At 44.3% G+C, this 71,406-nt stretch overlaps 3 protein-coding genes and 1 long non-coding RNA gene across 8 annotated transcripts in view; 3 read left to right on the forward strand and 1 right to left on the reverse strand.

Annotated features, from left to right (window-relative positions):
• The first annotated feature begins 13,980 nt into the window (after positions 1-13,980).
• Positions 13,981-25,782, forward strand: LOC115115172 (serine/threonine-protein kinase Sgk1-like). Its single transcript, XM_029643661.2, has 9 exons — positions 13,981-14,208; positions 16,092-16,167; positions 20,189-20,261; positions 20,516-20,701; positions 20,855-21,099; positions 23,539-23,758; positions 24,098-24,253; positions 24,586-24,675; positions 24,903-25,782. The coding sequence occupies exons 1-9, from the start codon at positions 14,139-14,141 to the stop codon at positions 25,062-25,064; spliced, it is 1,278 nt and encodes a 425-aa protein (XP_029499521.1). The 5' UTR covers positions 13,981-14,138; the 3' UTR covers positions 25,065-25,782.
• Positions 25,783-27,681: 1,899 nt separating this feature from the next.
• On the forward strand, positions 27,682-59,250 carry LOC115115171 (eyes absent homolog 3-like). Of its 4 annotated transcripts, XM_065018032.1 has the most exons (19): positions 27,683-27,810; positions 36,269-36,378; positions 37,060-37,157; positions 39,150-39,199; positions 42,205-42,299; positions 42,864-42,933; positions 43,909-44,189; positions 45,419-45,565; positions 45,846-45,916; positions 48,487-48,673; positions 49,680-49,849; positions 50,086-50,169; positions 51,603-51,692; positions 52,138-52,196; positions 52,762-52,913; positions 55,169-55,292; positions 55,572-55,693; positions 56,143-56,243; positions 57,874-59,250. In XM_065018032.1, the coding sequence occupies exons 3-19, from the start codon at positions 37,098-37,100 to the stop codon at positions 57,952-57,954; spliced, it is 1,944 nt and encodes a 647-aa protein (XP_064874104.1). In that variant the 5' UTR covers positions 27,683-27,810; positions 36,269-36,378; positions 37,060-37,097; the 3' UTR covers positions 57,955-59,250. The 4 variants fall into 4 exon arrangements, with proteins under 4 accessions (XP_029499520.2, XP_064874104.1, XP_029499519.2 ...); XM_029643660.2 differs by lacking the exon at positions 36,269-36,378 and having other exon boundaries at positions 27,682-27,810; positions 55,169-55,283; XM_029643659.2 differs by lacking the exon at positions 36,269-36,378 and having other exon boundaries at positions 37,057-37,157.
• Positions 59,251-59,256: 6 nt separating this feature from the next.
• Positions 59,257-59,878, forward strand: LOC135571484 (uncharacterized). The gene is made up of 2 exons (XR_010463860.1): positions 59,257-59,506; positions 59,682-59,878. It is a non-coding gene; the product is annotated as an uncharacterized LOC135571484 (long non-coding RNA).
• Positions 59,879-64,551: 4,673 nt separating this feature from the next.
• LOC115115169 (XK-related protein 8-like) overlaps positions 64,552-71,406 on the reverse strand; it is a 9,387-nt gene continuing 2,532 nt past the window's right edge. For both annotated transcript variants that reach the window (XM_029643657.2, XM_029643656.2), the window contains 2 exons: positions 67,590-67,780; positions 64,552-65,695 (listed from right to left, as the gene is read on the reverse strand). In XM_029643657.2, coding sequence (XP_029499517.1) covers positions 64,971-65,695; positions 67,590-67,780 — 916 coding nt within the window. In that variant the 3' untranslated portion in view covers positions 64,552-64,970. The remainder of the gene's footprint in view (positions 65,696-67,589; positions 67,781-71,406) is intronic.

Raw genomic sequence — 71,406 nt, forward strand, 5'->3', positions numbered from 1 at the left:
CCTTCCCCATTTCTCCTTCTCCCAAATCCGTTCAGCTGATGTTCTGAAAGAGCTGCAAAATCTGGACCCCTACAAATCAGCCGGGCTAGACAATCTGGACCCTTTCTTTCTAAAATTATCTGCCGAAATTGTTGCCACCCCTATTACTAGCCTGTTCAACCTCTCTTTCGTGTCGTCTGAGATTCCCAAAGATTGGAAAGCAGCTGCGGTCATCCCCCTCTTCAAAGGGGGGGACACTCTTGACCCAAACTGCTACAGACCTATATCTATCCTACCATGCCTTTCTAAGGTCTTCGAAAGCCAAGTCAACAAACAGATTACCGACCATTTCGAATCTCACCATACCTTCTCTGCTATGCAATCTGGTTTCAGAGCTGGTCATGGGTGCACCTCAGCCACGCTCAAGGTCCTAAACGATATCTTAACCGCCATCGATAAGAAACATTACTGTGCAGCCGTATTCATTGATCTGGCCAAGGCTTTCGACTCTGTCAATCACCACATCCTCATCGGCAGACTCGACAGCCTTGGTTTCTCAAATGATTGCCTCGCCAACTACTTCTCTGATAAGAGTTCAGTGTGTCAAATCGGAGGGTCTGCTGTCCGAACCTCTGGCAGTCTCTATGGGGGTGCCACAGGGTTCAATTCTTGGACCGACTCTCTTCTCTGTATACATCAATGAGGTCGCTCTTGCTGCTGGTGAGTCTCTGATCCACCTCTAGGCAGACGACACCATTCTGTATACTTCTGGCCCTTCTTTGGACACTGTTAACAACCCTCCAGGCAAGCTTCAATGCCATACAACTCTCCTTCCGTGGCCTCCAATTGCTCTTAAATACAAGTAAAACTAAATGCATGCTCTTCAACCGATCGCTACCTGCACCTACCCGCCTGTCCAATATCACTACTCTGGACGGCTCTGACTTAGAATACGTGGACAACTACAAATACTTAGGTGTCTGGTTAGACTGTAAACTCTCCTTCCAGACCCATATCAAACATCTCCAATCCAAAGTTAAATCTAGAATTGGCTTCCTATTTCGCAACAAAGCATCCTTCACTCATGCTGCCAAACATACCCTTGTAAAACTGACCATCCTACCAATCCTGGACTTTGGCGATGTCATTTACAAAATAGCCTTCCAATACCCTACTCAACAAATTAGATGCAGTCTATCACAGTGCAATCCGTTTTGTCACCAAAGCCCCATATACTACCCACCATTGCGACCTGTACGCTCTCGTTGGCTGGCCCTCGCTTCATACTCGTCGCCAAACCCACTGGCTCCATGTGATCTACAAGACCCTGCTAGGTAAAGTCCCCCCTTATCTCAGCTCGCTGGTCACCATAGCATCTCCCACCTGTAGCACACACTCCAGCAGGTATATCTCTCTAGTCACCCCCAAAACCAATTATTTATTTGGCCGCCTCTCCTTCCAGTTCTCTGCTGCCAATGACTAGAACGAACTACAAAAATCTCTGAAACTGAAAACACTTATCTCCCTCACTAGCTTTAAGCACCAACTGTCAGAGCAGCTCACAGATTACTGCACCTGTACATAGCCCACCTATAATTTAGCCCAAACAACTACCTCTTTCCCAACTGTATTTAATTTATTAATTTATTTTGCTCCTTTGCACCCCATTATTTTTATTTCTACTTTGCACATTCTTCCATTGCAAAACTACCATTTCAGTGTTTTACTTGCTATATTGTATTTAATTTGCCACCATGGCCTTTTTTGCCTTTACCTCCCTTCTCACCTCATTTGCTCACATCGTATATAGACTTGTTTATACTGTATTATTGACTGTATGTTTGTTTTACTCCATGTGTAACTCTGTGTCGTTGTATGTGTCGAACTGCTTTGCTTTATCTTGGCCAGGTCGCAATTGTAAATGAGAACTTGTTCTCAACTTGCCTACCTGGTTAAATAAAGGTGAAAAAATAAAAACCCAGTGGGAAAAAGGCTACCTAAGGATGGTTCTCAATCAGAGAAAACGATAGACAGCTGCCTCTGATTGAGAACCACACCAGGCCAAACAACAAAGAAATCCAAAACATAGAAAATGAACATAGAATGCCCACCCTAGTCACACCCTGGCCTAACCAAAATAGAGAATAAAAGCCTCTCTATGGCCAGGGCGGGACATCTAGAGCCTGTAGACTAAGAATGAGGATGCATCCCAAATGGGACCCTATTCACTATATAGTGCACTACTTTTGACCAGAGCCCTATTGGAATAGGGTGCCATTTGGGATGTAGAAATAGGTATCTTTTACAGAAAGGAAATTAAAACAAAAACATGTCCGTCCTTGGGATACAGATGCTTTCTCCTCCCAGGGTTATAGTAGTAGTTTGCATTTAGATTATATTTCACAAAGTGGATGAGAAATCTATACATTATCAATGGTCAGGAAGCTTTAACTCTCATTTGCGAAGTGGAAGGCAAATCAATAGTGCACAAAAGTCCCAGACAAACACTGGTTTAACAGATGACCTGGTGAACACAGACACTGGTTTAACAGATGACCTGGTGAACAGAGACACAGTGGTTTAACAGATGACCTGGTGAACAGAGAGACACTGGTTTAACATATGACCTGGTGAACAGAGAGACACTGGTTTAACAGATGACCTGGTGAACAGAGAGACACTGGTTTAATAGATGACCTGGTGAACAGAGACACTGGTTTAACAGATGACCTGGTGAACAGAGAGACACTGGTTTAATAGATGACCTGGTGAACAGAGACACTGGTTTAACAGATGACCTGGTGAACAGAGACACACTGGTTTAACAGATGACCTGGTGAACAGAGAGACACTGGTTTAACAGATGACCTGGTGAACAGAGACACTGGTTTAATAGATGACCTGGTGAACAGAGACACTGGTTTAATAGATGACCTGGTGAACAGAGACACACTGGTTTAACATATGACCTGGTGAACAGAGAGACACTGGTTTAACAGATGACCTGGTGAACAGAGAGACACTGGTTTAACAGATGACCTGGTGAACAGAGACACTGGTTTAACAGATGACCTGGTGAACAGAGAGACACTTGTTTAACAGATGACCTGGTGAACAGAGACACACTGGTTTAACAGATGACCTGGTGAACAGAGAGACACTGGTTTAACAGATGACCTGGTGAACAGAGAGACACTGGTTTAATAGATGACCTGGTGAACAGAGACACTGGTTTAACAGATGACCTGGTGAACAGAGACACACTGGTTTAACAGATGACCTGGTGAACAGAGAGACACTGGTTTAATAGATGACCTGGTGAACAGAGACACTGGTTTAACAGATGACCTGGTGAACAGAGACACTGGTTTAACAGATGACCTGGTGAACAGAGAGACACTGGTTTAACAGATGACCTGGTGAACAGAGACTTTTAAAGTCAGCAACATACATGTGTGTTATTTAGTTGTTATTTATTATTCTGTCTGAGGTGTAGACCAGACCTTTTGAGTGGTAGGGGTATGTTCTGTTACAACAAGAGCCCATTAAACAAAGCTGTCCACCGTGGTGAAATACTACAGTACACTACATTTTTTACTTTTTAAAAAATGTAACCTTTATTTAACTAGGCAAGTCAGTTAAATAAATAATACTGCTAAGACGTGTACGTAACGTTTGACATCGTGTTTACAACCACTTCACTTCAGTCATGAACCTGAGGCAGTGTCTTAGAAACATGTTGGGTTTTCATCATTGCATAGGAATAAGGCCTTGCCACAGCAATGACCTAGTTGCATAGAACTATCCATCGAACAGTGAATGGCAGACAGGTGTTCCCACAGACCTGGGTCACAGACCTGGGTCACAGACCTAGGTCACAGACCTGGGCCACAGACCTGGGCCACAGACCTAGGTCACAGACCTGGTTCACAGACCTGGGCCACAGACCTGGGCCACAGACCTGGGCCACAGACCTGGGTCACAGACCTGGGTCACAGACCTGGGCCTCAGACCTGGGCGACCTCGGTCACAGACCTGGGCCTCAGACCTGGGCGACCTGGCCCACAGACCTAGGTCACAGACCTGGTTCACAGACCTGGGCCTCAGACCTGTGCGACCTGGGCCACAGACCTGGGTCACAGACCTGGGCCACAGACCTGGGTCACAGACCTGGGTCACAGACCTGGGCCTCAGACCTGGGTCACAGACCTGGGTCACAGACCTGGTTCACAGACCTGGGTCTCAGACCTGGGCCACAGACCTGGGCCACAGACCTGGGCCACAGACCTGGGCCACAGACCTGGGTCACAGACCTGGGTCACAGACCTGGGCGACCTGGCCCACAGACCTAGGTCACAGACCTGGTTCACAGACCTGGGTCACAGACCTGGGCCTCAGACCTGGGCGACCTGGGCCACAGACCTGGGCCACAGACCTGGGCCACAGACCTGGGTCACAGACCTGGGCCTCAGACCTGGGCCACAGACCTGGGCGACCTGGGCCACAGACCTGGGTCACAGACCTGGTTCACAGACCTGGGCGACCTGGGCCACAGACCTAGGTCACAGACCTGGTTCACAGACCTGGGTCACAGACCTGGGCCTCAGACCTGGGCCACAGACCTGGTTCACAGACCTGGTTCACAGACCTGGGCGACCTGGGCCACAGACCTAGGTCACAGACCTGGGTCACAGACCTGGGCCTCAGACCTGGGCGACCTGGGCCACAGACCTGGGCCTCAGACCTGGGCGACCTGGCCCACAGACCTAGGTCACAGACCTGGTTCACAGACCTGGGTCACAGACCTGGGCGACCTGGGCCACAGACCTGGGCCACAGACCTGGTTCACAGACCTGGGTCCAGTCCCCAAATGGCACCCTATTCCCTTCATAGTTTGGCGATGCAGACCTCGTTTCCTGAAAAACATCATTGTCCTACTGTATCTGTTGTATCTGTAGATTTTCACCTACGACCCCAAGACGTAAAAGCTACCAGACCCGTTAGTGTTAAGTTCCTAACTAGATCACTTTACTTCCTGGGTTTCTTTGGAGACTTTAAATAGAGATACTGTACTACAGGGGAATGGAAACCGCATCGGCGACATCATTAGAGCAATATCCACCAATTAACGATGTATTTAAAAACCTGGTGCTCTGGTGTTGTGCTTCTCAGGTGACTCAGGTATGCTCTGGTGTTGTGCTTCTCAGGTGACTCAGGTATGCTCTGGTGTTGTGCTTCTCAGGTGACTCAGGTATGCTCTGGTGTTGTGCTTCTCAGGTGACTCAGGTATGCTCTGGTGTTGTGCTTCTCAGGTGACTCAGGTATGCTCTGGTGTTGTGCTTCTCAGGTGACTCAGGTATGCTCTGGTGTTGTGCTTCTCAGGTGACTCAGGTATGCTCTGGTGTTGTGCTTCTCAGGTGACTCAGGTATGCTCTGGTGTTGTGCTTCTCAGGTGACTCAGGTATGCTCTGGTGTTGTGCTTCTCAGGTGACTCAGGTATGCTCTGGTGTTGTGCTTCTCAGGTGACTCAGGTATGCTCTGGTGTTGTGCTTCTCAGGTGACTCAGGTATGTTCTGGTGTTGTGCTTCTCAGGTGACTCAGGTATGCTCTGGTGTTGTGCTTCTCAGGTGACTCAGGTATGCTCTGGTGTTGTGCTTCTCAGGTGACTCAGGTATGCTCTGGTGTTGTGCTTCTCAGGTGACTCAGGTATGCTCTGGTGTCATAGAGACTAGGATTGTGTCCCAAATGACACCCTATTCCCTACATATTGCACTACTTTTGACCAGGGCCCATAGGGATCTGGTATAAAATAGTGCACTATGTAAGAAATAGGGCGCCATTTCAGATGCAAACTAGGTTCCCTCGGGCGAGGCTCCCATACTCACCGGAACCTGACACCTGCTAGTGTTTTGTTTGTGGCACTCAGCTAGATAAAGGAACAGGTAAGGGGGGTTGAGTAGGGGACAGGTGGGGGGTGAGTAGGGGACAGGTTAGGGGGTTGAGTAGGGGACAGGTTAGAGGGTTGAGTAGGGGACAGGTTAGGGGGTTGAGTAGGGGACAGGTTAGGGGGTTGAGTAGGGGACAGGTTAGGGGGTTGAGTAGGGGACAGGTTAGGGGGTTGAATAGGGGACAGGTTAGGGGGGTTGAATAGGGGACAGGTTAGGGGTTGAGTAGGGGACAGGTGGGGGTGAGTAGGGGACAGGTTAGGGGTTGAGTAGGGGACAGGTTAGAGGGTTGATTAGGGGACAGGTTAGGGGTTGAGTAGGGGACAGGTTAGGGGGTTGAGTAGGGGACAGGTTAGGGGGTTGAATAGGGGACAGGTTAGGGGTTGAGTAGGGGACAGGGTAGGGGGTTGAGTAGGGGACAGGTGAGGGGGTTGAGTAGGGGACAGGTTAGGGGTTGAGTAGGGGACAGGTTAGCGGGGTTGAGTAGGGGACAGGTTAGGGGGTTGAATAGGGGACTGGTGGGGGTTGAATATGGGACTGGTGGGGGGTTGAATAGGGGACTGGTGGGGGTTGAATAGGGGACTGGTGGGGGTTGACTATGGGACTGGTGGGGGGTTGAATAGGGGACTGGTGGGGAATCGAGTAGGGGACATGAGGAAAATGATTTGCCAGGTTTGAGAGAGAGAGAGAGAGAGAGAGAGAGAGAGACAGAGAGAGAGAACAGAGAGAGAGAAAGAGAGAGAGAGAGACAGAGAGAGACAGAGAGAGAACAGAGAGAGAGAGAAAGAGAGAGAGAGAGAGACAGAGAGACAAGGACACTTCGGAGGGAGACGGGCTGGAGACAAGATTACATGATACATACACAGAGAGACACTGTGAGATTACTGCTACAGACATACATATAGAAACGACACATACTGACAACATGTACACATTGTTACTGTATAAAAGACAGGATATGAAGACCGGCAAGAAAACCTTCATAGGTAGAAATGTAATTAATTTCCTGTGTGTGTGAGAGAATAACCAGATTATCTTGGTAAACAGAACCCAGGGGTGACCTGGGGTGACCTGGGGTGACGTTGTTGATCTTAAACAAGTGGAGTTTAAGTTTGGTACATTTCTCCTGGTTATTGTCTTTATACAACTGTTTGTCTGTTTTGTTTTTATCTTTCATTCTGTTTCGTCGCTCTCTTTCAGATTATCTCTCCAGCTCCTCTCCCATGTGACTTACTTCTTATGGACTCAACATTTTTTTTAAATCTGTCTGTCTGTCTGTCTGTCTGTCTGTCTGTCTGTCTGTCTGTCTGTCTCTCTTTCTTTCTCTTTCTCTTTCTCTTTCTCCTGAGTGGGCAGCAGCCAGCAATCACTAAACAATGTCTGACATTATGGCCAAAGAGCAAATACATCTCTGGGTTTTACAGAGTGCTCCATTCATCATGACCCATCCCATGTATGGATTAGATTAGAGAGATGCAGAAAGGGAAGCAGCGCCTTGTAAAAAGTTGAGTCAAAACACACCATATTGATTCATTCCGTGATGCTTGCAAACATGAGTTGTATGGTAACTTTAGATGAGAGAGCTAGGATCTATTACTAGCGGTAGCTAGCTATGTAGCTAGCAGTAGTAGTAATGATATAGCAGCAGTTAAAGAATGTGATGTGGTGACAGGTCTAGTACATTTAAAAAACAGTTATTAACCTGTTAAACTCGGAGTGGTTGTTCTGAACCCTGTACCGGTACACCCCCCTTTGGCCATCAGAACAGCCTAGATTTTGGCGGAGTGGTCGAAAGAGTTCCACACGGATGCTGGCCCATGTTGACTCTATTGCTTCCTACAGTTGACTCCAATGCTTCCTACAGTTGATTCCAATGCTTCCCACAGTTGACTCTAATGCTTCCCACAGTTGACTCTAATGCTTCCCACAGTTGACTCCAATGCTTTCCACTCTATTGCTTCCCACAACCGGTGCTCCTGGCACCTACTAACATACCCCGTTCAAAGGCACTTACATTTTTGTGTCTCGCCGATTCACCCTCTAAATGGCACACATACACAATCCATGTCTCAATTGTCTCAAAGCTTCAAAATCCTTCTTTAACCAGTCTATTTCCCTTCATTTACATTAATTGAAGTGGATTTAACAAGTGGTATCTATAAGGGATCATATCTTTCACCTGGATTCACCTGGTCAGCCTGTGTCATGGAAAGAGCAGGTATTCTAAATATTATGTCTACTCAGTGTATATTATCAGTGGTTCAAATCTGTACATCTGCACTGAAGAAGCGTAGAGCTCCACCTTAGAGGCAACTGCCTGTCCCAGGCATTAGCTAGCAGACATCGCTCCACCATAGAGCCAACTGTCTGTCCCAGGCATTAGCTAGCAGACATCGCTCCACCATAGAGCCAATGGTCAATCCCAGGCATTAGCTAGCAGACATCGCTCCACCATAGAGCCAATGGTCAATCCAAGGCATTAGCTAGCAGACATCACTCCACCATAGAGCCAACTGTCTGTCCCAGACACTAGCTAGCAGACATCGCTCCGCCATAGAGCCAACGGTCTGGTCTGTCCCAGGCATTAGCTAGCAGACATCACTCCACCATAGAGCCAATGGTCAATCCCAGGCATTAGCTAGCAGACATCGCTCCACCATAGAGCCAATGGTCAATCCCAGGCATTAACTAGCAGACATCACTCCACCATAGAGACAACTGTCGGTCCCAGGCATTAGCTAGCAGATATCGCTCCGCCATAGAGCCAACGGTCTGGTCTGTCGCAGGCATTAGCTAGCAGGGGTCGCTCCACAATAGAGACAATTGTCTGTCCCAGGCTTTAGCTAGCAGGGGTCGCTCCACCATAGAGCCAACTCTCTGTCCCAGGCATTAGCTAGCAGACATCGCTCCACCATAGAGCCAACTGTCCGTCCCAGGCATTAGCTAGCAGATATCGCTCCGCCATAGAGCCAACTCTCTGTCCCAGGCTTTAGCTAACAGGGGTCGCTCCACCATAGAGCCAACTGTCAGTCCCAGGCTTTAGCTAGCAGATATCGCTCCGCCATAGAGCCAACTGTCTGTCCCAGGCTTTAGCTAACAGGGGTCGCTCCACCATAGCCAACTGTCAGTCCCAGGCAATAGGTAGCAGGAGTTAAGTGTCTGTACCAGGCATTAGCTAGCCATCGTTGTTCCACCATAGATCTAAATCCCTTTCCCAGGCATTAGCTAGCATGGGTTGCTCCACCATAGAGCTAAGTGTCTGTACCAGGCATTAGCTAGCCATCGTCGTTCCACCATAGATCTAACTCCCTTTCCCAGGCATTAGCATGGGTTGCTCCACCACAGAGCCAACTATCTGTTCCAGGCTTTTGTTTGCAGGGGTCACTCCACCACAGAGCCAACGGTCTGGTCTGTCGCAGGCTTTAGCTAGCAGGGGTCGCTCCACAATAGAGACAACTGTCTGTCCCAGACATTAGCTAGCAGGGGTCGCTCCACCATAAAGACAACTATCTGTCCCAGACATTAGCTAGCAGGGGTCGCTCCACCATAAAGACAACTATCTGTCCCAGACATTAGCTAGCAGGGGTTGCTCCACCATAAAGACAACTATCTGTCCCAGGCATTAGCTAGCAGGGGTTGCTCCACCATAAAGACAACTATCTGTCCCAGACTTTAGCTAGCAGGGGTTGCTCCACCATAAAGACAACTATCTGTCCCAGACATTAGCTAGCAGGGGTCGCTCCACCATAAAGACAACTATCTGTCCCAGGCTTTAGCTAGCAGGGGTTGCTCCACCATAAAGACAACTATCTGTCCCAGGCATTAGCTAACAGGGCTTGCTCCACCATAAAGACAACTATCTGTCCCAGACTTTAGCTAGCAGGGCTTGCTCCACCATAAAGACAACTATCTGTCCCAGGCTTTAGCTAGCAGGGGTCGCTCCACCATAAAGACAACTATCTGTCTGTCCCAGGCTTTAGCTAGCAGGGGTCGCTCCACCATAAAGACAACTATCTGTCCCAGGCTTTAGCTAGCAGGGGTCGCTCCACCATAAAGACAACTATCTGTCTCAGGCTTTAGCTAACAGGGGTCGCTCCACCATAAAGACAACTATCTGTCCCAGGCTTTAGCTAGCAGGGGTCGCTCCACCATAAAGACAACTATCTGTCCCAGGCTTTAGCTAGCAGGGGTCGCTCCACCATAAAGACAACTATCTGTCCCAGGCATTAGCTAACAGGGCTCGCTCCACCATAAAGACAACTATCTGTCCCAGGCTTTAGTTAGCAGGGGTCGCTCCACCATAAAGACAACTATCTGTCCCAGGCTTTAGCTAGCAGGGGTCGCTCCACCATAAAGACAACTATCTGTCTGTCCCAGGCTTTAGCTAGCAGGGGTCGCTCCACCATAAAGACAACTATCTGTCCCAGGCTTTAGCTAGCAGGGGTCGCTCCACCATAAAGACAACTATCTGTCTCAGGCTTTAGCTAACAGGGGTCGCTCCACCATAAAGACAACTATCTGTCCCAGGCTTTAGCTAGCAGGGGTCGCTCCACCATAAAGACAACTATCTGTCCCAGGCTTTAGCTAGCAGGGGTCGCTCCACCATAAAGACAACTATCTGTCCCAGGCATTAGCTAACAGGGCTCGCTCCACCATAAAGACAACTATCTGTCCCAGGCTTTAGCTAGCAGGGGTCGCTCCACCATAAAGACAACTATCTGTCCCAGGCTTTAGCTAGCAGGGGTCGCTCCACCATAAAGACAACTATCTGTCCCAGGCTTTAGCTAGCAGGGGTCGCTCCACCATAAAGACAACTATATGTCCCAGGCTTTAGCTAGCAGGGGTCGCTCCACCATAAAGACAACTATCTGTCCCAGGCTTTAGCTAGCAGGGGTCGCTCCACCATAAAGACAACTATCTGTCCCAGGCTTTAGCTAGCAGGGGTCGCTCCACCATAAAGACAACTATCTGTCCCAGGCTTTAGCTAGCAGGGGTCGCTCCACCATAAAGACAACTATCTGTCCCAGGCTTTAGCTAGCAGGGGTCGCTCCACCATAAAGACAACTATCTGTCCCAGGCATTAGCTAACAGGGCTCGCTCCACCATAAAGACAACTATCTGTCCCAGGCTTTAGCTAGCAGGGGTCGCTCCACCATAAAGACAACTATCTGTCCCGGGGTTTAGCTAGCAGGGGTCGCTCCACCATAAAGACAACTATCTGTCCCTGGCTTTAGCTAGCAGGGGTCGCTCCACCATAAAGACAACTATCTGTCCCAGGCTTTAGCTAGCAGGGGTCGCTCCACCATAAAGACAACTATCTGTCTGTCCCAGGCTTTAGCTAGCAGGGGTCGCTCCACCATAAAGACAACTATCTGTCCCAGGCTTTAGCTAGCAGGGGTCGCTCCACCATAAAGACAACTATCTGTCCCTGGCTTTAGCTAGCAGGGGTCGCTCCACCATAAAGACAACTATCTGTCCCAGGCTTTAGCTAGCAGGGGTCGCTCCACCATAAAGACAACTATCTGTCCCAGGCATTAGCTAACAGGGCTCGCTCCACCATAAAGACAACTATCTGTCCCAGGCTTTAGCTAGCAGGGGTCGCTCCACCATAAAGACAACTATCTGTCCCGGGGTTTAGCTAGCAGGGGTCGCTCCACCATAAAGACAACTATCTGTCCCTGGCTTTAGCTAGCAGGGGTCGCTCCACCATAAAGACAACTATCTGTCCCAGGCTTTAGCTAGCAGGGGTCGCTCCACCATAAAGACAACTATCTGTCCCAGGCTTTAGCTAGCAGGGGTCGCTCCACCATAAAGACAACTATCTGTCCCAGGCTTTAGCTAGCAGGGGTCGCTCCACCATAAAGACAACTATCTGTCCCAGGCTTTAGCTAGCAGGGGTCGCTCCACCATAAAGACAACTATCTGTCCCAGGCTTTAACTAGCAGGGGTCGCTCCACCATAAAGACAACTATCTGTCCCAGGCTGTAGCTAACAGGGGTCGCTCCACCATAAAGACAACTATCTGTCCCAGGCTTTAACTAGCAGGGGTCGCTCCACCATAAAGACAACTATCTGTCCCAGGCTGTAGCTAACAGGGGTCGCTCCACCATAAAGACAACTATCTGTCCCAGGCTGTAGCTAACATACCAGAGCAGAGGAGAGTTAGTGGCAGTGTTATGACACACTTATATAACATACAGGGTTAGTGGACCACATCTATGGCTGCTGCTGGATAGATCCCTGGGCTTAAAGATCATCATGTCCTTTATCATTTATAGTTTATGTAATATACATTGGGGCAAGTCACCTCACAATCTTGACCAGCACAGTCACTTCAAGCACAGGTCCACAACTGGGCCTTATGTCAGGATAGAGGTTAAGGGCATTTTGTAGACATCTGTTTTCAGATGTGTTGGTGTATTATAGAATATAATGCAAGAAAAAATGATCTACTGTGTACACACTGGTTGAATCAACGTTGTTTCCACGTCATTTAAATGAAATTACGTTAAACCAACTTGGGAGTAGATGTTGAATTGACATCTGTGCCCAGTGGGATATTGCTTGCAGAATGTAATAGAAAATAACTTTTTATTGTTGTACCTGCATTTTAATTTTTCCTACGTTGACTTGCTTCCATCCCACATATTGGATATTTGCTGATGATGCTAACAGGGAATTTTGGCTGCAGAAACTGAAACGTTTTAATCATGAAATGCATTTCTCTATCCTAATACAGTATAAAGGAATACCGTGCATTGGTGAAAGTAGCCTGTATTGAGCTCATTGTTGTATGAAGCTGGGAGCAGAAGTCAGTGATGGGTAGAGCTAAGCGATGAGAACTTTTTTACATTTTTCAAGTCGGTTCGATTATTAATAAATACTTACGGTTTTCTATTTATTTATTTTGACATTAAATGCAATATGCATTATGTGGGTTGGATGCTGTAACAACACTGAATAAAACAATTAATACAAGTCCCACGATGGTAGTGACTTCCCATTACTGTTTATCACTAACCATCAGTTCTCACATTACTTTACTTTAATAAAATCTGTTTTATTTGTTGACTTATTATTCCATTCCAAGTCATCATCTCTGTAGAGTTGCTGTCTGACAAAATCTCTATTTTAGTAGTTATTTTATGACTTCAATAAATCAATAACACACCAACACTTAGATAACGTATTTTCAGGATCGCGAAGCGACCGCTTTCTATCCCGCTCAATCGCTTGTTCTTAGACCCGACAGGTTTAAGCGGGTGCGCAATGGATTATGGAAATTGTAGTTAATTACCATGTTTTCTGCGCTAAACTAGGTAGAATATTGGCCTGTTGGAACCTACAACCTTTATTTAACTAGGCAAGTCAGTTAAGAACAAATTCTTATTTACAATGACGGCCTAGGAACAGTGGGTGAACTGCCTGTTCAGGGGCAGAACGACAGATTTCTACCTTGTCATCTCGGAGATTTATAATGGACCAGCAACCGTCCAAACACTAGGCTACCTTTCGCCCCTACATCGCCCAGTTCAGGCTTCATCTGATGAATATCTACAGAAACCGCACATCCAGCTGACCGAAAAAAAACGACCGAAATGGAATTCAATTAGTCAAATTATTGAACCGACGTCGGTCAATTCAGTTTTTTTTTTAAACGGAAAAAACCCCCGACATTTCGGTTAATTGCTCAGCACTCGTGTGTCAATGCAAGCTACTTGTGATTATATCCAATGTCATTATAAACCGATCCGGAATGCCAGTAATCCTATAGGTTCTCGGGAGTTTATGGCCAGCAGTATTTTTCCATTGATTAAATAAAAGACAGGGTTTAGCAGTGGGGTGTTCAATCTGGCGCTCCACGGTACAGTCATTGCTCACCACCCATGGAGCGCAACACACCTCTCGTCATCCCTCGCCTCCTGCAGGCACGATACGGAGCTGCGGGATCCAGTTACATCACTGAAGCAGACAGTTGCTTGGTAACCAAGTGATGTCAGTGTGCCTCTCCTCCTCAAACCACGTGTTCCGTACATAATAACTGGCTGCTCAGCGCACTGGGTGGGTGTTTAAGACGGATCGTTTCCGCGGACACGACTCTCTCTGTACGCATGAAGTGGAGCAATTGGTTCTAGGGCAACCAGCGTGTCTTCTCCACAACGGAGGTCTCTATTTCAGCTGCTTTTCCCAAGTGGATTTATCTTCTTGTTCACTATGGCTGTTACGGAGGCTCCATGCGACTTGTCTTATTGCAAGATGAGGGGAATCGTGTCAGTTCTCACTGGTAGGCATTTTTTTTACTGTTATTCTGAGTTCAATGTTTTGATTTAGGTTATGGGCTTGCATTGTGCTGTTGAATGGAATTATGCATCGGTATGCTTTGGATCGTGAGTTTTTGATGAATAGTCTATTGGTGTATATTCTTTCGTGGGTTGTTATTGTAGTCTACCGCATACACGAGACAATGCCTTCGATCTAAAACTTGCTTAACTGGCAATGGGGGTGCATGCACTAAATTAAACATTGTATTGCGCACATATCTCAATTGATAATGAGCTGCCCTTATATATGGTTCACTTGTCGCACTATTTAGGCCTATGTGATATAGGATTTGAGCGATATATTTCACTATGCGACGCGGAGGGTCGCCTAAAGGGGTAAGGCTATACACAGTAACATTGTGTTGCGTAACGATAAGATTATGCAGCTAATGCGTTATAACGGAATCTTTTCCAGCATCATTTTGCAGCTCCGAAAAAATACATGATAATTTTGCACAGTTTTAGCATGGCTAGATATTTATGTTGACCTGTGTGACGAAATGTAGGCTATGGTTTCCCAGGTATCATTGTCCCAGTTTTGCAAAGGTATAGCCTATAGGTACACTAGATGTACAAAAGTATGTGGACACACTTTCAAATGAGTGGGTTTGGCTATTTCACCGTTGTTGACAGGTGTAGGAAATCGAGCACACAGCCATGCAATCTCCATAGACAAACATTGTTAGTAGACTTAGTGACTTTCAACGTGGCACTGTCATAGGATGCCACCATTCCAACAAGTCAGTTCATCAAATTTCTGCATTGCTAGAGCTGCCCGGTCAACTGTAAGTGCTGTTATTGTGAAGTGGAAACATTTGGGAGCAACAACGGCTCAGCTGCGAAGTGGTAGGCCACACAAGCTCACAGAACGGGACCGCAGATTGCTGAAGCGCGTAGCGTGTAAAAACTGTCTGTCCTCGGTTGCGACACTCACTACCGAGTTCCAAACTGCCTCTGGAAGCAACGTCAGCACAATAACAGTTCATCGGGAACTTCATGAAATGGGTTTCCATGGCCGAGCAGCCACACACATGCCTAAGATCACCATGTTCAATGCCAAGCGTCAGCTGGAGTGGTGTAAAGCTTGCCGACATTGGCCTCTGGAGCAGTGGAAATGCATTCTCTTTAGTGATGAATTACGCTTCACCATCTGGCAGTCCGACAGACGAATCTGGGTTTGGCGGATGCCAGGAGAACGCTACCTGCCCCGATGCAAAGTGCCAACTGTAAAGTTAGGTGGAGGAGGGATAATGGTCTGGGGCTGTTTTTCATGGTTCAGACCCCTTAGTTCCAGTGAAGGGAAATCTTAACGCTACATCATGCAATGACATTATAGACGATTCTGTACTTCCAACTTTTTGGCAGTAATAGTTTGGGGAAGGCCCTTTCCTGTTTCAGCATGACATTGCCCCTGTGTACAAAGTGAGGTCCATACAGTAATGGTTTGTTGAGATTGGTGTGGAGGAACTTGACTGGCCTGCACAAAGCCCTGACCTCAACCCCACCTTTGGGATGAATTGGAACACCGACTGCGAGCCAAGCATAATCGCCCAACATCAGTGCCCGACCTCATTAATGCTCTTGCGGCTGAATGGAAGCAAGTCCCCGCAGCAATGTTCCAACATCTAGTAGAAAGCCTTTCTCAGAAGAGTGGAGGCTGTTATAGCAGCAAAGGAGGTACCAACTCCATATTAATGCTCATGATTTCGGTGTGAGATGTTCGACAAGCAGGTGTCCACATACCTTTGGTCATGTACTGTATATAGAAATGCAATGTTCAATCTGATCAGTGACGATGTATTCTCCAGGCACCCAGCTGACGTAAATGCCTCTTTTTGTATTGCAGCTTTTATCAAGGAGAGGAAAATGGGTCTGAATGACTTAATCTCGAAGCTGGTGTCAAACCCACATATCTGCCATCAGTAAGTATTATGTGAAACACTTGTGTGTCCAAAAAGGAGATGTTTGGATATTATATAGGCCAACTTCCATCGCAACATGACAATAATATAACTAATAACTTTTTGGGAAAGTAGAAATATTTATCAAATAGTCAATATCTGCATTACATTAGGCCTCTGTGTGCGTCAGTATATCCACTTCCCACACCATTACATTAGGCCAATGTGTTTATTTATAATTGTATAGGTTTACCCACAGGTTAGTCACTGTACTGTCCATTTCCAATCCAATAAGCCTCACGTGACATAACTATCATTGAGAGTTCTGTCCGTGCATTCTAAATCAAAGCAGTAATCTGGGGACAAGCAGGCAAAGCCAGTGTAAGAATAGTTATTTCATGTCAAGTGTGTTCCTGCCATGGCCTCTTCGCTGCCTAAGCACCTTTTCTGCAAATCCCCAGTGTCCCCTAGACGGGGATGCTGGCTAATACAATTAAGCACTCACCACATAATATGGTTTGTTCTCAACAGCCTGGCAAGCGGCCAGGTGGGGGTCTGGCTCAGTGGAAAATTCCCAAGCACCTTGTCTACCCTCTTCAGTAGCTCTCAAGAACCCAAGTGGGGTATACCCATCTTTACAGCTGAACCCTCCTAGGATTCTCAGCCGATGGTACTGATAACAGCCGACCCCTCCTAAGATTCTCAGCCGATGGTACTGATAACAGCCGATCCCTCCTAGGACAGCGATGGTACTGATAACAGCCGACCCCTCCTAGGATTCTCAGCCGATGGTACTGATAACAGCCGATCCCTCCTAGGATTCTCAGCCGATGGTACTGATAACAGCCGATCCCTCCTAGGATTCTCAGCCGATGGTACTGATAACAGCCGACCCCTCCTAGGATTCTCAGCCGATGGTACTGATAATCCCTCCTAGGATTCTCAGCCGATGGTACTGATAACAGCCGATCCCTCCTAGGATTCTCAGCCGATGGTACTGATAACAGCCGACCCCTCTAGGATTCTAGGATTCTCAGATTCTCAGCCGATGGTACTGATCCCTCCTAATTCTCAGCCGATCCCTCTAGGATTCTATGGATTCTCAGCCGATGGTACTGATAACAGCCGATCCCTCCTAGGATTCTCAGCCGATGGTACTGATAACAGCCGATCCCTCCTAGGATTCTCAGCCGATGGTACTGATAACAGCCGACCCCTCCTAGGATTCTCAGCCGATGGTACTGATAACAGCCGACCCCTCCTAGGATTCTCAGCCGATGGTACTGATAACAGCCGATCCCTCCTAGGATTCTCAGCCGATGGTACTGATAACAGCGATGGTACTGATCCCTCCTCCTAGGATTCTCAGCCGATGGTACTGATAACAGCCGATCCCTCCTAGGATTCTCAGCCGATGGTACTGATAACAGCCGATCCCTCCTAGGATTCTCAGCCGATGGTACTGATAACAGCCGGCTCCCTCATGAACTACAATCCCCATGTTCTGTTTAATCCCGCCGCTCTGTTGAAACACAAATAAGCCTCAATTGCGATACGGTTTTGGAAACATTTGTAAATGAACTTTTATATAAATCAAAAAAATGATCTTTCAAATAGAAAAGGTACACTTACTGTGTGCAGTTCAGCAACAGCGGCAATCCCCATGTTCTGTTTAATCCCGCCGCTCTGTTTACACCCGTTTGAAACATTTGGCTAAATCAAAAAACACATTCTCTCACCTTGTTTCGCTACAACACATTCTCTCACCTTGCGCTCGGAATTCCATTGGACCATTCTAGTCCACATTTCCTGTGTTTCTCAAAATACAGCCGGGTGCAATTTTCCTTAAACTGCGTGCAGTAAGTATATATTTTTTGTATTCGAAAAATGTGTTCTGGCCTATATGAAAGTTACATTCGCGTGCGTGGCATATTTGCATTTAGACAAAGCATTATGACTGTGTCAGAGTGTTTGTGAAATCCCCTCAGGTAGCAGACAGCTTTGTGAATAGATAATATAACATGAAGTCTGTTACCATCTATTTGAATGGGTATACCCTCGCCAGATGCTACATGCTTACAGCAGTCTGAATCGGGGCTGTTCATGCTATAGACAAGTCTGATACATGGGAAGCAGATGAACTGACACACAGAGAGGCTTAATGTTTGCAAACTTGTCAAAAAGATATCCAGGACTATTTGATAGATATTTATACTTTCACTGATGTTTTTTCGTCATATTATTGTCATGTTGCAATGGAAGTTGATAGGCCTGCTTAAAACGACTATTCAGATGGTGCTGCAGGTAGCCTAGCTGTAAAGAGCATTGGGCCAGTAACCAAACGGTCACTGGTTCGAATCCCAGAGCCGACTTGGTAAACAATCTGCTGATGTACCTTTGAGCAAGGCACTTAACCCTAATTGCTTCTGTAATCGCTCTGGATAAGAGCATATGCTAAATTACTCAAATTGGCTTGCTGTATTTAGTGGGTCAACAACAACTTCCTTATCTCTCAGAAAAGAAACCCCTATTGTATATGAGTAGTTATAAGAGACCCTTATTGTCTATCGGGAGTTAGTAGAGACCCTTATTGTCTATCAGGAGTTAGTAGAGACCCTTATTGTCTATGAGGAGTTAGTAGAGACCCTTATTGTCTATAGAGAGAGACCCTTATTGTCTATCGGAGTTAGTATCAGAAGAGTTATTGTAGAGACCCTTATTGTCTATCAGGAGTTAGTAGAGACCCTTATTGTCTATGAGGAGTTAGTAGAGACCCTTATAGTCTACCAGGAGTTAGTAGAGACCTGTATTGTCTATGACTAGTTAGAAGAGACCCTTATTGTCTATCAGGAGTTAGTAGAGACCCTTATTGTCTATTGGGAGTTAAGAGACCCTTATTGTCTATGAGTAGTTAGAAGAGACCCTTATTGTCTATCAGGAGTTATTAGAGACCCTTATTGTCTATCAGGAGTTAGTAGAGACCCTTATTGTCTATTGTCTATCGGGAGTTAGTAGATACCCTTATTGTCTATCAGGAGTCTATCAGGAGTTAGTAGAGACCCTTATTGTCTATGAGGAGTTATGAGTATTGTCTATCAGGAGAAGAGACCCTTATTGTCTATAGGAGTTTACCCTTATTGGAAAGATTAGTAGAGACCATTATTGTCTATCAGGAGTTAGTAGAGACCCTTATTGTCTATCAGGAGTTAGTAGAGACCCTTATTGTCTATCAGGAGTTAGTAGAGACCCTTATTGTCTATCAGGAGTTAGTAGAGACCCATATTGTCTATGAGGAGTTAGTAGAGACCCTTATAGTCTATCAGGAGTTAGTAGAGACCCTTATTGTCTATGAGGAGTTAGTAGAGACCCTTATTGTCTATCAGGAGTTAGTAGAGACCCTTATTGTCTATCAGGAGTTAGTAGAGACCCTTATTGTCTATCAGGAGTTAGTAGAGACCCTTATAGTCTATCAGGAGTTAGTAGAGACCCTTATTGTCTATCAGGAGTTAGTAGAGACCCTTATTGTCTATGAGGAGTTAGTAGAGACCCTTATTGTCTATGAGGAGTTAGTAGAGACCCTTATTGTCTATGAGTAGTTAGTAGAGACCCTTATTATCTATCAGGAGTTAGTAGAGACCCTTATTGTCTATGAGTAGTTAGTAGAGACCCTTATTGAAAGGCTTAGCCTGCTTGTCCTCATTGGTCAGATTAACTTAAATGACAGATGGAACCTTCTCCATCTATTTGCTAATTGTAATCACTGTAAAACTCAGCCTTGTTCATCTGAAATACCAACAGTCACAGTCATTGCAATGTCCCAACTTACAAAGTGGGTACCAATCATAGTAATTGCAATACTGTCTTTCAATGCCAAGCCAAGTATTAATATTATAATTTATACACTCTAGAAAATACCATGTCATCCCTAAAATCACAAAGTGGCAAATTAATGTATCAGTCAAAATTACGTCAGAGAATCATCAGTGGCGGAGGATTCCATTTTAACGTCTTAAAGTTAACATTCTCTCTGTTCCTTCCTCAGCTCTGATGTTGACTTCCTCAAGATCGATGAGAACCAGAATGAAGAGCTGGACGATGATGAACTTCTGAATCCGGTGAGCACAACACTTGGCTTGGCCCCTTGGGGCAGACAGAAAGAGGTCAACCCAAATGACACCATATGCCCCCCATAGTGCACTGCTTTTTGACCACAGCTCATAGGGTTCAGGTCAAAAGTAGTGCACTATATAGGGAATAGGGTGCCATTTAGGACACATACTGTAAGATTCACATGGGTGTGAATAGATCATTTAATCCAGAGCCAAGATGGTTGTTCTTACCTTTCTCCTCTCCGCTCCTTTTTTCCCAGATGTGCCTGGCGTTCCCCAGAAGCTCTCTAGCGGAGGAGTTGGCGATCAAACCAAGTGATTTTGACTACCTGAAAATCATTGGCAAAGGGAGCTTTGGGAAGGTGCTGTTGGCTCGCCACCGGGACAGCAACGAGTATTACGCCGTCAAGGTTCTACAGAAGAAAATCATCTTGAAGAAGAAAGAGGTGAGTCTTTACTGGTCTTTGCTATTAAAACACACAATCAATACTCCGAGCAAACTGCAAATAGCCACAAATACATACAACCACTCAGCTGCCCGAGGTTTCTTTTGGACTACTGTCATCGTGAATGGTGTGCTCTCTTCCTCCCTCATTCAGCAAAAGCATATCATGGCGGAGCGAAGTGTCCTGATGAAGAATATCAAACATCCTTTCCTGGTGGGGCTGCACTTTTCCTTCCAGACTACTGACAAACTCTACTTTGTCCTCGACTACGTGAATGGAGGAGAGTTGTTCTACCATCTACAGAGAGAGAGGGTGTTCCTAGAACCCAGAGCCAGGTTCTACGCTGCAGAGATCGCCAGTGCTCTGGGATACCTCCACTCCCTGCATATTGTTTACAGGTACAAACTAAGATGCTATCCTACACCACCCCCTGGTGGTGGCCATATGTAATAGCACATGTCCGGAAAAATAACACTCATACTGTGTTAGTCTCTGGTTTTTGCCCTAAAACGTGCACCCAAGGGGGTTCCCAGGACCGAGTTTGGGAAACCATACTCTAGGTCTAGTGAATAAGGACCACTGGTGTAGTGGAAGGTAAACGCACGTAAACACCGTTTACCCACCTAAACCTTTTGTGCAAAAATGCATCGAAGGTATAGAAAGCGTTACTTTACTCACCACAAACGGCGATCATCGTTTACCCACTTTTTTTTTTTACCATTACATCACTAACCACGTTTCCCATCCACAGTTTTTATGTGAGTAAAGTCCTTCTGTATAAAAAATGAAATAAATAAAAACATGTTTTTATCAGGACAGCAGCTGTGATAGAAACAAGAAGTTTCGGTACAGTTTAACAAATGCCGAAAGATCATTTCGACGTGGTGGGATCTTTTTGTATCTGTAAAATTATTTATGTGAGAAATGGATGTGTAAACGCCTTAATGCGCAAATATTGATATAACATGCATCATATCGATATGGTTTGTTGGTCCTAGTCCACTACGTCCGGGAAACCATGCTGTTTAGTAGGCTACAGATGAAATATATTGAGATGAACTTCACGTGGTGAAAAGTGCACGGTGATCTTGATGCTCCTTTCCAATGCATATCGAGGGGATTATTCTGGTGACATGATGATCGATGCTTTACTGCTGTTGGACAAATATTTTCAGTTTTATCCCGTGCTTAATTTGTCAAATCGGGAAGAGCCGGAAGAGAAGGGTGACCTGGGAAACTGAAGTACCGGAACACATGAGAAGAAAAACAAATCACCTTTATAATAAGGCATTTAATTCATATCATCACATTTGCGTAGTGGCACTTACAAAAGTTGCACACATGGGCCATTTTGGTATTTTTATAAACTCATTTAAATTAAATTCTACGTCATTTTATATGACTGGAGATTTAGGAGTGATCTTTTTTAATGCCGCATTCAAAACTGGGAACTAGCCTACTTCAGAGCGTTCCAGACAACTGGGTAATCTGAAGGGGGAAAAAATGCTCTGACTTGGGAAATTGGTTTTGAACTGTCATCCAACTCTGAATTCCTAGTGGGGAACTGGCCTCTTTCTAGAGCTCCGACCTGAAGATCACTGACGTCATGATTCAACATGGTATTTTTTCGAGTTCCCTGTTGTCTTGAAAGCCCCATAATACAGCACACTTGGTCGAATTGAGTGGATACTTTGACACTGACAAACTGAGATCAACGAAAACTACCTTGTATTGAATCCATCAATAGCCTAGGAGTGTGCAGACTTATTTTATACTACAGTATGAGGAAATTATAGTTCTAAAAATGCTTTCCAGTTTTACTGACACACCCAATGATGAGCATGCAGCTCGCTGGTGATGGCGTTATGCGCTCGTGCCAAAGCCTCTCTCTTTTTAATTTGTAACACAATATTTGGAGGTTGAAGTATTTTGGTATCCTACAGCTGACAGATCTGCCGCGTTTTCCCGACTGTAGGATATGCCTTGTTATCCGAATACACTCCACAGCTAGGCAATTTTTTTTAAACAAGCTATGTGGTAACATGTTTGGCTTTCTTGTGGTGTTGTAGGATATTCTGAATTATTTCATTTCTTTCGGAACAGACAGTAGTCATTTTGGCACTTAAATGTATTTCAATTTATCAGGTGTGTTGTAGCTCGTCCAGAACCTTGCGCGGCTATTTAAGGAAATACATTATGAAGCGTGTGGACAATTAACGAAGAACTCAAATGAACATTGATTGTGTTTATTATAACTTTTACATTGCAAAAAACCACTCGTTGGATTTTTCATCCAACGAGAGGTACCGCATCTGGTCAAATAAGTTCCGGAACGAAACAGTCCAAAACGGAGAGGTGCCGGATTCTGTTCCGGTAGGATCTGGCTAAAATGAAGCAATGCTCTTATCCATAATAATCATGTAGACTCGTCTACCCGAACTGTATCTCTGCCAGCTGTTGGCTAGAGCATACGTGCCAACAGTAGACACATTTGCTATTTAACGACACATTGAACTTTAGATTTCTATTCCGTACATGAAAACTTAATTTAAAAAGTACATGATGTGTGCGCTACGTCATCACGCACTGATTTTTATCTGCATCAAGTCTGTTTGGTGGGAACACCGCTGGTGGGAGAATGCCCATGTTGTCTTTATGCAGATTTTAGAATATTCACATGAAAATCTGTCCATACAATTGGATGGAAACCTAGCTAGTGATGAAACGACTGAATGCTAAGGGATTGCTAGAAAATTAATGTGACAAGAAAAATGTAAATATTGTATTTATATTGGTGCCTGTTTCATAACCCTCTCCCCTTCTCTTCCCCCTCACAGAGATCTGAAGCCTGAGAATATCCTGCTAGCCTCAACGGGACACATCGTCCTGACAGACTTTGGCCTCTGCAAAGAGGGCCTGGCACCCACTGGAACCACCACAACCTTCTGTGGAACGCCAGAGTACCTGGCCCCCGAGGTGCTGCAGAAGCAGGCGTACGACCGCACAGTGGACTGGTGGTGCCTGGGATCGGTGCTGTACGAGATGCTCTACGGACTGGTGAGTCATCCATATGCTTTTTTTACAGATTTTTTTCATCATCTTTCAGTTTTCACAATGCATCTAAATGTGTTATTCAATATGGATACATCCCAAATGGCACCCTATTCCCTATGTGGTGCACTTCTTTTGACTAGAGCCATATGGACCCTGGTCAAAAGTAGGGCACTATAAAGGGAATAGGGTGCCATTTGGGATACATGCTTTCCCACTATGTCAGTTCAATATAGAGAATGTAATTTATAAATCACAAGTACACTGACAATCATGGTGCCTGGTGTGTTAGGAGTTTGACTAAGTTAGCATGTACACATGTTTGCTCTTGGTCTCCCTCCATAGCCACCCTTCTACAGTCGTAACACAGCTGAGATGTACAACAATATCCTGAACAAGCCTCTGATACTGAAGCCCAACGTGTCCAACTCAGGCAGGGAACTGTTGGAGGGGCTCCTGCAAAAGGACCGCACCAAGAGGCTGGGAGTGAAAGATGATTTTGTAAGTATATATATATATATATATATCTCACAGGAGGTTGGTGCCATCTTAATTGGGGAGGACCGGCTCGTGGTAATGGCTGGAGCGAAATAGGTGGAATGGTATCAAATACATCAAACACATGGTTTCCATGGTTTCCAGGTGTTTGATGACATTCCATTTGCTCCGTTCCAGACATTATTAGGAGCCTGCTTCCCCCCAGCAGCCTAACATAGAATCAATGTACTATACAAGACATAAAACAACACTAACAAGGTGTCAGTACGGTTGTTCTGTACTAGTGCTACTGTACTGTACCAGTGGGTTGATGTAGTGTTCCTATTCACCTGTAGATGGAGCTGAAGTGCCACACCTTCTTCTCACCCATCAACTGGGATGACCTGATGGCCAGGAAGATCACACCACCCTACATTCCCTCCGTGGTACGTACATTTATCAGAAGACTGTATACTGTAGATGGGGAAACTCCTTTTAGTCCGCGCCTCCACCAATCCAATGCTTTTAGTTTGTGGGAAGTAGTTAACAAGTGCACACTTCAGGAGAAAGGAGACATTGACACTTACCTTTATAATGTGTGAAATGTGAATTTGATGATTTGTGTTTCGGAGCCCGTCTCTAATACACTCCTCTGATTGGTTGGCTTTCGCAGAGCGGGCCCACGGACCTCAGGCACTTTGACCCAGAGTTCACCCACCTCCCTGTGACCTCGTCGCTGTGCAACACGGACGGCCTGCTGGTGACCAGCAGCATCAAGGAGGCAGCTGGAGCCTTCCCAGGCTTCTCCTATGGACCCGCTGACGGCTTCATGTGAGGGACTCCTCTATCTTCATCACCTCTATTGATGATGAGAGGGGGATGGGAACAAATAGAGACACAGGCAAGAGACAGGCACCATGTACTGTATGAGTGGTGTGGGAGGTGTTCATGGTCTGTTAATAAGACTCCTGAACATGCCTGAGAGGAAAAGGTGGGGTGGGGGGGGGGTCTAGAACTCCAGATCTCCTGGGATTGTTGCATGAGAGGTGTGCATCACATGGGACTCCAATCTTCAATACCAATGACCCTACTTACCTGATGCAAAGTGTGCCAAGGTGGGACGTTGTTTCGTACTACAGGGAGAAAGGACGTTTCTCTCTAATCGCTGTGGACCACGACCACTGTCGGAAAGAAGAGTGAAGTGGCTGAAGTTTCACGGCAGCGAAAACCCGAGAGCAGTACTGCCCCCGACACGGCTAGGCTGCATCAAACACAGACTGGAGAGGGCCCTGCCTTCCTGATCATTCTGTATATATACTGAAGACTTACATGTCACAAGGCATTTGTTGTCGTTTGTTGTGTGAATGCTGGATTGCACTTGAGGCATTAAGGGTGATTGCATTGTTTAAGCATCCACTCTGTCTCATGTTCAGCTGCATATCTGTTCACCCTCAAAATCATACTATTGATCTGTTCACCCTCAAAATCATACTATTGATCTGTTCACCCTCAAAATCACAATAGTAACATCTGTTCACCATCAAAATATATTAGCTCAAAATCATACTAGGTTCACCTCAAAACACCATTGATCTGTTCACCCTCAAAATCATACTAATCTGTCAAAATCATACTATTTTGGATCAAATACTATTGATAAGGTATCATTGTACCATCTGACCTTAATTCTGCTGGTCAACTATTAACTTTTCAAAATCATACACATGCAGACAATGTTGTTCACCATCAAAATATATTAGCTAAACAAGTAGGAAAACACCAGAAATGATCAACGTGAAAAATTACAATGTATATTCTGCTGGAAAGCAGACATAAAATACAATTGACATAAAATATTGTATTTTACAAGAAATCTGCAATATTATTTAATGTTATATTATCTGTATCTGACCAAAAAGTCCATTGGTTTTCCATTTCCAGGTACTGTTCATCTTACGACTATATTTCAGAGTAATCACAAAGTAGTCTTTTAAAAACACTTTTTTTCCCCCACTCGACTCCTTAACAGAAAGCAAATATAAATATATTACCAAGCTCTAAATATGTAAAACTTATTTTATACATCTAAAAAGAAATGTACTCCCTAAGTGGGGAAATATGTATTCTTTTCTAACCTTTGTTCGTCTCATGCCTGCACTTTTACACATTTACGCTCCTAAGACTGTGTTGACAAGCTGTTTGTAGACGTAATATATTTGTGTCATAAATACAGAAGATGGGGTAAACAATATTAGGTCTTCTGCTGTAAGAGCACATATCAATCATTGTTATTCTTGTGAGTGAAAGTGATTGCTGTTTTGCAGGCAAAACACTAGAGAATCCAGTGGATTGTTATGTATAACCATTCGCATCGTGTACAGAACTCCAGCTAGACTGATAGAAAGGAACTGTTGAATGTCTGTCATTTTGTAAAGTGTGCCTGTCTGTCTCAGTCGTGTTAGGATAGGAAGTCCTGGTCTAGATCAGTGTTTTCCAAACTCAGTCCTGAGCCACCCCCCCCACCCCAGGTGCACGTTTTGGTTTTTGCTCTAGAACTACACAGCTGATTTAAAATAACCAACTCATCAAGCTTTGATGATTAGAATCCGCTGTGTAGTGGTAGGGCAAAAACCTGGTTGGGTGGGGGGGAACCCTGGTCAAGACAACAACCTGAAAAGTTGTGCTGGTGCAATGTTGAGAGCTTAGACTGAAATGACTCTTCGTAGATAGTGCTACAGCCATTCATTTACTGATGGCCATGAATAGTGTAATAAAAATCATAGGCTTTCTCTATGTATATGTCATGACACATAGTGTACCGTATGTTTAAAGACCAGAGGACAAATTTCTAGAATTGATCAATTAAATAATGAATTGTAATCTCTTTTCAAAATGGTAAATAAAATGTATTGACAATTCAAATGGAATGTATTAACCAAGTGTTTTTCTGGAGGCCAGCTTGATATTGAATCAAGGAGTTACAAGAAGATATATATTTAGAAAATGTGTGAAATGATGAGCCTTGGTAAGTAGTAGGCTAAAATAGTAGTCCATTTGACCTGACTAAGTACCATTCTTAGGAACATTTTGATTATTGGTGCTGCTCTTTTGGAAAAATAGGCTACATTCAATTATTATATTCCATATAATTTCATAAACATGTTTTAATGTAGAAGCAAGTTCAGTGGTAAAACCAGGACAACCGCATCAAATAGAGATCACAACAGAGCCTCTACTTCAAAGGGGTTCCCAAACTTTCCTTTACACGACCCCCAAATTTCTGTTACATTTTAGAGTGTAGTCTAGACCAGAGAAGTGTATAAAAATTGACAAAACTCAAAAATGTATAGCTCTGAGCCCGGTTCTCCCAAAAGCATCTTAATAAGGCCAGGCAAATTCATTTTGGGAACCCGGGCCCCGGTCCAGATTGAATCCTCAGGGTGAACCACACGCGTGCGTACGGCGTGCCATAAACAGTAAACACTTCCTGCCAAATAGTGGTCCCTAACAACAGACAAAGCGGTGTGGAATCAATACGAAGCCATTCAACAACAACAACAAAAAAACACATTACGCCAATGGTAAGGTACATTTGACTAACTCTAATCATATACCTAGCTATATAGTCTACATCTATTTTGGTGAATTGTTTTGAAACTTTGGAAGTGAAGTAACAACACTCAGTTGGCTAGCTAGCTAGCCAGCTAACGTAGCTAAAAACAATACGCGAACTAGCTAACACTTTCTAACCAACTTCTAGCTATAGCCCGGGAAACTTACCTGGGTTATTGCAATTAAATGCAGATTTAAATATCTCCAATTATATTTATAACGTTTCAATGCCTCTTTGTTTTCATTTAGCTAAACGAGAAGCCACCTAACGTAGCTAAATAGTAATTTGTCTCTTATTTGCTAACTGGACCTCACTTTCGGGAAGCTAGCGTGACATCGCTAGCACCTTTTATTTCATGAAAATCACTTTTTTAGCTATGTGGAACCGGATGATTTTACATTCAGTGTTGTTGCTAATGTGTGTAACGTTAGCTAACTTAGCACACACACACACACTTCTATTTTGGCCATGCGTGCTAAATGATCTATGTCAAAGCCCCCCGGCTAATTATTATAGAATGGAACTTGGATTTGCTGTGTTCTGTGTCACTTTTATGGGCATGTCGCAGCAGTGTGTAGGAAGAGAGATTCCAAGTATGCAGGAGGACATGGGACAAAGCAATGTGTAGTTACGGTGGAAAAAGTAGTCAACTGTAGGGTTGCCATTTAGTTGGCAATCAAGGTGTCCGGTGCGAGAGAGGCAGGTTGAGGTGGCCAGGGTCAGAGTAGTGCAGAATATGTACAGAATGCTGAGGCATAGGGTGGTTCAAGAGTGAACGATTCTGAGAGGATCCCCGTGAATAGAAGGATAGGCCAATGTGTTTAGGGTTAGTACCCACAAATGGGCAACCCTACCTGAGAAGACTGGACACTACCACTTAACACACCCTGTAACTATTCTGAAGTTAAATCTCGTACCCCCACATCTATTTCTGTGACTTATGTTCCATCTCTGCGGTACAGTTGATAACCATTGCTATGAATGCTAAGAAGCCAACCTTAATGAAACATACATTATCACTCATTCGCCTATCCTTATATATATATGTGTATGTATGTATGTGTGTGTGTGTACCAGTCAAAAGTTTGGACACACCTACTCATTCCAGGGTTTCTTTATTTTTACTATTTCCTACATTGTAAAATAGTGAAGACATCAAAACTATGAAATAACACATATGGAGTCATGTAGTAACCCCAAAAGGGTTAAATAAAAATATTTTATATGAGATTCTTCAAAGTAGCCACCCTCTGCCTTGATGACAGCTTTGCACACACTTGGCATTCTCTCAACCAGCTTCATGAGGCAGTCACCTGGAATGCATTTCAATTAACAGGTGTGCCTTGTTAAGTTCATTTGTGGAATTTCTTTCTTTCATTAATGCGTTTGAGCCAATCAGTTGTGTTGTGACAAGGTAGGGATGGTATACAGACACAGCCCTATTTGGTAAAAGACCAAGACCATATTAGGGCAAGAACAGCTCAAATAAGCAAAGAGAAACGACAGTCCATCATTACTTTTATAAGACATGAAGGTCAGTCAATACGGAAAATTAAGAACTTTAAAAGTTTCTTCTAGTACAGTTGCAAAAACCATCACGCACTATGATGAAACTGGCTCTCATGAGGACCACCACAGGAAAGACCCAGAGTTACCTCTGCTGCAGAGGATCAGTTCATTAGAGTTAACTGGCTCTCATGAGGACCGCCACAGGAAAGACCCAGAGTTACCTCTGCTGCAGAGGATCAGTTCATTAGAGTTAACTGGCTCTCATGAGGACCACCACAGGAAAGACCCAGAGTTACCTCTGCTGCAGAGGATCAGTTCATTAGAGTTAACTGGCTCTCATGAGGACCGCCACAGGAAAGAGGACCTCTGCTGCAGAGGATCACAGGAAAGGAAGAAAACCCAGAGTTACCTCTGCTGCAGAGGATCAGTTCATTAGAGTTAACTGGCTCTCATGAGGACCGCCACAGGAAAGAAGGAAGAACAGTTCATTAGAGTTAACTGGCTCTCTGAGGACTGCAGGAAAGAGAGTTACCTCTGCTGCAGAGGATCAGTTCATTAGAGTTAACTGGCTCTCATGAGGACCGCCACAGGAAAGGAAGAACCAGAGTTACCTCTGCTGCAGAGGATCAGTTCATTAGAGTTAACTGAGGACCGCCACAGGAAAGGAAGAACCAGAGTTACCTCTGCTCTCATGAGGACCGCCACAGGAAAGGAAGAACCAGAGTTACCTCTGCTGCAGAGGATATGTTCATTAGAGTTAACTGGCTCTCATGAGGACCGCCACAGGAAAGGAAGAACCAGAGTTACCTCTGCTGCAGAGGTTAAGTTCATTAGAGTTAACTGGCTCTCATGAGGACCGCCACAGGAAAGGAAGAACCAGAGTTACCTCTGCTGCAGAGGATCAGTTCATTAGAGTTAACTGGCTCTCATGAGGACCGCCACAGGAAAGGAAGAACCAGAGTTACCTCTGCTGCAGAGGATATGTTCATTAGAGTTAACTGGCTCTCATGAGGACCGCCACAGGAAAGGAAGAACCAGAGTTACCTCTGCTGCAGAGGTTAAGTTCATTGGAGTTACCAGCCTAGGAAATTGCAGCCCGAATAAATGCTTCAGAGTTCAAGTAACAGACACATATGTTCAGAGGAGACTGCTTTAATCTGCTTTAATCAGGCCTTCATGGTCTAATTCCTGCAAAGAAACCACTACTAAAGGACACCGATAAGAAAAGTGACTTGCTTATGCCAAGAAACGAGCAAAGAAAATTTGTCCTTTGGTCTGGAGTCCAAATTGGAGATTTTTGTTTCCAACCGCCGTGTCTGTGCGATGCTGTGTGGGTGAACGGATTATCGCTGTATGTGTATTTGCCACCGTAAAGCATGGAGGAGGAGGTGTTATGGTGTGGGGGTGCTTTGCTGGTGACATTGTCTGTGATTTGTTTAGAATTCAAGGCACACTTAACCAGCATGGCTACCACAGCATTCTGCAGCGATACACCATCCCATCTGGTTTGGGCTTAGTGGGACTATCATTTGTTTTTCAACAGGACAATGACCCAACACACCTCCAGCCTGTGTAAGGGCTATTTATTATTATTATTATCTATCTATTATAGTGAGTACTGAGTAGGCTAAATTATGATCTAAACCATCCCCCCCCCTTTTAAAAGCTCAATAGCTATATTCTGACAGTTTAAAAACAATATTTGTAGAGGCTGCTGCCTAATGTAAGGAACAGCGGAGTCAATCACCACCTTCCGGAGACACCTGAAACCCCACCTCTTTCAGGAATACCTAGGATAGGATAAAGTAATCCTTCTCACCCCCCCCTTAAAAGATTTAGATGCACTATTGTAAAGTGGCTGTTCCACTGGATGTCTTAAGGTGAACGCACCAATTTGTAAGTCGCTCTGGATAAGAGCGTCTGCTAAATGACTTAAATGTCAAATGTCTATTTTACCAAGAAGGAGAGTGATTGAGTGCCCCATCAGATGACCTGGTCTCCACAATCCCCTGATTTCAACCAAATTGAGATGGTTTGGGATGAGTTAGACCGCAGAGTGAACAAGTGCTCAGCATGTGTGGGAACTCCTTCAAGACTGTTGGAAAAAATATTCCAGGTGAAGCTGGTTGAGAGAATGCCAATAGTGTGCAAAGCTGTCATCAAGGCAAAGGGTGGCTATTGGAAGAATCTCAACTATATACTTTAACACTTCTTTGGTTACTACATGATTCCATATGTGTTATTTCATAGTTTTGTTGTCTTCAATATTATTTTACAATGTAGAAAATAGTACCTTCTACCCCTGTTGTCCACAAAGTGACACAGGCTATTTTTATGTTGTTTTTTTTTACGTTAGGAATTTCTCTAGTGAAGGTTCTGAGAACTGGCTACATCATAGATTAATATCAGGGAATCACTGAGCACAGCAAGTTCCAGGTTACCTACATAACAGCAGGTGCTGGGATTAGGTGGAGCTTACGTATGGTTTTCAAGACAGAGATGGTATTGGATTCACAATAGTCTCACGAGTCAGATCTTAACGGCGTATTAGGCTAGAGGCCAGATTCACAATAGTCTCACGAGCCAGATCTTAACGGCGTATTAGGCTAGAGGCCAGATTCACAGTAGGCCTAAATTCAATAGAAAATACCCAGGTCAGGTCCATTTGCAAACCTTTAAACCATCTTATTTTAAATTCCTATGTAAAAAATCAAATAAAAGAATCTATCAGTGTTACACTGCACTGCAGATGACGGGAATGTGCAGGCACAAATCACAACTTTGAATGTCTCAGAGAATGGACCTTTTTCAGAGAATTCATCTTTTAATCTGTATATAGTACCCCCTTTTTTGGGGGGGGCTTCTAAATATTGGCATGTTGGAGACATAGGAGGCATTATGGATGTTACATCACAACACTTTTGTTGTCATTTGGAATGTTTTTAAAACGTTTGCAGAAGGCATAGTATCTAATAGGGTGTTTCCTTATATATATATATATATAAGTCACTTAACCAAATACATTTGAACAAAGTTGTTCACAATTTCTGACATTTAATCCTGGTTAAGATTCCCTGTCTTAGGTCAGTTAGGATCACCACTTTAAGGTAAGAATGTAAAATGTCAGAATAATAGTAGAGATAATTATTTATTTCAGCTTTTATTCCTTTCATCACATTCCCAGTGGGTCAGAAATTTACATACACTCAATTAGTATTTGGTAGCTTAGCCTTTAAATTGTTTAACTTGGGTCAAATGTTTCAGGTAGCCTTCCACAAACTTCCCACAATAGGTTGGGTGAATTTTGTCTCATTTCTCCTGCCAGAGCTGGTGTAACTGGGTAAGGTTTGTAGGCCTCCTTGCTCGTACACACTCTTTCAGTTCTGCCCACAAATGTTCTATGGGATTGAGATCTTTGGGGGGCTTTGTGATGGCCACTCCAATACCTTGACTTTGTTGTCCTTAAGATGCCAGAGCTGGTTTGGGCAAGGGGGGCTCTATTACACACTCTTTCAGTTCTGCCCACAAATGTTCTATGGGATTGAGATCTTTGGGGGGCTTTGTGATGGCCACTCCAATACCTTGACTTTGTTGTCCTTAAGCCATTTTGCCACAACTTTGGAAGTGTGCTTTGCATCATTGTCCATTTGGAAGACCCATTTGCGACCAAGCTTCAACTTCCTGATTGATGTTGCTTCAATATATCCACATAAGTTTCGTTCCTCATGATCCCATCTATTTTGCGAAGTGCACTGATTTCAAGTCTTTATAACAATCGGTGATTGGCATTTTTGGACACCATTCATGTCTGATTACATTGCACTCCACGAGGACACTGCGTGGCAGGCTGACTACCTGTTATGCGAGTGCAGCAAGGAGCCAAGGTAAGGTGCTAGCTAGAATTAAACTTATCTTATAAAAACAATCAATCTTAACATAATCACTAGTTAACTACACACAGTTGATGATAGTACTAGTTTATCTAGCTTGTCCTGCGTTGCATATAATCGATGCGGTGCCTGTTAATTTATCATTGAATCATAGCCTACTTTGCCAAACGGGTGATTTAACAAGCGCTTTTGCGAAAAAAGCGCCTTTCTTAAAATCAATACCCAAGTACAGTGGGGCAAAAAAGTATTTAGTCAGCCACCAATTGTGCAAGTTCTCCCACTTAAAAAGATGAGAGGCCTGTAATTTTCATCATAGGTACACTTCAACTATGACAAAATGAGAAGACAAAAAATCCAGAAAATCACATTGTAGGATTTTTAATGAATTTATTTGCAAATTATGGTGGAAAATAAGTATTTGGTCACCTACAAACAAGCAAGATTTCTGGCTCTCACAGGCCTGTAACTTCTTCTTGAAGAGGCTCCTCTGTCCTCCACTCGTTACCTGTATTAATGGCACCTGTTTGAACTTGTTATCAGTATAAAAGACACCGGTCCACAACCTCAAACAGTCACACTCCAAACTCCACTGTGACCAAGACCAAAGGACACCAGAAACAAAATTGTAGACCTGCACCAGGCTGGGAAGACTGAATCTGCAATAGGTAAGCAGCTTGGTTTGAAGAAATCAACTGTGGGGGCATTTATTAGGAAATGGAAGACATACAAGACCACTGATAATCTCCCTCGATCTGAGGCTCCACGCAAGATCTCACCCCGTGGGGTCAAAATTATCACAAGAACGGTGAGCAAAAATCCCAGAACCACACGGGGAGACCTAGTAAATGACCTGCAGAGAGCTGTGAATGACCTGCAGAGAGCTGTGAATGACCTGCAGAGAGCTGTGAATGACCTGCAGAGAGCTGTGAATGACATGCAGAGAGCTGTGAATGACCTGCAAAGAGCTGCGAATGACCTGCAGAGAGCTGGGACCAAAGTAACAAAGCCTACCATCAGTAACACACTACGCCGCCAGGGACTCAAATCCTGCAGTGCCAGACATGTCCCCCTGCTTAAGTCAGTACATGTCCAGGCCCGTCTGAAGTTTGCTAGAGAGCATTTGGATGATCCAGAAGAAGATTGGGAGAATGTCATATGGTCAGATGAAACCAAAATATAACTTTTTGGTAAAAACTCAACCCGTCGTGTTTGGAGGACAAAGAACGCTGAGTTGCATCCAAAGAACACCATACCTACTGTGAAGCAGGGGGTGGAAACATCATGCTTTGGGGCTGTTTTTCTGCAAAGGGACCAGGACGACTGATCCGTGTAAAGGAAAGAATGAATGGTGCCATGTATTGTGAGATTTTGAGTGAAAACCTCCTTCCATCAGCAAGGGCATTGAAGATGAAAAGTGGCTGGGTCTTTCAGCATGACAATGATCGCAAACACACCGCCCGGCCAACGAAGGAGTGGCTTCGTAAGAAGCATTTCCACCATAATTTGCAAATAAATTCATAAAAAATTCTACAATGTGATTTTCTGGATTTTTTTTCCCTCATTTTGTCTGTCATAGTTGAAGTGTACCTATGATGAAAATTACAGGCCTCATCTTTTTAAGTGGGAGAACTTCCACAATTGGTGGCTGACTAAATACTTTTTTGCCCCACTGTATACAGTACCGGTCAAAAGTTTTAGAACACCTACTCATTTCTTTATTTTATAAGATAGAAAATAGTGAAGACATCAAAACTATGAATTAACACATGGAATAATGTAGTAATCAAATCAAAATATATTTTATTATGCCCAGTTTGGCCGTGAGGCCAGATCTAGGGAGAGCATCTCACATTAAGCATCTCCAATCCAAAATAAAATCTAGAATCGGCTTCCTATTTTCCAACACTCCTTCACTCATGCTGCCAAACATACCCTCGTAAAACTGACTATCCTACAGATCCTTGACTTCGGCGATGTAATTTACAAAATAGCCTCCAACACTCGACTCAGCAAATTACAGTGCCATCCGTTTTGTCACCAAAGCCCCATATTCTACCCACCACTGTATGCTCTCGTTGGCTGGCCCTCGCTACATATTCGTCGCCAAACCCACTGGCTCCAAGTCATCTATACGTTTTTGCTAGGTAAAGCCTCGCCTTATTTCAGCTCACTGGTCACCATAGCATCACCCACCCGTAGCACATGCTCCATCCAGCAGATATATCTCACTGGTCATTCCCAAAGCCAACACCTCCCTTGACCGCCTTTCCTTCCAGTTACCTGCTGCCAATGACTGGAACGAATTGCAAAAATCACTGAAGCTGGAGACTTTTATCTCCCTCGCTAACTTGAAGCATAAGCTGTCAGAGCAGCTTACCGATCACTGTACCTGTACACAGCCCATCTGTAAATAGCACACCCAACTACCTCATCCCCATATTGTTATTATCATTATATTTTGTTCTTTTGCACCCCAGTATCGCTAGATGCACATCATCATCTGCACATCTAGCACTCCAGCGTTAATGCTAAATTGTAATTATTTTGCCTCTATGGCCTATTTATTTCCTTACCTCCCTAATCTTACTACATTTACACACTGTACATAGATTTTTCTATTGTGTTATTGACTGTACATTTGTTTATTCCATGTGTAACTGTTGTTTTTGTCGCACTGCTTTGCTTTATCTTGGCCAGGTCGCAGTTGTAAATGAGAACTTATTCTCAACTGGCCTACCTGGTTAAATGAAGGTGAAATATATATATATATATATGTAAATTAAAGAGTCTTGATGGTTCCAAGCTCTTCCCATTTAAGATTGATGGGGACCTTCAATGCTGCGGAAATGTTTTGGGACCCTTCCCCAGATCTGTGCCTTGGCACTATCCTGTCTCTGAGCTCTATGGACAATTCCTTTGACCTCATGGCTTGTTTTTTTGCTCTGATATGCCTTATCAACTGTGGGACCTTATATAGACAGGTGTGTGCCTTTCCAAATCATATCCAATCAATTGAATTTACCACAGGTGGACTCCCAATCAAGTTGTAGAAACATCTCAAGGATGATCACTGGAAACAGGATGCACCTGAGCTCAATTTCGAGTCTCATAGGTTCTGAATACTTATGTAAAATAAGGTATTTCTGATTTTTATTACATTTGCTAACATCTTTAACCTGTTTTCGCTTTGTCATAATGGGGTATTGTATGTAGATTGAGGGAAAACAATTATTTAATACATATTAGAATAAGGCTGGAGTTTAATAAAACGTGTGGGGGAAAAAGTCACGGTGTCTGAATACTTTCCCGAATGCACCGTAAACATACGGTTGGTGGCTGAAAATGAGGTTAGATCTTATCCAGCAGACCACCTATTGATACGACAGCTTGCACCTGAACACCCAATGCCTCTGATATAATCCACAGACAATACATTTCCCTCAATGTAGGCTAGGTTACATGTAAGGAGGCACACTCCCCTTAATCCACTTAACTGTAAACATTGGAGTGGTGGGGGTCACGGTGCACCGTCAGTGCTGCACGTGTCTCACCTGTCTCACCTGTCTCACCTGCCCTCCCGTGCGGGTGATTAGACAAACTGTGCCCCACCTCCTCTTCCCCCTCCCCGGTGGGGCGATAACGTGCCTCTGTTGATCAAATCCTACGATAGTAAGGAGGGCGGGGGTTGAACCGGAGATCTGTCAGGGGAGGGATCACGGCTGGTCAAAAGGGAGGCTACTTAAAGCACTGGTCCTGTCCACTCACTCTGTACATACTGTTTTTTTGTCTGTCTGTCTGTATGCGTTTGTGTGAAGCAGTGTCCAGACGGCCTCCCCAAGAAGTAGAGAGTAGAGACATGTCAGGAGGAAGTGGCTCAGCGCATATGGACGACTCGCAGGACCTGCCTGACTTGCCGGTGAGTTCACACGTCACCCTGACATTTACCTTACTATCACCTCACACCTTAACATACACTAATGTTTACACCAGTGGCGGTTGGTGACGTTTTAAGATGAGGGAGGATGACATTTTTTTGTTATTATTTTTTTGATGAGCATGACCTTATCTATTACAGCGTATTGGATGACTGTTATCTATATTCCATTCACCCAGTTCAATGTAACAGCGATAGGTTTAGATTACTGCATGATACTCTAATTATCCCTATACCCATCATGAGGATGCTACAACCTAGCGTATGAATGAGAGTTTGCAGCGTAGGTGCCCACAGATTGACAGAAATTATAGGGAGGGGCAATAATCAATAATCAAGGTGATAGACGGTGACACATTCATTACCACCTTGCACACTCTTGCCTGCATATAGCTGATCTAGGGTGTAGTCATTAGTCCAACAGTTGCAAAATGAGAGTTTCTATTGGACATATTCAGGTATGTTTATCCCCGTTTCATTTGCTTCAGTTTAAGAATTGTTTTTCAACAGAATAGGCGGAATGACTATATCCCTGATCACACGCAATCACAGTTCACTTTATTTTTATATTTTTTAAATGTAACCTTTATTTAACTTGGCACGTCAGTTAAGAACAAATTCTTATTTACAATGACGGCCTACACCTGCCAAACCCGGACGACGCTGGGTCAATTGTGCGCCGCCCTATGGGACTCCCAATCACGGCCTACACCTGCCAAACCCGGACGAAGCTGGGCCAATTGTGCGCCGCCCTATGGGACTCCCAATCACGGCCTACACCTGCCAAACCCGGACGACGCTGGGCCAATTGTGCGCCGCCCTATGGGACTCCCAATGACGGCCTACACCTGCCAATCCCGGACGACGCTGGGCCAATTGTGCGCCGCCCTATGGGGACTCCCAATCACGGCCGGTTATTATACAGCCTGTGAAACAACTTTCATAGCAGTCACATTCATTTTGCTCGTTGTGTAATTCCTTCTCGCAGCTACACACTGTCCTCCTCTCACCTTTCCCTTCGCTTGTGGACTTCAGTGGACAACACATTAGCTGTCTGTGACCAGGCGAAAAACAACTTTCCAAGGCATACCTTTATATCATAACCACTAACCGCTACACACAGCTTACATCGTTATCACCATATCAACTAACGCCATAGTCAACATAGCTACTAGAACTAACGCGTTATTAAATAAAAATTCTGCTTGTCTATGATGATTTTGACCCACCTAAACACACCATTTCTCCATGTTTTCACAAATCATTGTAAAACCCTAGTTAATTTTTTGCTTTGACAGTAATTTCTGAAATGTATTGTTTATTTAATGTGGTTAGTGATTAATTCATTGTCACGTAAAAAAAAATATATATGGTGAAAATGTCACTTGAAAATACTCTAAAGAAACATGAATCATCTAATATGGTCTTTGAACAGAAACACAATACAACTAATAGTCAGATAAAGATCAGATAAAGAGCTGGTTTTACTCTCTTTTATTTCTGGTGTTTGTGGTGGAAAATTGAGCTGGTCGAGCACAACATGTCAACTCAGTTACCCATAGACCGGCTATAAATGTTTTTACCATTAACATTTTTTTGTTGTAAAGCGTGCATTCAATTGCCCCTCCCTGATGCACACAACAAGCTTCTATTTCCCCCTGTCACAAGGGGCTTAATGGATGATTTAAGATGATGTCGTCAACCCTGTTACGGTCTTCTGTGTTTATTTAGCACTTGATAGGCAGTTACTATAGTTACAACAACAAAAACGTATTTGACCTCTTGAGATGGGAAAACATTTTTTATTAAGTTGAATGTGCTCTTTGACAGAATATTAAAATGAGGTGAAATAAAAATTCGCTAAATTAACTGCTCAAAAAGGCACCTAATTGGTGGTATGATACTTGTAAGTGTTTGGAGACGAAAAGAAGAGCTGACGTCATTGATGTAAACCTATGTGTTTGACTTTTACAGACCAAGAAGGCCAGACATGAGCTGGACGTTGGACTGAACCAAGAGCCAAGGTCAGTTTTTAATTGTTTATTTTCTAACCTTCAATGTTTTTTTAAAATGGAAAGTCACTCAGAATGAATAAGATGCATGTTCTGATGTGACCTACAGGAGCAGACGTTTGACAGGGTCAGTCAGCTTTGTCACTCACACACTAGAAGATTCTTGAGTGATTTTTTTTTTTCTTTCGTATTGTGGCTGTTAGTGGTCTTTCAAAGATTTGACCGATAGATTAGACCGATAAGTGCGGATTGTTGAGTAGTTTGATGGTCCGTTTTGATTGGACTCTCATTACCACAGGTAATGCTGACCAGAGTATGTGAGCGGTGCTGGAGCGCAGCGAGACCAATTTGACTGGAGTGCGGAGCGAGATATCCAAAGGCTGGAGCATCAGCCTTCTCGCCTGCTCCAGTAGCGCTCACCTCACGAGCTCAGGGCATGCCCGGCCCAGCATGCATCTGTAGTCTACTTGTGTGCTACTATAGCCCCTTGCTTTAGCTACTGTCTTGCAGTTCGCTAAATATTTTCATAAAGAAACTGATAAAACACACAGGTGCTAAAACAAGGTGACTTACAAAGATGAGAACCAAGAGAGGGAGTGTGGTGATGTAATGTCCTCAACTAAAGAATCATTGTGGAATCTGAAAAGACACATATCCCCAAAGCATGATGGTGTACTTACTACGTGCACATGCTAAAAGAAAGGAATGAAGTTTGTAGATAATTAAGTGTGTCATTGTAGCAAAGTATTTATAAACAAAAAAAATCAGATCACAGAATTTTTGTTTTACTATCTATATACAATAGGCCATAATTAATTTTGGCTCAATAGGCCTGGCATATTCCAACTTTTAAAGTGCTTTCTGTTATAATAGGGTTATTTTGCGTGAAAACCTCTGCATTTCTGCCCAGCCTGGCAAGAGAGGCCAAAAGTGTGTTGAGCATCCCCAGTGACTGCAAGCGCGGAGGACATTCTCCACTGCTGTCTTGACTCCAGGCACAATCGCATGAGCCTGAAGCAACAGACTGGACAAACTCGTGTTTCTAGAAATGAATTCAAAGGCACTGTAGACTGAGCCAAATAAGATGGTTTTTTCTCCATGTAATTTGTATTTAATTCAACCTACAGTACAGGTCAAAAGTTTGGACACCTACTCATTCATGGGTTTTTCTTTATTTTTACTATTTTATACATTGTAGAATAATTGTGAAGACATCAAAACTATGAAATAACACATATGGAATCATGTAGTAACCAAAAAAGTGTTAAACAAATCAAAATATACTTTTCCTTAACTCTGTGATCCAACTCATCCCAAACCATCTCAGTTGGGTTGAGGTCAGGTGATTGTGGAGGCCAGGTTATCTAATGCAGCACTCCATCCCTTTCCTTGGTCAAATAGCCCTTATACAGCCTGGAGGTGTGTTGGGTCATTGTCCTGTTGAAAAACAAATGATAGTCCCACTAAGTCCAAACCAGATGGGATGGCGTATCACTGCAGAATGCTGTAGTAGTCATGCTGGTTAAGTGTGCTTTGAATTGTAAATAAATCACTGACAGTGTTACCAGCAAAGCACCATCACACATCACACCTCCTCCTCCATGCTTCACGGTGGGGACCACACATGCAGCGATCATCCGTTCACCTACTCTGCATTTCTCAAAGACACGGCGGTTGGAACCAAAAATCTCTAATTTGGACTCATCCAATCAAAGGACATATTTTTTGGTTTCTTTGCAGCAATTCAACCACGAAGGCCTGATTCATGCAGTCTCCTCTGAACCGTTGATGTTGAGATGTGTACGTTACTTTTATTTGGGCTGCAATTTCTAAGGCTGGTAACTCTAATGAACTTAACCTCTGCAGCAGAGGTAACTCTGGGTTTTCCTTACCCGTGGCGGTCCTCATGAGAGCCAGTTTCATCATAGCGCTTGATGGTTTTTGCGACTGCACTTTAAGAAACTTTCAAAGTACCCAAATGTTTCTGCATTGACTTTTTCTTCATGTCTTAAAGTAATGATGGACTGTCGTTTGTCTTTGCTTATTTTAGCTGTTCTTGCCATAAATATGGACTTGGTCTTTTACCAAATAGGGCTATCTTCTCTGTACCAGCCCTAACTTTTCACAACAAATGATTGGCTCAAATGCATTAAGAAGGAATGAAATTCCACAAATGAACTTTTAACAAGGCACACCTGTTAATTGATATGCATTCCAGGTGACTACCTCTTGAAGCTGGTTGAGAGAATGCCAGGAGTGTGCAAAGCTGTCATCAAGGCAAAGTGTGACTACTTTGAAGAATCTGAAATATAAAATATATTTTTATTTGTTTAACACTTTTTTGGTTACTACATGATTCCATGTGTTATTTAATTGTTTTGATGTCTTCACTGTTATTCTACAATGTAGAACAAAGTAAAAAATAAAGAAAAACTCTGAAATGCGTAGGTGTCCAAACTTATATAGCCTAAAATGAAATGTTTTAAGTGCTGAGAGCTTTATGTCCCTACCAGCCTATTGTGTTGCACTCACAAATGCTTCACAATGTATTTCTTTGTAGGCTACAGCCATGAAATTACAGCCTAAATAATAAATTGTAGTTCCTTCTTATTGTCCCTGTCTGTCTCCTGAACTATTTAGAGTGTTTATATGCTGTTTAATACGACATGTAGCCTATTTAAAATGGTGAGCTTCTTACATTCACCTTTTTCATGTTTATTCAAATACTTTTCATTGAAATCATATGGTTTGTTTTCAATATGGAATGGTAGGTCCAAGTAGTCACAACAATAGATGGATTGTTGGTTAAATAGTGATTTTATAATGAATGAAGTGAATTTGGAGCGTCAGTTTTTATTTATTTATTTGTATTTTTTCCCTGTTGACTGCAGGGCCGTTTTTTAGCGGAGCAGTTGAAAAGGACGCTCACATATTCTGGTGCTGGCTGTGCTGTGGGTAGGAAATAGGCTGTGATATTTGGTACATGGATGTCGATGTGTGTTTTTTTTTTTTTTTAGGGGACTACGTGATGACCAGATCCCTCCTACTCTCTTCGGCTCAGGAGATCAGGACAATTCATACTCTACGTTGTCTAATGCCCAGCTTGATGGAGGTGAGTGGCTTCTAAGAGAAGATGTCTATCTATTGGGGTGTGAAGATCAGATGGAATCGTACTGTCTGTTGAATAGACATCATCAGTGGTGGTTCATTGGTACAGATGGTTGACTGTTGGTTCAGACAGAGGAGGAGCTTGGGCTTGTGACGAGTTCATAACTCTCTCTCACACACACACACACACACACACACACCGGAACGAGCAACACACATACACACACACCGGAACGAGCAAACACACATACACACACACCGGTACGAGCAACACACACACACACACACACACACCGGTACGAGCAACACACACACACACACACACACCGGTACGAGCAACACACACACACACACACACCGGTACGAGCAACACACACACACACACACCGGTACGAGCAAACACACACACACACACACACACCGGTACGAGCAACATACCCTACACACATCGATACGAGCAACACACTCCTTGGGTCTACACTCCCTTTTCATTTGTCATAATGAGAGCATGTTTTGTAAAAAAAAACATTTAATTAAGCTTAGCTACCGTTGTTCTTTTTTTCCCCAGCGGTGGCCAGCAGAGCGCTCACCACAACAACAGCCTCTGAATATAACTCCCACATCTACCAAGGAAGCAGGTGAATATCCTCTGCTGTGATTGGTTATTCAGTGTTTCCTGGTCCTGCGGAGCCAAATGGGTGCACAAGTTTGTAATATCACTAACACGCCTGAAAATCTAAGGCGTGATGAGTTGTTTTGTTGAATCAAGTGTGATAGTGCTAAGACAAAAAACCAAAATGTGCCCCCCTTTAGGTCCCCGGGACCAGGATTGGGAAACACCTTGTATGTTGGGACTTGCATGCCTGTTCAATTAAAACTTTATTGTTCCCGCAGGGAAATGCATGGTGCAGCCAGATGTAATCGGTGTTATGATGATTCTAGATCTACTGTATAAATGCTAATGTAGGACTGTATCTGTGGAAAGTCTGTAGAGACCTTTTTATTGAGCGTAGCTGTTCAGGACCCATATTGCCCTACCAAGTTAAAAAGCAGTAACTGCTCATAGCGTGGAACTGAGGAAAAAATTGTTTTTATTTACCTTGGTTTTCACAGTAACTTTATACAGTTACTGCTAACATGACCCCCATTTTCTCCAGAACACAATAGAAGCAGGATACTTGTCTACATGATTAAGCAAAATAATGACATTTAACTCATTTTTTTACCAAATGAGCAGTTACTGCCTTTTTGCTTGGTAGGGTAGCATATGTATCAGAATGAGGTGTGCTGATCTAGAATCAGGTCCAACCTGCGTAATAATGTGATTCCATGTGATCAACAAGGCAAAACTGATCTGAAATCAGGGCTCCTAATTTGAGACTCTTGATAAATGCGGGCCTAGTTCTCCATTGCATGCTATTGGGTAGAACTTTATTGCAAAATTCTGGTAACTTTCCCAAAATGTCCAAGTCCCCCCCCCCCCCAAAAAAAAATCCCTGTTGGAAGATTCAGGAAGGAATAAGCAGGAGAAATAAATAAAATATTTGGAAGGTTCCAGAATTTTGCAACCTTACTTTAGTATGTCTGTGCATCTCTCCCCGTGTATCCCACAGACCACCAGTCACATCCTACACCACCAGCCAGGGTGCCTTTCCTCCTCTGGCCCAGGCCACAGTCTACACTGCCTTCCCTCAGGCAGGACAGACCCAGGCTACAGTCTACACTGCCTTCCCTCAGGCAGGACAGACCCAGGCTACAGTCTACACTGCCTTCCCCCAAGCAGGACAGACCCAGGCTACAGTCTACACTGCCTTCCCTCAGGCAGGACAGACCCAGGCTACAGTCTACACTGCCTTCCCCCAAGCAGGACAGACCTACGGCCTCCCACCATTTGGTCAGTCCCTCCACGCTGCTCTAAGTCTTCTAATATAGTGTAAAGCAGGAATGAGCAATGGAGGGCCCCCCCTCCCTTTTTTTTATAGGCCTTCAGATTTAGGAGCTCAGTCGGGGGTTAGAATAGTAGAATAGACATGGTGCAATATGGAAACATGGTTGTGCATCTTATGTTAGTCACTGACACACTCAATTAGCCCATGTCAGCTAAAACATTTTTTACTGCTAAGTTAGTCTAGCGAGTTAGTCGCTCTCACTCAGATATCGTATTTAAAAACTGTAAACATTTCTCTCCACCTTTTTATAGTAAAATGTGTAGAATTGCAGAAAATTTGTTATAAAATCGTAAAATCTTCTCTCCGCCCCATGGCAAAATGTGTAGAATTGCAGGAGATGAACCCTAAAATGTATATTAATTTTCTCCCTGCTGTCAAGGGGGGAGGCTGCTAAAATGTGTTGCTCACAGTTCAAATTGTGCCCTTTTCCCCACTCTAGGGGAAGCTGATCCTAGGTCTGTACCTAGGGGAAGCTGATCCTACTTCTGTACCTAGGGGAAGCTGATCCTACTTCTGTACCTAGGGGAAGCTGATCCTAGATCTGTACCTAGGGGAAGCTGATCCTAGGTCTGTACCTAGGGGAAGCTGATCCTAGATCTGTACCTAGGGGAAGCTGATCCTAGGTCTGTACCTAGGGGAAGCTGATCCTACTTCTGTACCTAGGGGAAGCTGATCCTACTTCTGTACCTAGGGGAAGCTGATCCTACTTCTGTACCTAGGGGAAGCTGATCCTACTTCTGTACCTAGGGGAAGCTGATCCTAGGTCTGTACCTAGGGGAAGCTGATCCTAGGTCTGTACCTAGGGGAAGCTGATCCTAGGTCTGTACCTAGGGGAAGCTGATCCTAGGTCTGTACCTAGGGGAAGCTGATCCTAGGTCTGTACCTAGGGGAAGCTGATCCTAGGTCTGTACCTAGGGGAAGCTGATCCTAGGTCTGTACCTAGGGGAAACTTCCTAACATCTCTTGCATAATAACCCAACACGACGCTTTGGTTTGTTTATTACACTTGAAGCTAGACGGCTACGTCTTGCAACAAATACGTTTCAACTTTCTTGACTGAAAAGTATTTATTTCTAACTTGTTTCCTTTTCTACATCTCTCTTCTTCTTTCCCGTTCTACCTCCTTTCGCTCGCTCCGCTCCCTCCCCTCGCTCCGCTCCCTCCCCTCCCTCAGGTGCTATGTGGCCAGGTATTAAGTCAGAGACTGGGCTGCCTGATGCAGCACCCTCTGTTGGCCAGCCTGGGTTCCTCAGCTTCAGGTCAGCATATACCTCAACCCAGCCAGACCCAGGCCATGTGCACTGCTCATACCCCAGCCAAGGCAAGCAATCTATCTCACTCAGTGCTGGAAAAGACTTATCGGTGCCAGCACATTCCCTGATCGGTCCCATAGTGTGAACCAGGCAGTTTACTGGACACAACTATCAGGGGGCTAGAATTTAAACAGATGTTTTCTTGCACTTTTCACTACTGATGCTACTGCGACCCCTTGAGGGAAGGATCTTGAATAGTCAGAATGAGTTGAAGTGTTGATTCCAGTCTGGTTTTTGTTGTTGTTTTTGTTCTCCAGTGTTTTGACGTGTCTGTTTTTTCTCCGCCAGGCTCCAGTTTCACTACATCCAGTGTGTACACTAACATCCCCTCTGCTTCCGCAGCTACAGAGGCTCACCAGGTAAGGACCGGCCGGCTGGCTTGGAACAGGGAAATGTCACTGGAGCCTATGTGAAGTGAAGTGTCTAAGGCACGCACCAAAATATCTATACAGAGCCTTCCCGTGCGGTGCGTGGTGAAGTCACTATACTGTTACGTAGGGGGGGCGTGTCTAAGGGAGCGGCGTTGCCTAGGGGAGCGGCGTTGTCTAGTGGAGCAGCGGGCCTAGTCTAGTGGAGCAGCGGGCCTAGTCTAGTGGTGCAGCGGGCCTAGTCTAGTGGTGCAGCGGGCCTAGTCTAGTGGTGCAGCGGGCCTAGTCTAGTGGTGCAGCGGGCCTAGTCTAGTGGTGCAGCGGGCCTAGTCTAGTGGAGCAGCGGGCCTAGTCTAGTGGTGCAGCGGGCCTAGTCTAGTGGTGCAGCGGGCCTAGTCTAGTGGAGCAGCGGGCCTAGTCTAGTGGAGCAGCGGGCCTAGTCTAGTGGAGCAGCGGGCCTAGTCTAGTGGTGCAGCGGGCCTAGTCTAGTGGTGCAGCGGGCCTAGTCTAGTGGTGCAGCGGGCCTAGTCTAGTGGTGCAGCGAGCCTAGTCTAGTGGGGCCAGCTAGTGGAGGCGGGCCTAGTCTAGTGGTGCAGCGGGCCTAGTCTAGTGGTGCAGCGGGCCTAGTCTAGTGGAGCAGCGGGCCTAGTCTAGTGGAGCAGCGGGGTCTAGTGGAGCAGCGGGCCTAGTCTAGTGGAGCAGCGGGCCTAGTCTAGTGGTGCAGCGGGCCTAGTCTAGTGGTGCAGCGGGCCTAGTCTAGTGGTGCAGCGGGCAGTCTAGTGGTGCAGCGGGCCTAGTCTAGTGGAGCAGCGGGCCTAGTCTAGTGGAGCAGCGGGCCTAGTCTAGTGGTGCAGCGGGCCTAGTCTAGTGGTGCAGCGGGCCAGTCTAGTGGTGCAGCGGGCCTAGTCTAGTGGTGCAGCGGGCCTAGTCTAGTGGTGCAGCGGGCCTAGTCTAGTGGAGCAGCGGGCCTAGTCTAGTGGTGCAGCGGGCCTAGTCTAGTGGTGCAGCGGGCCTAGTCTAGTGGTGCAGCGGGCCTAGTCTAGTGGTGCAGCGGGCCTAGTCTAGTGGAGCAGCGGGCCTAGTCTAGTGGAGCAGCGGGCCTAGTCTAGTGGTGCAGCGGGCCTAGTCTAGTGGTGCAGCGGGCCTAATCTAGTGGTGCAGCGGGCCTAGTCTAGTGGTGCAGCGGGCCTAGTCTAGTGGAGCAGCGGGCCTAGTCTAGTGGAGCAGCGGGCCTAGTCTAGTGGTGCAGCGGGCCTAGTCTAGTGGTGCAGCGGGCCTAGTCTAGTGGTGCAGCGGGCCTAGTCTAGTGGAGCAGCGGGCCTAGTCTAGTGGAGCAGCGGGCCTAGTCTAGTGGAGCAGCGGGCCTAGTCTAGTGGGCAGCGGGCCTAGTCTAGTGGTGCAGCGGGCCTAGTCTAGTGGTGCAGCGGGCCTAGTCTAGTGGTGCAGCGGGCCTAGTCAGCAGCGGGCTAGTCTAGTGGTGCAGCGGGCCTAGTCTAGTGGTGCAGCGGGCCTAGTCTAGTGGTGCAGCGGGCCTAGTCTAGTGGTGCAGCGGGCCTAGTCTGGTGGCGGGCCTAGTCTAGTGGTGCAGCGGGCTAGTCTAGTGGTGCAGCGGGCCTAGTCTAGTGGTGCAGCGGGCCTAGTCTAGTGGTGCAGCGGGCCTAGTCTAGTGGTGCAGCGGGCCTAGTCTAGTGGTGCAGCGGGCCTAGTCTAGTGGAGCAGCGGGCCTAGTCTAGTGGTGCAGCGGGCCTAGTCTAGTGGTGCAGCGGGCCTAGTCTAGTGGTGCAGCGGGCCTAGTCTAGTGGTGCAGCGGGCCTAGTCTAGTGGTGCAGCGGGCCTAGTCTAGTGGAGCAGCGGGCCTAGTCTAGTGGAGCAGCGGGCCTAGTCTAGTGGAGCAGCGGGCCTAGTCTAGTGGAGCAGCGGGCCTGCGTCACAAATGGCACCCTGGTCCCTACATAGTGCACTACTTTTGACCAGAGCCCTGTTGTAGCCCCCACCACCACCACCCTCTTTTGCCCTCAGAACAGCATCAATTTGTCAGGCCATGGACTCTACAAGGTGTTGAAAGCGTTCCACAGGGATGCTGGCCCATTTTGACTCCAATGCTTCCCACAGTTGTGTCCAGTTGGCTTGATGTCCTTTGGGTGGTGGACCATTCTTGATACACACAGGAAACTGTTGAGCTTGATAAACCCAGCAGCATTGCAGTTCTTGACACAAACTGGTTCGCCTGGCACCTACTATCATACCCCGTTCAAAGGCACTTCAATCTTGTCTTGCCAATTCACCCTCTGAATGGCACACATACACAATCCATGTTTCAAGGCTTAAAAATCATCCTATATCTCCTCCCCTTCATCTACATGGATTGAAGTGGATTTAACAAGTGACATAAGGGATCATAGCTTTCACCTGGTCAGTCTGTCATGGAAAGAGCAGGTGTTCTTAATGTTTTGTCCACTCAGTGTAGAGGGAATTGTGGAAAGGGGATTTCATTTGGGATGCACCCTTGTTGTTTCACACTGATCTTCATGTCTCGTCTCTGTGTGTTTGTCCTGCTGCAGGAGTTCAGCAGCTATAACGTCAACTCTCTGGGCCAGACCCAGTTCCCTCAGTACTACGCCCCGCCCCTTAGCTACCTCCCCGCCGGGCTGCCCAATAGCGAAGAGAATGGATCCAGTATGGGTGTGGCCGGGTATCCAGCTATAAAGACGGAGGGCAGTGCCTTGGCTGGACTGCCCAGCACTACAGGTACTTCAGCCGTTCCTCATAACAATAGCTACTAGTTACCGTTGGTGCCAGTTACCATAGCTACTAGTTACCGTTGGTGCCAGTTACCATAGCTACTAGTTACCGTTGGTGCCAGTTACCATAGCTACTAGTTACCGTTGGTGCCAGTTACCATAGCTACTAGTTACCGTTGGTGCTAAATACCATAGCTACTAGTTACCGTTGGTACCAGTTACCATAGCTGCTAGTTACCGTTGGTACCAGTTACCATAGCTGCTAGTTATCGTTGGTACCAGTTACCATAGCTGCTAGTTATCGTTGGTACCAGTTACCATAGCTGCTAGTTACCGTTGGTACCAGTTACCATAGCTGCTAGTTACCGTTGGTACCAGTTACCATAGCTGCTAGTTACCGTTGGTACCAGTTACCATAGCTGCTAGTTATCGTTGGTACCAGTTACCATAGTTAGTTACCGTTGGTACCAGTTACCATAGCTGTTAGTTACCGTTGGTACCAGTTACCATAGCTGCTAGTTACCGTTGGTACCAGTTACCATAGCTGCTAGTTACCGTTGGTACCAGTTACCATAGCTGCTAGTTACCGTTGGTACCAGTTACCATAGCTGCTAGTTACCGTTGGTACCAGTTACCATAGCTGCTAGTTACCGTTGGTACCAGTTACCCGGGGTACCAGTTACCGTTGCTACTAGTTACCTGTGGTACTAGTATCGTCTTACCTTAGGACCATCCAGGTACTTCTGATACCTCCCGTTATAGGATTCACTCTGTCTTACTGTATGAATGCCAGTTCCATATTCATTGCATGTGTACATATATCTGGATGGATAGCACTGTGTGATCAAGTAGGAAGTTAAAATTGTTTTCGATTCTCTACATTGCCTTGATTATGGGCTTGTTAGGCCATATAGAGGCTGTGTTCAACTATAAGAAACATGGAGAGTTTAACGTCTTTATGTGTGCAGTGTTTCAACTGTCGGTCTTCAACATGTCTGTGTCCTCTCCCTCAGATGCATGCCCACGTGAGAACCTCCCGACCGGCGTAGCCCTGCCTACAGGTGTGGCCCTCCCCATGGGGGCCCTGGACCAGGATGAGGCGGGGAGGAGGAACCCTGCTGGGAAGGCCAAGGGGAAGGCCAAGAAATCAGACAGCAACCAGCCTACTGACGCTGACCTGGAGGTAACGATAAGGCCCACATGAACACAGATGTACACCATTCTTTCATACAGCTCCAGACTAACACATTAATCAGCTACTCCGGTGATTCTCTTTAGGTCTCCGCTCTACTAAAATGTGTTCTTGTTTAATATATTCATGTTATTTTATAAGATCCTGGAATCATGAAAATGGTTTTCTGATTAATCCCTTAATGCCTTAGTTACTGACCCCATTTGTCCTCTTCCCCTCTCTTTCAGCGAATCTTTCTGTGGGATCTGGATGAAACGATCATCATTTTCCACTCTCTGCTCACTGGGTCCTTCTCTCAGAAGTTTGGCAAGGTATATCCAAACCATCAGTCATATTTTGAGCCATCGTGTTATTCAAGGCAGTACAGTGCATTCGGAAGGTATTCTGACCTTTTCCACATTTTGTTACGTTACAGCCTTATTCTAAAATGGATTCAATAGTTTTTTTTCCCCCTCATCAATCGACACACAAAAACTGAAATATCAGATTAAGTAAGTATTTTTACTCCTTTACTCAGTACTTTATTGAAGCACCATCTTGGGTATGAGGCTACAAGCTTGGCACACCTGTATTTGGGGAGTTTCTCCCATTCTTCTCTGCAGATCCTCTCAAGCTCTGTCAGGTTGGATGGGGAGTGTTGCTGCACAGCAACATTCAGGTCTCTCCAGAGATGTTCGATCGGGTTCAAGTCCAGGCTTTGGCTGGGCCACTCAAGGACATTCAGAGACTTGTCCCGAAGACGCTCCTGCATTGCCTTGGCTGTGTGCTGAGAGTCGTTGTCCTGTTGGAAGGTGAACCTTCCTGAGCGCTCTGGAGGAGGTCCTGAGCGCTCTGGAGCAGGTTTTCATCAAGGATCTCTCTGTACTTTGCGCCGTTCATCTTACCCTCAATCCTGACTAGTCTTCTAGTCCCTGCCACTGAAAAACATCCCCACAGCATGATGCTGCCACCACCATGCTTCACCTTAGGGATGGTGCCAGGTTTTCTCCAGATGTGATGCTTGGCATTCAGGCCAAAGAGTTGAATCTTGGTTTCATCAGACCAGAAAATCTTGTTTCTCATGGTCTGAGAGTCCTTTTGTTTCCTTTTGGCAAACTCCATGTGGGCTGTGATGTGCCTTTTACTGAGGAGTGGCTTCCGTCTGGCCACTCTAAAATAACTGCCTGATTAGTGGAGTGCTGCAGAGATGGTTGTCCTTCTGGAAGGTTCTCCCATCTCCACAGAGGAACTCTGGGGCTCGGTCAGAGTGGCCATCAGGTTCTTGGTCACCTCCCTGACCAAGGCCCTTCTCCCCCGATTTGCTCAGTTTGGACCGGCTGCCACCTCTAGGAAGAGTCTTGCTGGTTCCAAACCTCTTCAATTTAAGAATAATGTAGGCCATTGTGTTCTTGGGGACCTTCAATGCTGCAGAAACATTTTTTTGTTACCCTTCTCCCAAATCTAAAAACCTGTCTCCGCTTTGTCATTGATGAGGGACATTTTTTAGAATAAGTCTGTAAACGTAACAAAATGTGGAACAAGTCAATAGGTCTGAATAATTCCCGAAAGGCTTTGTATTTTATTAAGATTAATTTGTAGTTTAAATATGATCAGATGGCTTTCCATTCTTGCTAACCTCTGTCCCTCCCTGTATTTGGGGGTTGTGCAGGACCCAGCCTCTGTACTGACATCTGTATAATAGAGATGCATTTCTCTATTGATGGGTGATCTGATTTCTATTCATATAAATGTTGGGGTTGTGTAGGACTCCGACACTGTGCTGAACCTGGGCCTTCAGATGGAGGAGCTGATCTTTGACCTGGCAGACACACACCTCTTCTTCAATGACCTGGAGGTAGCTACCTGCAGTGATAGTCTTCTCTGTCTGTCTCGAAAGAGCTTAACAGTCAGAAGAGGCTAGGCATGTGGCAGCTAGCAACTTTGTGTGTTGAATTATGTTCTAAAGCTGTTGCAGTTAGATTAGCTGTCGTTGGTGTGAGCTAGTGATAGTGTCACAGAATTTTTTTTTAAAAATTTATTTATTTAACTAGGCAAGTCAGTTAAGAACAAATTCTTATTTTCAATGAAGCCTAGGAACAGAGGGTTAACTTCCTGTTCAGGGGCAGAACGACAGATTTGTACCTTGTCAGCTCGGGGATTTGAACTTGCAACCTTCCGGTTACTAGTCCAACGCTCTAACCACTAGGCTACCCTGCCGCCCCTGACAGAATGTTGGATTGAATGGGGACGATTTTTCGACTAAACGGTTGACACCCCCACTTTTCATTTTCTCTTCTTAGGAGTGTGATCAGGTTCATGTTGAAGACGTAGCCACTGATGACAACGGACAGGATCTGAGGTGTGTCTGTGACGCTACTGTCAACAACCAAGACGTTCAGATACCCTCCTTTGTTCGGAGGTCACATACAAACCTCTCTGTATGATGATGATGATGATAGTCCAATGTAATAATGCTTTTATGTCCACCAACAGAGTCCCTACTTTCCCAACTAGCAACATACAAAAACATCTATCTCCTAACTAGCAACATACAAAAACATCTATCTCCTAACTAGCAACATACAAAAACATCTATCTCCTAACTAGCAACATACAAAAACATCTATCTCCTAACTAGCAACATACAAAACATCTATCTCTCCTAACTAGCAACATATAAAATATCTATCTCTCCTAACTAGCAACATACAAAACATCTCTCTCTCTAACTAGCAACATACAAAACATCTCTCTCTCCTAGCTAGCAACATACAAAACATCTATCTCTCCTAGCTAACAACATACAAAACATCTATCTCTCCTAACTAGCAACATACAAAACATCTATCTCTCCTAACTAGCAACATATAAAATATCTATCTTTCCTAACTAGCCACATCTCTCTCTCTCATTCCTCCTATCAGCGCCTACAACTTCCTAGCGGATGGCTTCCACAACCCCAGTGGTGTAGGCGCCGCCACAGGAGTCCAGGGCGGGGTGGAGTGGATGAGGAAACTGGCCTTCCGTTATCGTCGCCTGAAGGAGATCTACAACGGATACAAAGGGAACGTGGGAGGTGAGATCCGTGTCAACTCTGTATTTGTGTTCAACTTCTAAATAATCATCTGACTGGGACTTGCTGGGAAAACCCTTATGGCATGATGTACACAGTCCTCACGAGTTACATTTTTAAATAGTTGCTACAATGTTTATCTACTTTGTGACTATTTGAGATGTTAGTTAGCAAATTATGTGTTCAAATAAAATAAAAAACACGTGCCTCTGTGTGCTTTTGTCTGTCATCATATTTCCTGGAAGAGTGTTCATGTTAATTGAAGGAATAACATGCATGTATTAGTTGCTTACTGGAATCTAGAATCTATCCAGACATTTATCTAGTAATCTTATCAAATCCTGATATTTTTTATTTAACCCGGTAAATTGACTGAACACTCATTTACAGCAACAACCTGGGGAATAGTTACAGGGGAGAGGAGGGGGGATGAAAGAGGCTATTGGAAGCTGGGGATGATTAGCTGGCCATGATGGTTTAAAGGTCAGATTGGGAATTTAGCCAGGACACCAGGGGTTAACACCCCTACTCTTACGATAATTATCATGGGATCTTTAGTGACCACAGAGAGTCAGGACAACCGTTTAACGTCCAATCCGAAAGACGGCAACCTACACAGGACAATGTCCCCAATCATTGCCCTGGGGCATTGGGATTTATATATTTGTCGCCCGTTAACACCACTTCCAGAAGCGTCTGGTTTCCCATCCAGGTGTGGTAAAAACAATTATAAACTGAGTATTTCGGGCCCTGAATTCTGATTGGCTGAAAAGGTATTGTTCTAATTATGTTGGTAACCAGTTTATAAAAGTAATAAGGCACCTCTGGGGTTTGTGGTATATGGCCAAAAGTATGTGGACACCTGCTCATCGAACATCTCATTCTAAAATCATGGGCATTAATATGGAGTTGGTCCACCCTTTGCTGCTATAACAGCCTCCACTCTTCTGGGAAGGCTTTCCACTAGATGTTGGAACGTTTCTGCGAGGACTTGCTTCCATTCAGCCACAAGAGCATTAGTGAGGTTGGGCACTGATGTTGGGCGGTTAGGCCTGGCTCGCAGTCGGCGTTCCAATTCATCCCAAAGGTGTTCGATGGGGGTTGAGGTCAGGTCTCTGTGCAGGCCAGTCAAGTTCTTCCACAACGATCTCAACAAGCCATTTCTATATGGACCATGCTGTGTGCAAGGCGGCATTGCCATGCTGAAATAGGAAAGGGCCTTCCCACAAAGTTGGAAGCACAGAATTGTTCAAGAATGTTGTAGCATTTTTAATTTTTAATTTTACCTTTATTTAACTAGGCAAGTCAGTTAAGAACAAATTCTTATTTTCAATGACGGCCTAGGAACATTAGGATTCCCCCTTTACAGGAACTAAGGGGCCTAGCCCAAACCATTAAAAACAGGCCCAGACCATTATTCCTCCTCCACCAAACTTTATAGCTGGCACTATGCATTCGAGCAGGTGTTCTGAACCCAGATTTGTCCGTCGGACTGCCAGATGGTGAAGCGTGATTCATCACTCCAGAGAACGTGTTTCCACTGCTCCAGAGTCCAATGGCAGCAAGCTTTTATACCACCACTTGGCATTGCGTATGGTTATTTTAGGATTGTGTGCGGCTGGAAACCCATTTCATGAAGCTCCAGACGAACAGTTCTTGTGCTGACTGACGTTGCTTCCAGATGCAGTTTGGAACTCTGTAGTGAGTGTTGCAACCGAGGACAGACGATTTTTACGCCCTTCAGCGCTCGGCGATCCCGTTCTGTGAACTTGTGTGGCCTACCCCTTTGGGACTGAGCTCTTGTTGCTCCTAGACGTTTCCACTTCACAATATCAGCACTTACAGTTGACTGGGGCAGCTCTAGCAGGGAAGACATTTGACAAACTGACTTGTTGGAAAGGTGGCATCCTATGAAAGTCACTGAATTCTTCAGTAAGGCCATTTTACTGCCAATGCTTGTCTATGGAGATTGCATGGCCATGTGCTCGATTTTATACACCTGTCGGCAACAGGTGTGGCTGAAATAGAAGAATCCACTCATTTGAAGGGGTGTCCACATACTTTTGTAAATATAGTGTACTATGGCTAAGGGCTGTATCCAGGCACTCCGCGTTGCATCGTGCTCACCTCTCCTCCAGGCCTGCTGTGGTAGAAACACCTCTAACCTCTCTCCTCCAGGCCTGTTGTGGTAGAAATGCCTCTAACCTCTCTCCTCCAGGCAGGCTGTGGTAGAAACACCTCTAACCTCTCTCCTCCAGGCCTGCTGAGTCCCATGAAGAGGGAGCTGCTCCTCCGGCTCCAGTCTGAGATGGAGAATATGACGGACGCCTGGCTCAGCACAGCACTCAAATCCTTGCTGCTTATCCAGTCCAGGTCAGCACAGTGAGTTTGACATTTAGAGAGTTTATTCTCATCTTCCAGTTTTTTTTAACTTGATATTTTTTATTTAGGTCAGACTGTATATAGTTGTTTTTTTTTTGTGTGTGTTGTGTTCTTCCTTTGATCTCACGTGTCCCTGTGTGTGTGTTCTTCCTTTGATCTCACGTGTCCCTGTGTGTGTGTTCTTCCTTTGATCTCACGTGTCCCTGTGTGTGTGTTCTTCCTTTGATCTCACGTGTCCCTGTGTGTGTGTGTCCTTCCTCTTCTCTCACGTGTCTGCAGGGGTAAGTGTATGAATGTCCTGGTGACGACCACCCAGCTGGTGCCTGCTCTGGCCAAAGTGTTGCTCTATGGTCTTGGGGATGTCTTCTCCATAGAGAACATCTACAGCGCCACCAAGATAGGTAAACTAAACTACACACAGCACACACACACACACAGCACACACATGGAGCACACATAAACAGAGCGCACGCACGCACGCACACACACACACACAGCACACACACACACAGCACACACATGGAGCACACACACACTGACCTTAACAGATGTTTAACTTAGCTGTTGGGTTTAAATGGATACTTTGCCAAAATCACAATGTGGCCCTTTATCTACTAGCTATGCTAGCAGATACCATAGGCTTCCAGTCATTGCGCTAACACTAGTTAGCATTGGCTCGCGAAACTACCTCTAACATGGTATCCAAAAGTTAATCTGACTCTGGAGAAGTCGATACAGGGTCCCGTTGCCAAAAATTCCCAAGTATACCTTTAGAAATATTTATATTTGATCCAAGTTGGATGAACTATATTAACTCCAGTTGCTTTTCCTGTGGTCTTTCCTTCCGTAGGGAAAGAGAGCTGCTTCGAGCGCATCGTCTCTCGCTTTGGGAAGAATGTGACCTATGTGGTGATTGGAGACGGCCGTGATGAGGAATTCGCGGCAAAACAGGTAGGCTTAGTGCCTTAGGGAACCGCTTTTAGGACTACATATTCTCAGGGGTACGATCAAAGCGGAACAAACAGCTGGGAATATTTTAGTCTTTGTTGCATACAGTATGTCAAATACTTCTGCTGTTCATCAAGTACTTCTGCTGTTTACCCAATACTTCTGTTATTTACCAAATACTTCTGTTATTTACCAAATACTTCTGCCGTTCACCAAATACTTCTGTTATTTACCAAATACTTCTGCTGTTCACCAAGTACTTCTGCTGTTCACCCAGTACTTCTGCTGTTCACCCAGTACTTCTGCTGTTCACCCAGTACTTCTGCTGTTCACCAAGTACTTCTGCTGTTCACCAAGTACTTCTGCTGTTCACCAAGGCCCTGATTCCAGGTTTAAACTGTTACATGTGGTCTCAGTTAGGCTACATGTTCCAAATTATTGCACAACATGATCTAATATGATCCACTCATGCTAGCGACCCTCAGGAACAACTACACAGAGGAAGGGAAGGTAAACGGAATGGAATGATGCTAAATGTAAGCTACAAACTTAAAACTAACACTAAAGTGGCAGTTATAAATGTATGTGGGTATTACTGATGGTGGCTCCCGATAGTGGCTAATATTTAACATGATACAAATTGGAAAAATAAAACGGAGAAAAACCTGGTCATAATTAAAACATTGTAATGTGTATACATCAACTCAGCAGGTTCATCCCTACAGAAGCCTATAGCTTGGGTGTCCAAATTTAATCCACGCAAATTACGAGGGCACACAATTACAATTCTGAGTAACAGCACAGCTATTTTATAGCCTATTTCACGGTGGAAAAGGATCTGCAATACAGGGTAGCCTAGTGGTTAGAGCGTTGGACTAGTAACCGAAAGGTTGCAAGTTCAAATCCCCGAGCTGACAAGTTACAACATCTGTCGTTCTGCCCCTGAACAGGCAGTTAACCCACTGTTCCTAGGCCGTCATTGAAAATAAGAATTTGTTCTTAACTGACTTGCCTAGTTAAATAAAGGTAAAATAAAAAGATAAATGGTTTCACATTCATCTCCGGGGAATCATCAGGACAAATCATCTAAAACAATTGCTTTGTGGATTTACAATCCCCTTCTCCAAATGGATTACTCATTTACCTAGGTCTTATCGATAACTCTTTATCTATTCTACATTACCGCGCATGGAGAATGCTGTTATTTGTATGGCAAAAACATAAAAGTAGATTCCTTTTTCCACTTGGAGCCGGTAGGTTCGCTCAACCTGATTCATGGTTTCCTCGCGCATGAAGCCGCTGGAATTTAGAATGAAATGAAGTCAAGGTCAGAATAGAATAGATCTGTAGACACAACTCCCGCCACACCTTTTTCATTTCTTAGATCTCCGACCCTGAACGAATAGCGGGTGCATAGCATGCTAGTCTCGATCTTAAATTCAAGGTCAGAATGTGCACTTAAAAAAAAAAAAAAAGGAATTATGTTCCATTTCATGCACTTAAATTCAGGCTCGGAATCAGGGCCCATGTACTTCTGCTATTCACCAATTACACTCAGCACTGCAGTAAATAAGTCTTGGGAGTATTGATTTGACTGGTGGGTCTTCATGCCGTCTCCCTGCTCTCTTTGCAGCACAACATGCCTTTCTGGCGTATCACCACCCACGGGGACCTGGTATCCCTCCATCAAGCCCTGGAACTAGACTTCCTGTAGAACGGAAGGAATGGAGGTTAAGACACAAAGGAAACGTGTGTGTCTGTGTGTGTGTGTCCCCAACCCTTCTGTTCGCTTGTGGAGTGACATTATAAGCTGAGTGTCCTCAGCTCCACACCAGCCCTCAAACTCACACACCCTTTACACACCTGCTGGCTGTAGTGTGTCGCTCTTTTCCCCGTGTGATGGCCGTGGACTGATCTGAGGTGGACTTTGGGGTGGCAGTGGCTGGGAAGCAGACTGGACAGACAGACCTACTCTCTGATGTAGAGCTCCTCCCAAGCAACACTCTCTGTATGGCAGCTATCCTCTAAAGACTGAGCCTGATCACTGGGGCATAGCAGCAGCGACCGACCAAACCGACGCCGACAGGCAGGACATGACTAAAAATGAAGAAGACCATTCCCATATCTCTCTCTGAAGTGTCTGTAGTCTCTGGCTCCACAACCCACAGGCTGTTTTCCTCTGTTCTCTCTCTGGCTTGCATCCCAAATGGCACCCTATTCCCTATGTAGTGCACTACATTTGATAGGGCCTAGTGCTCTCATCAAAAATAGTGCACTACATAGGGAATAGGGTTGCATTTGTGACGTCGCCTCTTGTTAGTGGATCGACTAAAGCAAAAGGTCTGCAGCCCTGTCTTGGATCCCGGACGGACCCTTCTGGTTGTTTAGACCTTACACTTTTACTATTTTTTCCAAATTCTCTTTCTGTAGGGTAGCTATTCATGAAAGTATAAATGTCACTTTGAATGTTTTTTTTATAATTTGTATTTTTAAAAGGTTGTTTTGCATTCCAAATGACTTGAGGTATCATTGATTAGGGTCGGTAATAATTTTAGTCTTTTCAAAGCATATGATTCGATGACTACTTAAGAATGACCTTCAATTGACCTTCTGGATGTAACCTTTCCACTAGTTCACTAACAGTACTGACATGTTCTCCATAGACACCTCCGCCGTCCTGACCTCTCCACTGTGTCACGGGCTTCAACAGCCTAACTGACTTCTGTGGTCTTTTTTACATAAACTGATGTGTGGTCAGAATGACTCAATGAAGACCCTAACAAACCTGTATTCCACTGCGTGGTATCAAGGATGCCAGGTTACTATGTAGTTAATCATAAGAACATCCAATCCAGGTGTTTTCTGTGAGAAACAGCCGAACCAGGCCTTTCTGTGAGAAACAGCCGAACCAGGCCTTTCTGTGAGAAACAGACGAACCAGGCCTTTCTGTGAGAAACAGACGAACCAGGCCTTTCTGTGAGAAACAGACGAACCAGGCCTTTCTGTGAGAAACCAGGCCTTTGTGAGAAACAGCCGAACCAGGCCTTTCTGTGAGAAACAGACGAACCAGGCCTTTCTGTGAGAAACAGACGAACCAGGCCTTTCTGTGAGAAACAGCCGAACCAGGCCTTTCTGTGAGAAACAGCCGAACCAGGCCTTTCTGTGAGAAACAGCCGAACCAGGCCTTTCTGTGAGAAACAGACGAACCAGGCCTTTCTGTGAGAAACAGCCGAACCAGGCCTTTCTGTGAGAAACAGCCGAACCAGGCCTTTCGAACCAGGTGAGAAACAGCCTTTCGAACCAGGCCTTTCTGTGAGAAACAGCCGAACCAGGCCTTTCTGTGAGAAACCAGGCCTTTCTGTGAGAAACAGAACCAGGCCTTTCTGTGAGAACCAGGCCTTTCTGTGAGAGCGAACAGTCTGTGAGAAACAGCCGAACCAGGCCTTTCTGTGAGAAACAGTGGAATTGTTATCTGTTATTGTTCAATACTGGAAATGATGTTAAGACCAAGAAGTCACGGGAGATTTGTCTGGCCTAGCTGGTCCAGATTTCCTCACAACACGACAGATAATTTGCATCACAAAGATCACGTGTTGTCATTGATAAATGGGAAATGTTTCTGTGTCTCTGTTGTAGAATCGATCTCTAGTTGATTTTCCTCCATTTGAATCGTGGGGGTCACACACAACTCCATTATTTCATAGTGGGGGTGTATTGGGACCTCTAAATGTGCTATTGATTGTACGGGACCAGCTGCCCAAAAAATATTGGCCTACTGCCACTGTGTGCCGTGTAGCCAGTCAGTCTACCCTTGTCTTTATAAATATTGGGGAAAACACCAGGAATGACTGTTCAAGACATTTCTGCTTGGGGGGGGCAGCATGTAGCTGGTCGAGAGGTGGTTAGAGGGTTGATGTTATGAATCCCTGGTCCATGTGAGATTACAATACTGAGCCCGATGATGCCGATCATTTTGACACTTACGGCTTGACCAGTAAGAATGTTTTTCTTGTGTATTTCTTTGTGTGTCTGTATATATGCATACTGTGCCTTTTCTCAACATTCTCTATTATATATATATATATATACACATACATGCGTCATCTCTACAGGAAATACTTCAGATGTGTTAAACACATGATCAAACATGGTTGTTACACACTTGAGTTGAAGTGTCTACTTTTTTTTTTTTTACCGTTATTCATCTGCTGAAACTTTTTATCTTTAACCATCAGTAACCATTTCCGTGTTGCTATGTGATTTTAAAAAATGATTTTCTCTCCCTTACAGTTCAGTTTTAACTTGTTTTTTTTTACATACATGTTATTCATCTGCTCTGAGTCAACTTTTTATCTTTAACCATCAGTAAAATGCTCTGTTGCTCAAGTGATTTAAAAAAATGATTTTCTCTCCCTTACAGTTCAGTTTTATTTCTTGTTTTGATTGTCCTGCCGATACATACATGTTACGGCCGAAATGCTCTGCTCTCAAGACGAGTCACAGCCGAAATGCTCTGCTCTCAAGACGAGTCACAGCCGAAATGCTCTGCTCTCAAGACGAGTCACAGCCTTGACCACTAAGTCAGAGCATCCTTTTCCATGTTGCAACCTGCCGTCACCTTTTAGTTTATTTGACTTGTTTTCGTTTTTTTGTTGAGTCGCTGTGTCTTGGTTTCACTGCTTAGACAATCACATCTCAATCACTTGGGGTCCAGATCCACCATTCCCCTGGTGAAACATATACAGTAGTCTGTAAAAGTACCACTACGGGACATGAGAGAAATAGTAAGCATTGTAAAATGCTTTGGAATGGAAGAGGTATCTTGGACATGGAATTTTGTAAAGTTGCCAAGACGGACCGGTGTCTTTAATTGACTGACTGCACATTCATATTACAATCTGTTTCCACAAGTTTTTTTTGAATATAAAATCAGACAAGCTTGATCCTCTGACGCACATCTTCAATATCTAACATGATGGAAATCAATCAACCCAAAAACATTTGATCTGTTATTGCTGATTGTCATGCTGATCATGTCTCTAGTGTTGATTCACACATTTTGGTTGGTATGATTGTTTTTTGTTTTTTTTGTAGTCCTGGAATGTGTTTACAGTATTTGTATCAGTGATGTTTTTATTTGATTTTTTTAAGTACTATGTTACTAACAAAGTGTGATTCTGTACGTTTAATTTTTTAAATTTGATTTGATTTTTTAAAAACATTTTACTTAGACTGTTTAATGTATCCCTTCAGTTTTGTATTAAAGCCCAGGAACTATGTACCATTTTATATACTCTTAACAAACCTTTTGTTGAAGTGCATTTTGTTGTACTATTTCAACTGTCGAATGCAATGAGCTATGAATGTACATAGTTTTGTAGGGCTCAACTTGTTCATGCTTTGTAGGGATATATCTGGCTCAACTTGTTCATGCTTGTAGGGATGTATTTGGCTCTACTCAAGATGATGAAACACACTATATATATATCCAAAAGTATTTGTCGACTCCCCTTCAAATTAGTGGATTTGGCTATTTCAGCTACACCTGTTGCTGACAGGTGTATAAAATCGAGCACACGGCCATGCAATCTCCATAGACAAACATTGGCAGTAAAATGGCCTTACTGAAGAATTCAGTGATTTTTCAACATGGCACCGTCATAGGATGCCAACATTTCCAACAAGTCTGTTTGTCAAATTTCTGCCCTGCTAGAGCTGCACTGGTCAACTGTTAAGTGCTGTTATTGTGAAGTGGAAACGTCTAGGAGCAACAACGGCTCAGCCGCGAAGTGGTAGGTCACACGAGCTCACAGAACAGGACCAATGTGCTGAAGAGTGTAGCGCGTAATAATCGTCTGTCCTCGGTTTAATACTCACTACCGAGTTCCAAACTGCCTCTGGAAGCAATGTCAGTACAATAACTCTTTGTCGGGAGCTTCATGAGATAGGCTTGTGTACGGCCATGGAAAACTAAGATCACCATGCGCAATGCCAAGCGTCTGCTGGAGTGGTGTGAAGCTCGCTTCCATTGGCCTCTGGAGCAGTGGAAACGCGTTCTCTGGAGTGATGAATCACGCTTCATCATCTGGCAGTCCGACAGACGAATCTGAGTTTGGCGGATGCCAGGAGAACGCTACCTGCCCGGATGATTAGTGCCAACTGTAAAGTTTGGTGGAGGAATAATGGGGCTGTTTTTCGTGGTTCGGGCCCCTTAGTTCCAGTGAAGGGAAATCTTAACACTACAGTATACAATGACATTCTAGATGATTCTGTGCTTCGAACTTTGTGGCAACAGTTTGGGGAAGACCCTTTCCTGTTTCAGCATGACAATGCCCCTGTGCACAAAGCGAGGTCCATACAGAAATAGTTTGTCGAGATCGGTGTGGCTGCCTTGCACAGAGCTCTGACCTCAACCCCATCGAACACCTTCGGGATGAATTGGAACGTCGACTGCGAGCCAGGCCTAATTGCTCAACCTCACTAATACTCTTGTGGCTGAAAGGAAGCAAGTCCCCGCAGCAATGTTCTGACATTTAGTGGAAAGCCTTCCCAGAAGAGTGGAGGTTGTTCTAGCAGCAAAGGGGGAACCAACTCCATTTTAAATTACCGTGATGTTGGAATGAGGTGTTCGACGAGCAGGTGTCCACATACTTTTGGTCCTGTAGTGTATAACCGACTCGTGTTTTCAAACCCCACATTTATTTTAAATGGGACCGGAAACACTGTTGAAGGCCCAATAAGGTTGTCCTGTGTACATTAACACTGATGGTAGTGTAAATACAAATTAAAGTACTTTGAATGTGCCTGGTTTCATTGTCAGTGTTTTGCAATTGCATATACTCTGCTGTAAATTAACAATAAGACAAATACTGTACATCACCAAAAAGTGCTTCAGATCCCCGCCATCACCTGTATGGACATTTTTATTTATTTATTTTTTGCCTTTGGCATCACTGTACAAAAAGGATCACATTCACATCACACACATGAAACCAGACAGTCCAGCACACTGCACACGAAAGACGGAGGACATTGGCACATTCACTCAGAACTGGCCACCCCAACTGCACTGTTAAAATTACATTCTCACATCCCCTCAAGGTATTTACCATCTAGTCCTGGCAGAGTCCACACCCTGCTAACATTTCAGGAAGCAGTGGTGTAAAGTACTTAAGTAAAAAAATATATTTAAAAAGTGTACTAAAGTTTTTTTGGGGTATCTTTTTCCCTAACACCCAAAAGTACTCGTTACATTTTGACTGGAAAATGGTCCAATTCACGCACTAAACAGAGAACATCCCTGGTCACCCCTACTACCTGATCTGGCGGACTCACTAAACAGAGAACATCCCTGGTCACCCCTACTACCTGATCTGGCTGACTCACTAAACAGAGAACATCCCTGGTCACCCCTACTACCTGATCTGGCAGACTCACTAAACAGAGAACATCCCTGGTCACCCCTACTACCTGATCTGGCGGACTCACTAAACAGAGAACATCCCTGGTCACCCCTACTACCTGATCTGGCGGACTCACTAAACAGAGAACATCCCTGGTCACCCCTACTACCTGATCTGGCGGACTCACTAAACAGAGAACATCCCTGGTCACCCCTACTACCTGATCTGGCAGACTCACTAAACAGAGAACATCCCTGGTCACCCCTACTACCTGATCTGGCGGACTCACTAAACAATGCTGGTGTGCCATTGGCTATCTATAAATAAATAAATACAAACATTGGTTTGCTTAATAATTCATTTGAAATTATTTATACTTTTGACTTAACTATATTTTAGCAATTCCATTTACTTTGGACTCTTAGATATATTTCTAACCAAATACTTCTAGAGTTACTGAAGTAGTATTTTACTGGGTGACTCACCTTAATAGAAAATGTTTATTAAAGTCTAAAGTATGTCAATTTAGTATTTTGTTCCACCACTGTCAATAAGTAACCCTGATTAGCTGTACTCACGAGGTCATATTAATAAGAAGTTCATGACCACGATAAACATTACTGTAATGTTTACCTTCATATTAGAAATGCACAGTGCCAAACAAACAGAACTGTCTTCATTTACATTACATTTAAGTCATTTCGCTCTTATCCAGAGCGACTTACGTGCGTTCATAGACACAGTGGAAATCATTACAATAGTGCATCTAAATATTTTAATGACTTTACTATCCTAGGTATTCCTGAAAAGGTGGGGTTTCAGGTGTCTCCCGGAAGGTGGTGATTGACTGTTTCAGGGAGTTTGCTGTAGAGCAGTTTTGGTGCGCAGGAACATTTAAGTAGGGCAGGTCTTCATAGAACAAATCATTCCAGTCATTTTAATGAACTCAACATTTCTCAGTGTTTCAAGCTGTAGAGCTGGTTCATTTAAGTAGGGCAGGGGTGTAAAACTCATTCCACGGAGAGCTGAGTGTGGGTTTTTGGTTTTTCCCTTTCCCTGAAGACCTAGACAACCAGGTGAGGGGAGTTCCTTACTAATTACTGACCTTAATTCATCAATCAAGTACAACGATGGATCGAAAACAGACAGACCTTTCACTCATTGTGTGTTTAAATTGTGACTGATCAACAAATAATGAGTAGTTATTTATGAGCCAAGGTCATTTGTAGATCAGTCCGTTGGCAGTTGCCTGGCTGGGTTATCGGCTGCAATGTTGAACAAGCCCATACAGTCTTCTCAATGTGTAGGAGCCATCTGATAATCTGGATTAAGAGTAAAAATTACCAGCTAAATTCCTCATCCTTTTATTGACCCTGACGGACGGTTCTGGACGCTCTGTATGACCCATAAACCTAAAGTCAACCACATCTTCCCCATTTGGGGGGACCCCCACCGACATCAGCTCGAGATGACACTCAACTTCTCCCTGCTTTGTAATCTTTGGGTGACAGAACTTGTAGTATGTCACCTTGAGACAGAGTCCAGCTATGTAGAGTGAGATCATAATGACAAAGATGACATAGGGATCTAGTGGCAGTTCAAAATATGGAGGGTTCTTCATCATCTGCCACACCCAAAAACCACAAAGCATCCCAATATCCACTCCTATCCAGGTGTGGTAGATGGTGCTCCGCTGCCTGGTGTGCCCCTCCACTATGCTGAACCAGCTAAAGTACCAGATGAGACCTACGGTGGCCCGGTAGAGCCATTCTCCACCGCCGCTGTCCATGAAGTTTGTCTTCAGTTGCCAGGCGACAAAAAATAGAACCATCCAGGAAGACAGGAAGTGGGCAGCGATGAAGCAGGGGAAGACCGAAGCAAAGAGGGCGACTGCTGCCACACGTGGACCAATCAGGAGCAGGTTCCACAGGAAGTAGACCACTGAGGAGCCCCAGCCCTGCTTGGCCTTGTCTGGGAGGAAGGAACGCAGGGAGCGGTGATACATGGTCACGCTGACGGCGATGGCAGACACTGAACCAAGTGCCTTCAAGACTGAGGGAGAGAAGAAAAAAAAATTCAGGATATTATATCAGGTAAAACTGTCAATGAACTCGGGATGTTAAATAACAGACAATCAAGTTATCTGTCAATGAAAGGAATTATAAAAAATGTATCATCAGGTCTAGAGTCAGTCACCTCTTAAATTATGAGTAGGGCCAGACCATTAAATTCTGGGGCATAGTTACAAGCTATATAACTTATATCCAGATATCCAGTTGAAATCAGAAGTTTACATACACCATAGCCAAATACATTTAAACTCCGTTTCACAATTCCTGACATTTAATCCTAGTAAAAATTCCCTGTCATGTCAGTTAAGAGCACCACTTTATTTTAAGAATGTGAAATGTCAGAATAATAGTAGAGAGTGATTTCAGCTTTTATTTCTTACATCACATTCACAGTGGGTCAGAAGTTAACATGCAATGCTACCAAATACTGAGTGTCTTTAAATTGTTTAACTTGGGTCAAACGTTTTGGGTAGCCTTCCACAAGCTTCCCACAATAAGTTGGGTGAATTTTGGCCCATTCCTCCTGACAGAGCTGGTGTAACTGAGTCAGGTTTGTAAGGCCTCCTTGCTCGCACAAGCTTTTTCAGTTCTGCCCACACATTTTCTATGGGATTGAGGTCAGGGCTTTGTGATGGCCACTCCAATACCTTGACTTTATTGTCCCTAAGCCATTTTGCCACAACTTTGGAAATATGCTTGGGGTCATTGTCCATTTGGAAGACCCATTTGCGACTAAGCTTTAACTTCCTGACTGATGTCTTGAGATGTTGCTTCAATATATCCACAACATTTTAATTCCTCATGATGCCATCTATTTTGTGAAATGCACCAGACCCTCCTGCAGCAAAGCACCCCCACAACATGATGCTACCACCCTCATGCTTCACGGTTGGGATGGTGTTCTTCGGCTTGCAAGCCCCCCCCTTTTTCCTCCAAACATAACGATGGTCATTATGGCCAAACAGTTCTATTTTTGTTTCATCAGACCAGAGGACATTTCTCCAGAAAGTTTGATCTTTGTCCCCATGTGCAGTTGCGAACTGTAGTCTGGCTTTATTATGGTGGTTTTGGAGCAGTGGCTTCTTCCTTGCAGAGCAGCCTTTCAGGTTATGTCGATATAGGACTCGTTTTACTGTGGATATAGATACTTTTGTACCTGTTTCCTCCAGCATCTTCACAAGGTCCTTTGCTGTTGTTCTGGGATTGATGTGCACTTTTCGCACCAAAGTACGTTCATCTCTAAGAGACAGAACGCGTTTCGTTCCTGAGCAGTATGACGACTGCTTGGTCCCATGGTGTTTATACTTGCATACTATTGTTTGTACAGATGAACGTGGTACCTTCAGGCGTTTAGAAATTGCTCCCAAGGATGAACCAGACTTGTGGAGGTCTACAATGTTTTTTCTGAGGTCTTGGCTGATTTATTTTGATTTTCAAAATGATGTCAAGCAAAGAGACACTGAATTTGAAGGTAGGCCTTGAAATACATCCACAGGTACACCCCCAAATGACTCAAATGATGTCAATTAGCCTATCAGAAGCTTCTAAAGCCATGACATAATTTCTGAGGTTTTCCAAGCTGTTTAAAGGCACAGTCAATTTAGTGTATGTTAACTTCTGACCCACTGGAATTGTGATACAGTGAATTATAAGTTAAATAATCTGTAAACAATGGTTGGAAAAATTACTTGTGTCATGCACAAGGTAGATGTCCTAACCGACTTGCCAAAACTAACAAGAAATTAACAAGAAATTTGTGGAGTGGTTGAAAAATGAGTTTTAATGACTCCAACATAAGTGTATGTACATTTCCAACTTCAACTGTACCTCAAGGTCTTTGTGTTCTAAGTAATTCTGTGTTTGCTTTTACGTACTTGTAATGGGCTCCACCTCTCCCCTCTGGATGATGATGGTAATCATGAGGACAAGCTGTGGCGCGCTCTCAGAGAAGGTCTCGATGAGGCGCAGCAGGCTAAGGTCATGGGTCAGATACACGGCGTTGCCCTCCATGTAACGCTTTCTACAGCAGAAGCCACATATCGAGATCCTCACAAGACCAGCATATCTAAAATGACAGCCACATACATAGTTATTAATAAAAAAATATTCTATAAAAAGGAGTTTGGTTACAATGGTGTTTCTGCCTTGAGAGGGGAAACATTCAGAGAATGTACTACTCCAAGAACGTGCCACTCTGACTATTTTTATTTTTACCTTTATTTAACCAGGCAAGTCAATTAAGAACAAATTCTTATTTTCAATGACAGCCTAGGAACAGTGGGTTAACTGCCTGTTCAGGGGCAGAAGGACAGATTTGTACCATGTCAGCTCGGGGGTTTGAACTTGCAACCTTCTGGTTACTAGTCCAACGCTCTAACCACTAGGCTACCCTGCCGCCTCTACACTCTAACCACTAATGCTAATGTTCCCATGGTGTAAAGTCCCTAAGTAAAAGTACTACTTAAGTAGGTTTTTGGGGTATCTGTAGTTTACTAATTATATTTTGGACTACTTTTACTTCACTACATTACGAAAGAAAATAAAAGTACTTTTTACTCCACACATTTTCCCTGACACCCAAAAGTAAAGTTTGACTTTTGATACTTGAGTAAAAGTATTTGGTTTAAAATATACTTAGGTACAATTTTACTGGGTGACTTTTACTTGAGTCATTTTCTATTAAGGTATCTTTACTTTTACTTAAGTATGACAAATTGGATACTTTTTCCACCACTGCAATGTTCTACACCAAGATTCTACTACTGCAATGTTCTACACCAAGATTCTACTACTGCAATGTTCTACACCAATATTCTACTACTGCAATGTTCTACACCAAGATTCTACTACTGCAATGTTCTACACCAAGATTCTACTACTCCGACAATGTTCTACACCAAGATTCTACTACTCCGACAATGTTCTACACCAAGATTCTACTACTGCAATGTTCTACACCAAGATTCTACTACTGCAATGTTCTACACCAAGATTTTACTACTGCAATGTTCTACACCAAGATTCTACTACTCCGACAATGTACTACTCATGTACTACTCATTACGACAATGTACTACTCATGTACTACTCACTACGACAATGTTGCTGTATCCTCTTAAACGTGTGGCAGTTTGAAATGGTATTTGCTTAAATATTTATTTCAACTGCGACGCAATCAGGGGAGCAGTCGGCAGAAAGGCAAACAGTTTCTTAAAGGAGCCTTGCTTGCCAGACTTAAAGCTCACAAGGATTGTGAAAACCAGTGGTGCAAAGTACTTAAGTAAAAAATACTTTAAAGTACTACTTAAGTACTGTACTTCACAATTTTTGACAACATTCACTCCACTACATTCCTAAAGTAAATCATGTACTTTTTACTCCATCCATTTTCCCTGACACCCAAAATGACTTGTTAGCAAGACAGAAAAGTGGTCCAATTCACGCACTTATCTAGTGGTTATTGATTTGTTATTGCGTTGGGCCAGTAACCGGAAGGTTGCTGGATCGAATCCCCGAGCTGACAATGTAAAAAACGGTCATTCTGACACCGTCCAACAGGCGACCATGTCAGCGTGCATTGCGCCAGGCCCGCCACAGCGAGATGGGACAAGGCCATCCCAAACCCTCCCCTAACCAGGACGACGCTGGGCCAATAATGCGCCGCCTCATGGGTCTCCCGGTCGAGGCCGGCTGCGACACAACCCGGATCTGTAGTGACACCTCTAGCACTGCGATGCAGTGCCTAACATGCTGACCAGACCACTCGCGTGCTTGCTGATTTTGTCCACCTACACCTGACATGATCAGAACACGCAGGATGAAATATCAAAACAAACTCTGAACCAACTATATTAATTTGGGGACAGGTCAAAAAGCATTAAACATTTATGGCAAATGAGCTATCTAGCTTGCTGTTGCTAGCTAATTTGTCCTGGGATATAAACATTGGGTTGTTATTTTACTTCTGATCACACTGCTAGCGTTGCATGTGCAGCTTGGCAAAATAAATGTACACATACAGTACCAGTCAAAAGTTTGGATGCACCTACTCATTCAAGGGTTTTTCTTAATTTTTTACTATTTTCTACATTGTAGTGAATAATAGTGAAGACATTGTAGTGAAGTAACACATATGGAATCATGTAGTAACCAACATTTTTTTTAACAACTCAAAATCTATTTTAGATTCTTCAGAGTAGCCACCCTTTGCCTTGATGACATCTTTGCACACTTGGCATTCTCTCAACCATTGTCATGAGGAATGCTTTTCCAACAGTCTTGAAGGAGTTCCCACAGAGTAGCCACCCTTTGCCTTGATGACATCTTTGCACACTTGGCATTCTCTCAACTATCGTCATGAGGAATGCTTTTCCAACAGTCTTGAAGGAGTTCCCACAGAGTAGCCACCCTTTGCCTTGATGACATCTTTGCACACTTGGCATTCTCTCAACCATCGTCATGAGGAATGCTTTTCCAACAGTCTTGAAGGAGTTCCCACAGAGTAGCCACCCTTTGCCTTGATGACATCTTTGCACACTTGGCATTCTCTCAACCATCGTCATGAGGAATGCTTTTCCAACAGTCTTGAAGGAGTTCCCACATATGCTGAGCACTTGTTGGCTGCGGTCCAACTCATCCCAAACTATCTCAACTGGGTTGAGGAGGCCTGTGGAGGCCAGGTCATCTGATGCAGCATTCCACCGCTTCTTGGTCAAATAGCCCTTACACAGCCTGGAGTTGTGTTTTGGGTCATTATCCGGTTGAAAAGCAAATGATAGTCCCACTAAGTGCAAACCAGATGGGATGTTGTATCGCTGCAGAATTCTGTGGTAGCCACACACCGCCCGTCGCTACTATGCAAGCCAGGCATAGTGGGTCCCATGTCATCCAAAAAGTTAAACTGAAAACACCTTCAGTAATTCCAACTGAAGAGAATAGTTTTATAATTAAATCGATGTATATACATGTAACAGGTGTAAAATATACTTTATGTATTTCACCAAAAATCCCTCATATTTATTTTTATTTATTATTAAGGTTATTTTAAAGATGTATTAGATTACTTTCAAGAGTGAATTATTTTATTGTATTTATTTTCTACATTTTCTTAATTCCTTAATTTTGTTAACAAGGTATGTGTGTGGCAATATCCAAACTTTTTTTCCCAACAGATATTATCAATAAATCCATTCCAATAAGGCATGACATAAGGTATAGATAGATACAACATCCTGCTGAAACAAGGTTCGTATCGCTCTGTTGTTGGATGGACCAAAAGATAAACAAATCTTTCCTACTGATGAGTCAACAAGGTCAACGGACCTGGGGTCAGGTCTTGACACGTTCCTGAATAATAAAGCAACACCTGAGGGAATGGCATCTGAAACAACTGCAAAATCTTTAGGACCTTGTAAAGTGATAATAATTCCTTATAACTGAGTAAAAAACACTCTGCATTTACCGTGAGACATCGTGAGTTTTCGAAATTATTTTCTGCACTGTCTTTAAATCAGGCAAATATACTTGTATGGAGTCCAGGCGGCAGCAGTAACTTTTGCATTGTGTTTGTATCCATTCCATGCAGGTATGTTGTGAAATGTGACGATTTTGTATTTCATGTTTAATGTGCCTAGTTAGCGGTCGTTGATTTTGCTACTTGCCCCAGGCATGTCAAAAACGGCGTTGTTGCTT

This window comes from Oncorhynchus nerka, linkage group LG4 (genome assembly GCF_034236695.1).
Source record: "Oncorhynchus nerka isolate Pitt River linkage group LG4, Oner_Uvic_2.0, whole genome shotgun sequence".
Taxonomy (NCBI): Eukaryota; Metazoa; Chordata; class Actinopteri; order Salmoniformes; family Salmonidae; genus Oncorhynchus; species Oncorhynchus nerka.

Coding starts and splice junctions, on each gene's coding strand:
- LOC115115172 (XM_029643661.2), top strand. CDS start 14,139: ATGGCTGTTACGGAGGCTCCATGCGACTTGTCTTATTGCAAGATGAGG. Junction 23,759..24,097: donor ACGAGATGCTCTACGGACTG/GTGAGTCATCCA, acceptor CTCCCTCCATAG/CCACCCTTCTACAGTCGTAA. Junction 24,676..24,902: donor CACCCTACATTCCCTCCGTG/GTACGTACATTT, acceptor TGGCTTTCGCAG/AGCGGGCCCACGGACCTCAG.
- LOC115115171 (XM_065018032.1), top strand. CDS start 37,098: ATGTCAGGAGGAAGTGGCTCAGCGCATATGGACGACTCGCAGGACCTG. Junction 42,300..42,863: donor TAATGCCCAGCTTGATGGAG/GTGAGTGGCTTC, acceptor TTTTTTCCCCAG/CGGTGGCCAGCAGAGCGCTC. Junction 44,190..45,418: donor CTACGGCCTCCCACCATTTG/GTCAGTCCCTCC, acceptor CCCCTCCCTCAG/GTGCTATGTGGCCAGGTATT.